The sequence below is a fragment of the Myxocyprinus asiaticus genome, chromosome 16 (assembly GCF_019703515.2).
Source record: "Myxocyprinus asiaticus isolate MX2 ecotype Aquarium Trade chromosome 16, UBuf_Myxa_2, whole genome shotgun sequence".
Taxonomy (NCBI): Eukaryota; Metazoa; Chordata; class Actinopteri; order Cypriniformes; family Catostomidae; genus Myxocyprinus; species Myxocyprinus asiaticus.
Genome location: NC_059359.1, coordinates 48,751,214 through 48,823,302, shown reverse-complemented (window position 1 = coordinate 48,823,302; position 72,089 = coordinate 48,751,214). Strand labels below are relative to the sequence as shown.

The 72,089-nt window shown below is 39.6% G+C and overlaps 1 protein-coding gene across 4 annotated transcripts; it reads right to left on the bottom strand.

Moving 5' to 3' along the window:
- Nucleotides 1-17,278: 17,278 nt before the first annotated feature.
- Nucleotides 17,279-54,681, bottom strand: LOC127453886 (prostaglandin reductase 3-like). 4 transcript variants are annotated; one of them, XM_051720638.1, is made up of 5 exons: nt 54,204-54,681; nt 20,789-23,730; nt 19,249-19,833; nt 18,965-19,085; nt 17,279-18,193 (listed from the first exon to the last, which is right to left on the bottom strand). In XM_051720638.1, exons 1-2 carry the CDS (start codon nt 54,455-54,457, stop codon nt 22,812-22,814), a joined length of 1,173 nt encoding a protein of 390 aa, XP_051576598.1. In that variant the 5' UTR covers nt 54,458-54,681; the 3' UTR covers nt 17,279-18,193; nt 18,965-19,085; nt 19,249-19,833; nt 20,789-22,811. The 4 variants fall into 4 exon arrangements, with proteins under 4 accessions (XP_051576598.1, XP_051576596.1, XP_051576597.1 ...); XM_051720636.1 differs by lacking the exon at nt 54,204-54,681 and having other exon boundaries at nt 18,828-19,085; nt 20,789-22,806; XM_051720637.1 differs by lacking the exon at nt 17,279-18,193 and having other exon boundaries at nt 18,767-19,085.
- Between the last annotated feature and the right edge of the window lie 17,408 nt (nt 54,682-72,089).

Sequence of the window (72,089 nt, the reverse complement as noted above, 5' to 3'; positions counted from 1 at the left end):
GGTTTGAGACTTCCTGTTTGGCGGACCAATTTTTGTGAAAGTAGGTGAAAATGGGGGTGCTACAGAGGCCGTCTTACATGCCCATTTTAAACCTGTTAACTGTCACTGGCCAACAGATGGGCCATTTGAGTGTGGCTAAAAACAAATACTTTGTTTTATATCAAAAGCTTCAATTTTAAATTGTTAAAAAGAGTGCATTTTTAAAACATGCAACATGTCAGCGACAGTAGACTACTTGTGTTTAATGTTCTCTGTTTATTATCCAATCCAATGATTGACGAAAAAACAGCATGCATTTTATTAGGCTCGTTTGAGATGGGCAAGTTCTGTGCAGAACTGATCACCGGTGATCACCGACAGGTGCATGCCGGTTAGAAATCTGTCCGACTTGCTGTGATATCATGACCACATATGTCAAAAATACTCCCATGAGAGTGAGGCGGCTGCAGTTCTCGCAGGCAGGCGGCACAGTTTCATTTTCCAAGCTGTGCGAACTGCAAGCACGATGGGAAATGACTTGCTGATGAGACAGCTTGATGTTCATTGGCTTAAATAATCGTGATGTTTTGTTCTCTTATAAAATGTTTGATTTTTATTATCTCTAATATCATGTTTTTATGTGTATAAATTACATGTGAATATTCCCAACATTCTGTATGGGATATGTGATTGGTATATTTCTGAAACATCTAAAATACGTATCTTTATTAAACTAAAAATTTATGGAAAAACATGTCTTATGTGGGTAATTAAATAATAGGTACATTGAGTGTTTTGTTCATCATATTTATTTTCATTTAAAAGCAACAGAATTTAAACTGCATCTACTTTATTAACAACAAAGCACTTGAACATGAATCAAACAATATCTGCCTTTGATCTTGTAGCGGCTGATCCACTATGTGAAGTGATTATTTTCCGACTTGACATCTCTTATTTCACTCCTCACCAGACTGCACCAGCCTGCTCTCGTCTACTTTCAAGGAAGGGCATTTGACATCTCAAATGAGCCTAACATGAGGGTCCACTGATGAAAATTGACCATTTTATCCAAAACATCGAAAACAGGGAGTAACTGGAGAAAAAAACAGACTAATTCTCTATTTTTATGTTATCACGCAATCAAAAAAGTCTAATTTCAATAATGATTATCAAATTCAATTATATCAAAATCAGTCGCTGTGTCTGAAATCTTTCACTCATTCCTTATTTCCTATATAGTGAATGGCAGTGAGTGCACTATATCGCAGCAGTGAGTGAACGAAATGAGTGAGTGAGTTCGGACACTGATGTATACACCGAGCATTGGAGCTCTGGGGCTGTCGCAGAAACAACGTCACATATGAACTTTTAAAATACTTGGGCCCAATTGCATAAAGCACCTTAAGTGTAATTTTTCCTTAAGAATGCCCTAAAGTTTCCCTTAAATTTAAAGTAATTCCATAAAATAACCATAAAGTGTTAAGTTGTTTATAAGTAAATGTCATAATCCCTTTCGGTTTACCTTAAGTATTTACTTTTTACTTAAGAACGCCCTTAAAACATGTTAAGTGTTGCATAAATCCCCTTAAGTGCCATTTTTTAAGTAAACCTTAAGGTTGGGAAGTTAAAGGGTTTCAAAAAACAAGATGGCTTAGTTTATATAACCAATTGAAGAGTACAGTAGGTCAAGGTGATTTATTCTGCAATAGAAAAACTATTGCAGGAGTACATATTTGACCGTCACATAATATGAGAAATCATCAACAAGCTGGAGAGCGATCTAATAGGAACAAACACACACAAAAATTTACCTAGTATTTTCTGCTTTCTGCATCTTTAAAAACTGTATAAATGGATGCATTAAAATCATGACACAAGTTCATTTGCAATATATCGCAAATATGTATATAGGCTATATATCTTTCAGTCTTACTGACGACCACTATTATTCTTAATTTCAATCAGTTGCAATCAGTTCTCTGCACAGTTATACAACCATCTAAACATCATGCACCACCATCCACCCCTTACCTGACACAGTCATTAAAATTCAAAGGTGTCTTTCTCAAGAGGGCTCATACCGGCTGTAAAAGCAGAATCCTTCATTAATTTTTCCACATGCAAAACTCAGGAAATTTTTTTATTACACAGGAAAGATTTGAACTCCAGGATTATACATCTTACAAATTGAAATCCACTTGTGTTTCCTCCAGAAATTAGTTTGAAAAAAAAAAAAAAAAAAAAAATCATTATGCAGTAATCACAAATGACTGTGATTGGTGCAGCCTGAAAATTGCTGAGAAAAGGAACAATTGTCAAGTGACAACGCTGCCCACATGCATTTATTCACCCCCTCAGAAGAGGTCGGACAATAATTTACATTTTAATAATAATACTGAGAAAGTTTAATAGTCATTTAAATGAAACAAAAACACAGAATAAAGTTAAAGTATTTTCTATGTGGTAAAATTGCCCAAATATTGGTCGGGAGAATTACGATCTCCTGAAAGTAGGTAGGGACATGTTGTATCCATGGTAACAGTAAATCTGTCTCACTGTAGTAAATTCCTTAACGGTTTCCCTTAGCTAAGAGAAGTGTATAAGGAATTAAAAGCAACACCCTCATGTTATTTCGGTAGGTAAAGGAAATTCACACTTTAAGTGTTATACTTAAGGGAAAAACTTAAGGTGTTTTATGCAACCGTGCATTGAGACTTACTTGTTACAGAGCCCCCTATACACGCCCATGTATGAAGTCCTAATGGCTGCCGACTCTGACGCTTGTGCAAACTTTCATGAGTTTTTGAGCATGACAAGTGCCCCAAAAGCCCCCAAAACCTTGAAAATAATAATAATAATAATCCTTAGAAGAACAATAGGGCCTCGGCACTTGCAGTGCTTGGCCCTAATAATAATAATCCTTAGAAGAACAATAGGGCTTCCGCACTTTCAGTGCTTTGGCCCTAATAATAATAATAATAATCCTTAGAAGAACAATTGGACCTCCGCACTTTTCCACCAGCAGTGCCTTGACATTATTCTAAACAATTTTGAATAGATTTAATTAAAGCCATATAATTAAATCATTACCAAATCTATACTTATTGTTTGTGCTGCATTTGTGCCACAAAAATTTACTTTTGTGCTGGTTCTGTGTTTGAGATATTAGACATTATTTTTTTGGCTGTGTGACATCACTTTCCACCCCATGTGGTCCAAATCGCTCCAAACTGGTGTCATTTGTTTGTGCTGGTTTGTGCCATTAAAAGAAATGAGAATAGGATCTAAGAAGAATAGGCAAATGTAATTATTTATCTTCCTTAGATATAGCAAGAAATTTTTTGGGAGCAGTGATATCACTCTCCACCCCATGTGGTCAAAATCACTCCAAACCGGTGTTGTTCATTTGTGCTCGATTTGTGCCGGTTTGTGCTGTTAAAAGAAACATCATAACATATTCCTTTCTTTGTATTTAACAAGGTAGCTTTTGGGAGCCATGAAATCGTGCAGGCTAAACCCCATTTCAATCACTCTCACACGTCTTCATCATTTGTGCTTGCTTCTGGTTTGTACCATGTCTTGTATCGTTGAAGCATTCATTTTTGGGCAAAGATTTAATCTTTCACCACATCAAACTCAAACACATCTCTCTGTCAGGAAATATCAGATTTGGTCTGATATTTAAACCAGGGATGCAAACAAAGTCACTTTTTCTGAAGATAATTTGACCAAATTGTTTGGTAAATTGTCCTTATTAAAAATCACTTTAAATGGTTACTTTAAGCTTAAAAATGTAATCTAAAAACTTGAAACTCAGTTATCCTTGATTTATCTACAGCAACATAGCAAGATAAAATACAAATCAAATAAAAAAATAGTAAAAGTTAGTAAATAAAATTAATATCAAGAACTTATCAATCTAAAATAAATTTAGCCTACACAACCAGTCCAAAGGACACTGACTAAGTTTGTTTCTCATAATCTTAAAACCTTTTGATCTAAAGGCTTATGGTCAAATGCTTGGGATTATTTCGGTACTCAAAAATAAATTGTGCCTAATTATAGATGTCTATACAAACCTTTTATTTATTTATTTATTTATTTTGTTTTTTAAAAGAAAAGTAGCCAACAAGTGTCCAGCATATGAAATCACTCAATACTGTTTAAAAAGCATCCCAGGATGCACCTGAAGTTGATTGAGAAAATGAACTGTGTGCAGAGCTGGAATAGACAGAATGCTACACTGAAGAAGTTCAAATAGAAGATGTTTCTGATTTAATTTGTTTTGGTCACTGCATAATTTCAGTACTTTTGTGTTACTTCTTAGTTTTGATGATGTTATACTCTAAAATCTAAAATGCGCAGTAACAAATAATAAAGAATAGGCAAGTGTAATAACATTTTCTAAAGAGTTCTATTCATACACTGAGGGGCCGTTCACATTGAGCATGTTTTTGTGTCCGTCCGCACTGTTTTATAATTTATTTCAATGTAAACGTGCACTAGACAGACACCTTTGACGGCTTGTTCATGTTTTTAGACACCATGTCAAGTTAAAAAGAACCTAAACTGTTAAACGTCTTGAGTCGAGACACCTCGTTTTGCACTTTTGTGGTGCTCTGTGTAATTTTAGTGCAACAACAACACATTCCAGCATGTGAACGGCACCTAACATGTTTTCAAACATTTTGCTGAAATTTTCCCCAAAAAACTGGAATATTAGCTATCATATAGGACTATGCAATTACACAAACTTTAACACAAGCTAAATTAAAACTAATAAATGAATTCAGAGCTGAATACTGTGGCTGTTTACTTGCCAAGTTTTTTTGAATAATTAACTTATATAAACATTATGTACAGCTTTGTTCAGCAGTGTCACATATAGCCCATAAACAAATCATAATTTGCAGCACAAACACAGACATCTTTTTTTTTTTTTTTTTTGCATTTGGAGTTTGATTAAAGATTAAATCTTTGCCAAAAATTAATGCTTCAATGATACCAAACATGGCACAAACCATAAGCAAGCACAAACGATGAAGACAGGTGAGAGTGATTGAAATGGGGTTTAGCCTGCGCAATTTCACGGCTCCCAAAAGATATCTTGTTAAATACAAAGAAAGGAATATGTTATGATGTTTCTTTTAACAGCACAAATCTAGCACAAATGAACAACACTGGATCAGAGTGATTTGGAGTGACATCACTGCTCCCGATTACAAGCTGTTATTTCTAAGGAAGGGAAATAGATTCAGTGTTTCTTTTAACGGCACAAATCAAGCACAAACAAACTACACCGGTTCAGAGTGATGGGGTGGAGAGTGACGTCACTGCTACCAAATTCAGATTATTATTTCTAAGGAATTCAGTGACATAGATAGTGTTTCTTTTAACGATGCAAACTGAGCACAAACGAACGGCACCAGTTCGGAGCGATTTAGACCACATGGGGTGGAGAGTGATGTCACTGTTCCCGAAAAGTTTCTTGCTATAGGCCTAAGGAAGGGAAATAGTTACAGTGTTTCTTTTAACGTTACAAATAGAGCACAAATGAACGGCATCGGTATAGAGCGATTTGGACCACATGGGGTGGAAAGTGATGTCACACAGCCAAAAAAATTATGTCTAATATCTCAAACACCGAACCTGCACAAACGTTAATATTTGCGGCACATATCAGCACAAATGATTAGTATAGATTTGGTAATGATTTAATTATATGGGGTGCCAACTTAACAGAGGTGGTTTGTTTCATACTGGCTATTTATACACCACTAAGCACGTTAAAAATGACAAAACATTTTACACACATTATATCTACTAATTACTTATGAATTTATACTAATCACAAAATACATTTAGCTTTTAACCTAAGATCATGTGATAAAAAATAATTGAAGCTCTGCAACAAACACAAGCACTGAGCATGCATATATCATAAAATATTAAAGATCTATTTTGCGCGTGGGTATTCTAACATCCATAACAAATATATATATTTCATTAATCCAGACATAAACAAGGACAATTTTACCAAACAAGGATAACATGAGTGCTAAATACACATACAATAACAGTTCATTGGTGCCATTGAGTTAGCACATGCGTGTTCATACAATCATGACATCACCAAAATCCACTCCGGCGCATACGCATTACAACATCCAGTTCATATTGGATCTAATCTAGTGTGTCATTGCACTACAGGCTACAGTGAGGACCTCTTGGAGCTTGGCTGTCCTCTGACCAATGGAGCTTGGCTGTCCTCTATTGGACATTTCTGGTACTGCATCTGAGCACTTTGCCACTCAATCTAAAATTTGGAACAGAACTGACTTTGATTTTCTAGTATTTTTACATTTCAGTTGATATTTTTATATTTTATTCATATAAAAAATAAAAAGTTTGTGCAGTACATTTTCATTACAATAAACTTAGACTTATATAGCTTTTTTATTTCACTTTAAAAACTGCTTTCACTTGCAAAATAAATTTCAATGGCAACAGTATTTAAGATTAAATTTTTATTCTAAAACATTTTTGAAGCAATTCAGGTAAACATAAGAGGGATATTTCAAAGTCTGTTAAACGTGCCACACTTCCTTCCACAAGTTGGTGGCGCAACGACCGTGACCCACAATAGCCATATCAATGTGATCAGCCCACAAGGCCAAACATTTGGCTCAATTTTGATGTAAATCACACGATGCACGCAGAAAATATGAGACACATCCTTTTTCCCATTTTTTGAAATTAATTTATCATGTCACCATGGCAACACCGTTCGATATTTCGAAAATCTGTTCGCAATTTAGCATCGTCAATGTCTTCGCATGATGTCGCCCACATTTGCTACCTGTAACATGAAATCCCTAGAAGGAGTATTTCAAATTCCAGAGCATGCATTATTCAAACAATACAAAATGGTTGACTTCCCGTTGGGCTGATCTTATGACTGTTAGCATGAAAGTTGTCTGGCTTTATGAGATCTATATGTGTACAAAGTTTGGTGACAGTAGCTCAAAAGGGATGTGCTACAGAGCACCCAAACATGCCCATCTTCTAGGTGGCGCTACAGAGCCCCCCCCCCCCCCGCAATGTTTCCCAACCCTAATGACCGACAACTCTGATGTGTGTGCAAACTTTCAAGAGTTTTCACGCATGTTAAGTACCCCAAAAGTACCGAAAACCTTGAAAAGTAGAAGAAAGGAAAATCCTTAGAAGAACAATAGGGTCTCCGCACTTTCAGTGCTTGGGCCCAAATAATAATCCTTAGAAGAACAATAGGGCCTCCGCAGTTTCAGTGCTTTGGCCCTAATAATAATAATCCTTAGAAAAACAATAGGGCCTCTGCACTTTCAGTGCTTGGACCCTAATAATCCTTAGAAGAACAACAAGGTCTCCGCACTTTCAGTGCTTGTGCCCTAATAATAAAAAATCCTTCGAAAAACAATAGGGCCTCCGCACTTTCAGTGCTTGGGCCTAATAATGCTTAGAAGAACAATAGGGCCTCTGCACTTTCAGTGCTTGGCCCTAATAATAAAAATAACATTAATTATCCTTAGAAGAACAATAAGGCCTCAGCACTTTCAGTGCTTGGGCCCTAATAATCCTTAGAAGAACAATAGGGTCTCCACACTTTCAGTGCTTGGGCCCTAATAATAATAATAATAATAATAATAATAATAATAATAATAATAATAAAAATCCTTAGAAGAACATTAGGGCCTCCACACTTTTAGTGCTTGGGCCCTAATAGTAATAATAATCCTTAGAAGAACAATAGGGTCTCCGCACTTTCAGTGCTTGGGCCCTAATAATATGAAACAATGCAACAGTCCCCTCTTTACAGCCTGAACTTGTTAAGAACGTTCAATCTTTGTGACACCTGCGCTAAACTCAATCTGAAAACAGAACAGACATGCACAAAAACACGTTTGATGTTAATGGCCCCTAACTAGTCCTTTGGCGTGTGTCTGTGAGTGAGAGTGCGTGCGTGTGTGAAACAAGTTCAGTAGGCATGTTTATTTTTTCATTAAGAACAAGATGCATCCTTTAAATCTGGCAACAGAAAATGAAAAACATTAACAACGTTAATAAACTACAAGAGTTTCTGGAAGTGACACATGTTGTCATGTTGTTTTTGTTGTCACATGTTTTTGTTTTTCTAAATACACTAATACACACCAGTGATATTCACCAGTCAGCCTCAACATTAAAACCACCTGCCTAATAATATTGTGTAGGTCCCCCTCGTGCCGCCAAAACAGCGCCAACCCGCATCTCAGAATAGCATTCTGAGAAGCTATTCTTGTACAGAGCGATTATCTGAGTTACCGTAGACTTCGTCAGTTTGAACCAGTGTGGCCATTCTCCACTGACTTCTCTCATCAATAAGTGCCAAAAACTAAAAAACATCCAGTGAGCGGCAGTTCAGCAAATGGAAATGCTTTGTTGATGGAGAGGTCAACAGAGAATGGCCAGATTGGCTTGAACTGACAAAGTCTATGGTAACTCAGATAACCGCTCTGTACAATTGTGATAAGAAGAATAGCATCTCAGAATGCTATTCTGAGATGTGGGTTGGTGCTGTTTTGGCGGCACGAGGGGGACCTACACAATATTAGGCAGGTGGTTTTAATGTTGTGGCTGATCGGTGTATAGCTATAATTGATATGGCAAAAAGAGCTGCATTATTTAAATGTCAATCACTTACTATTTATCCACCGCTGTGTTAAAGTATCATGCAACTACATGGGATACTCCAGAAACGTACTTTCAATTTATCTCAACTTTGTGTACAGAAAAAAAAACAAAAAAAAAAAACATTGTAACCCAACAGGTTCTTCTAGATTAGACACATGCTGACCTTGACTGCTTAAACAAACATGAATAATATAACAGCACCTCAAATGCTTTATGAAAATATACAAATAATCTATGTTCAGATGTGTTTTAATTCATTTTCTGATCTTCTTGGTTTCTCTTTTGAGTTCCCAACTCTTTGCACTATCATCTCTTCTATTGTCTTGACTCCAATAGCTTTTCTTAGTCTGAGCTCCTCCACACAGTGGTGTAACTTGTATCCTATGGGCTCAAGTGCAAAGCATTTTTCGCTCTAAAATTGGGCAGGAATTTGCAAACAGCCAATAATTGAAGCAGTGATAAATGTGTTTGTAAGACAGTGTTTGAAATGTAAAAGTTTCTTCCATCAGCCCAGCGTCCAGACAGAGGAGTATGGGTCTTCAAAATGATTTTATTTTTAGTTTAAAATCACTCAGGGAGACAACACTGTCCACATAAAAAACAGACATTTCACCAACAGGTAAGTCTGTCTAATGTTCAGCAAGCATATATTGGAAACTCTGTATCAAGTATTTTGTTTAATTGGACTTAAAAGCCTTAATTATATTATATTACAATTGAAGAAATAAATTAGCATACTTCTTTAGGGAAACTGAAACCAAGCTTTCATTAAGACATTTCTATGTCAAATTTTGTTGGGTTAAAAAATATAGTTGAATTAGAGTGATATAATGTATAGCCTATATACAGTTGGGGCCCAAAATATTGGCACCATTGGTAAAAATGAGCCACGAAGGCTGTGTAAATGTCTTTATTGTTTATTCTTTTGATCTTTCATTCAAAATATTCACATACAAAATCTATCCTCTAATCGATATCAAAAAATTGCAAACACAAGTTTTATACAAAACAAAACAAATATTTTTGTCAAATATACTGTATGTGTTGCACAATAATTGGCACCCTTTTTTCTATAGTTTGTGCAACCTCACTTTGCCATGATAACAGCTCTGAGTCTTCTCTTATAATGCCTAATGAGGTTGGAGAACACATGGCAAGGGATCTGAGACCATTCCTCCATATCTCCAGATCCTTTAAATTCTGATGTCCACGCTGATAGACTCTCCTCTTCAGTTCACCACACAGGTTTTCTATGGGGTTCAGGTCAGGGGACTTGGATGGCCATGGCAGAACCTTGATTTTGTGATCAGTGAACCATTTTTGTGTTGATTTTAATGTGTGTCATTGTCCTGCTGGAATATCCAACCAGGGCCCATTTTAAGCTTTCTGGGAGAGGCAGTAAGGTTTTGATTTTTGTATCTGTTGGTATCGAGTCCATGATGCTATGTATCCAAACAAGATGTCAGGACCAGCCCCACAACTTTAAAGATCCATCACCATATTAAACCATGGGCACAAGGTACTTTTCCATATGGCTACCTCTCTGTCTGCGCCAAACCCATCTCTGGTGTTTGCTGTCAAAAAGCTCTGTTTTTTTTTTTATTTATTTTTTATCTGACCATAGATCCCGGTCCCATTTGAAGTTCCAGTAGTGTCTGGCAAAAAGATGATGCTTGAGTTTGTTGTTGGATGAGGGCAGAGGCTTTTTTCTTGAAACCCTCCCAGACAACTTGTTGTGATGTAGGTGACGTCTGATTGTAGTTTTGGAGACTTTCTGACCCCAACTAATTTCTGCAATTCTCCAGATGTGATCCTCTGAGAATTTTTGGCCACTCGAACCATCCTCCTCACTATGCGTGGAGACAATACAGACACTAGAGGTCAACCAATATATATCAGAAAAAAACAACACAATAGATTCCGATAGTTATTTTTGGACTAATTCCTCCGTGGCCGGTGCTGGAGGGTTCTACAACCTGAACTCCTCTGTTCTACAGTATAACTGCATCCTCTAGAGTTTAACGAAACAATCACTCCACGTGGAGTTTGTTTTGCAATGTGACTAGGCTATTTATACAGACAGATGCTTCAAAAGCAGGTTTAGATAATCAACAGAGAAAAGCCAAGGTATGTATACAATAAACTTTATTATTATTGTCAAGGTACAATAAATCTGTAATTTAACACAACAAAAGGTGGTTTGATAATTAATTTGTTTAAAACTAATTGCTGCACTGGAGAACTGCATTGCAGACAAGGTGGAGAGATGATAACATTAAAGGTAACATTAGCTGTTCGAATGGTTAGAACAATGTTACAAGTCAAGGATGGAAACTGCTTACCTTTCCTCCTAATATGCTGTTTTGAAGAAAAAAAAAAAGTAACTTATGAATTCATGCAGATCCAGTGAGGTTTTTTTTTTTTTTTCAGGGTTGAGGGGTGTCCAACCACCAGCGCAGCAAACTGGGCTGGTTGTGATGTCATCACAACATTCCACAGTCAATAGAGCTGTTCAGCCATGGCGTCAATTTGTAGGCAAACATGTCTAATTCACCCTGGGTTCCCTCAGGATTTTCCTATGGATTTTTGAACTTGTGTAAAATAAGGTCTGTGGTAAACATTACTTGACGATACGTGGACGTTTTGTTCTAAAACATAAATTACACACAGTCATACCTCAAACGTGAATTTTGAAGCTGCCGTGCATTTAAAAAGTTGTAATTCAATACGGCTTCAAAATCCCTGTTTGCGGTATGACAAGACATTCTCTTGAATAGTCTGGAGAATTATGTTGGCATTAGTGGACTTGCATTAGCGTGGTTTAGATCCTATTTTTCAGACCACTACCACTTTGTATGTGTAAACGAGGAATTCAACTCAAATAAAAGTTAAGAATGGAGTGCCACAGTGATCAGTTTTAGGGCCTCTGCTTTTCTCCTTATAAATGCTTCCCTTGGAAGATATTATCAGGAATTGTGGAATAAGTTTCCACTGTTATGCCAATTATACCCAACTTTATATTTCTTCTAAACCCAACGAAATTTCACAATTCTCCAAATTAGCAGAGTGTATCAATGAAATCAAAGATTGGATGACCAGAAATGTCCTTCTATTCAATTCTGACAAAACTAAAAAGGTACTAATTATTGGACCAAAAACCTCTAAAAATAAACAGCTAAAATAGAATTTGACTTGGGATGGATGTACTGTTATGTCGTCTTCTACAGCGAAGAATTTAGGTGATTTATTTGATGCCAATCTGTCCTTTGAAAATCAAATTTCCAATGTTTGTAGAACAGCATTCTTCCACCTCAGAATTATTGCTAAATTACGACACATGCTCTCTGTTGCTGATACCGAAAAACTAATTTAAGCATTCATAACCTCAGGACTAGATTATTGTAATGCATTACTTGGAGGATGTACTCAGAGTGCTGACAAGAACCAAGAAATATGGTCATATTAGCCCCATTCTCTCATCGTTATATTGGCTACCTGTTTAATTTCTAATTAATTTTTAAATTCTGTTAACTACATACAAAGCTTTGAATTATTTATTTTCACAGTACTTAAGTGACCTTCTGTCACATTATTTTCCATCACGTTCATTACAATCACAAAATTCTGGCCTGTTAATAGTTCCTAGAATATCAAAATCCACAAAAGGAGGTAGATCCTTTTCCTATTTGGCTCCTAAACTATGGAATAGTCTCCCTAACACTGTTCGGGACGCAGACACACTCATCTATTTAGACAGGCATACACCTAATTTATCCATCAACTCACAATTAGGCTGCTTTAGTTTGGTCTGCCAGAACCAGAAATATTTAGAAGCATTTCTCATAATCTATAACTATGCAATAAATTGAATGCCATCTATGCTAGTATTATTCTATTTGTTTCCCTGTCTCAGGATTCATATCCCAAGATTACCAGAGCCAGCCAGATCCAGCTCCGTTCCTGCTTGCTGTCGGACTCCACTGCTACTTGTCGCTGAGTGAGTACGACAAACTACAGCCGGTGCTAGCCAGACATCACTTCAGTCTTTTACGATGGACTTCAGAGGATGAACTGATGCCAACTCCAACAGTATGACATCGGATACTTCATATGCCACTGCCTCAACTTTAGACTTAGGATGGACCCCACCGAACCTAACCGAAATGACCTGCTGGTTGAATTGCGATTCAACTCACTGGTCTCTGCCTGCATCACCTTTGTCTATTGATGGACTATACTTTTGAAATGGAATACATAGACTATCAATTAACTGCCAACATAAGCCTTCATCAAACAAAGGACAATGCATCTATGTGAATTTCTGCAGTTAATACAGGATGGACTTCAAAAACACTAGTAATTAATCCCATGGCAAATTCTCTTCTGGGTTTTTGGACTACAAGCTGAACAGATCTATATGGCCAATTTCTGAATATATATATATATATATTCGATATATATGAATACAGACAATTTATACCAGACCAGCTTCCAAGACTGACTAGTTATTTATCAACATACACAGTTAGTATGCTGAAGTAATCTAACTAAACAGATTAAAATCTGTTTCTGTGCTGAAACAGAGAGAAACTGGCTATACACTTGTCATTATGTTCACAGTTCACACATACCTTTGATGAGGCAGCCGTCTTTGGTTTCCAATACTACTGGAAAACTGTATTGGTTCAACTGTGTGTTCTTGTGTATGGGTCCCTCTTTTTATGTCTATTAAATCGCTTGACAGTCGTTTTATTGTTTGTGTCTGCATTCAACAACGTTATCTACAGGAGTCTGCAGTTGCGTGTAAGTGTGTTTATTTCATTGTTTTACTTTGTTGTAGAGTGGTATTCATTGACAGACTTGTGCTGTTTGTTTACTGTCTTGAACTTGTGCTGTTTGTTTACTGTCTTGAACTTGCGTTGCTTAAACGTGAGTTGGTGTGTGTGTGTACTATATTGTTTTGACTTGTCCCAGGTTATTCACTGCTAGATTTAGCATTGGTTGTCCAGTGTGTGTAAAACTATCATGGTTTTTAGTGTCTATAAACAGTGCTTCACTTGTTTTAGAGTATTATTTATTGCTAAAGTGCAGCATAATTTATTTGCGGTGTACGGAAGTCGTGCTTGTCACCTCGCGCGTCCCTTAGTTTTGGTTGACCACGTGACTAGCTTTGTTGTGCTAAGTAGCATTAAGGCGTGTCCTGCTTTTGTTCATTGAACGGCTCATTATCATCGTGTATATATTTGATGTGATTGCTGACACGGAAGCGGCAGCGGAGGTGGTAGCCTTCGTGTAAAGCCCTCCTCGTGTGAAGACCTACTTGGGTAAAGACCAGCGAGTCTACCTGTGTGAGTCCACCGAGCAAGGACACCGACAAGGAGCCAATCACCATAGCACTTAAGTATCTTGTTATTGTGTCTCTTTCTTATTTTCCTTCTATATACTAACATGTCTACTTCACGAATAACACATGCCTTCAAGCACATCCCTGTTATCTGTTACAGACCGTTTACACAATATCGATGCAAGACCAAACGCAACCCACACAACCTACAGCCACTTTGCACTTCAGCACCTGCTCCGCTCTCTTTCTCAGTGGGACTCTGGAACTGCCAGTCAGCTGTGAACAAAGCTGACTTCATTCCAGCCTTCGCCACGCAGTCCACCCTCAGCATCCTGGCACTGACAGAAACATGGATACGTCCAGAGGATACAGCAACACCTGCTGCTCTCTCCAACAACTTCTCCTTCTCTCACACTCCTCGACAAACCGGTAGGGGTGGGGGAACAGGTTTGCTCATTAATAGCACCTGGACTTTTTCACCACACTCTTCACTATGTAACAATACTAGTTTTGAATTCCATGCTATTACTACAATGCAACCCACAAAAATACATGTTGTTGTCATCTATCGCCCTCCAGGTCAGCTTTCTGGAGGAGTTGGATGTCCTGCTGTCCTCCTTGCCGGAGGATGGTAGGCCACTTGTGGCTCTTGGTGATTTCAACATTCCTTCTCAAAGGAGTTCCACAAGATCTTTTGGAGCTTGGGTGTTCTGCATAGCAGCTTTGGCAGCCAACTCTTCTGAGGTGAGCAGTGTCTCACTTGGGACTGACTGGTTAGTTGTGGCCTTTTTGAAAGGAGCTAATCGCCTGTGCCCTCCACGGGGTGTGTGAAGCCCAACGTGGGACTTGAGTGTGGTACACAATTCCTTATTTTAAGCAGCGTTTGAGCCTATAATGGACTTTGATGTTACATGGCTATCTTTGAAGACTGCATTCCTCCTGGCCATTACAGTAGCGAAGCGTGTGAGTGAGCTCCACGCATTATCAGTGAGTGCTCCCTGTTTGCGCTGGGGGCCTGATTTTAATAATGTTTCATTGTGGCCCAATCCAGCATTTTTACCTAAGACATTGTCTCTAAGACATTGTCTCCACAACTTATGAATCAGCCCATAGTGTTGGCTGCTTTGCTGCCAGATCAGGCTGACATGCAGGTTGAGCTATGTCCAGTGAGGTCTTTGAAGGTTTACACTGACAGGACAGCAGCCTGGTGCAAGACTGACCAATTGTTCATTTGTTTTAGTGATGCACGCAAAGGGAATGCACTCTCCAAGCAGAGACTAGCGCACTGGGTGACGCAGGCAATTTCTCATGCATACGGGTCTTCAGGATGTCCTGTCCCCTCATCAATTCACTATCACTCTACGTGTGCTCTCGCAACATCTTGGGCAGTGCTCAGAGGTGTTTTGCCCTCTGAAATTTGTGCAGCAGCAACATGAGCTTCAGCTTGCACTTTTTCCTAATTTCTACAGACTGAATGTGACTCCCCTGCCAGCAGTGTGTGCTGCAGTGCTCTCTACCTGCACTGATGCATCGCAAGGGGATTCCTCGTGACTGCGTAGGTATTCGTCTTCCACTAGTGCTTGCAGTACTGCCTCTGGCGGTCTGGAACGAAAGGAAATAGAACGCTGGTTATGAATGTAACTATGGTTCTATGACTGAGTGGAAAACCTAATTCCGAGTGAGTCTCTGGTCACTCGGAATTCGTGAGAATGATCTAGAGATTGAGCTGACGTGTTCAGGGGTTTTTATAGCTAAAGAAACATCATGTGTCATGGGGTAACAATTTTTTAATTTGATTCTCGGTCAAAGCGCAAGTGCAAGAGTTTCCACTAGTGCTTTCAGTACTGCCTCTGGCGGTCTTCCACTCAGTCATAGAACCACAGTTACATTCGTAACCAGCAATCTCCTTATGGTTCAACACGTGTCTACAAACAACACAGAATGGCAGTGACAACTAGCCAGCACACTCTTATGCACTTTCATTCATTTCTGGCTTGTTTTATTCAGGTTCCAGGGCTTTTGCAGATCAGTGGTTATGAACCGATCAGACGTCTGCATTTTTTCACTTTTCTTGGTGCAAAGGGCAAAATGGCACATTTACCTGTTTAAAGGAATATCAGATGCTAAAATTATAATTAATAATTATATATCACACATGATACATTTGCACATATACAGTGGAGTTCTTTTTTTCACATATCCCAGCTAAGCTGGGGTCAGCCATGATATGGTGCCCCTGGAGCAAATAGGGTCAAGGGTCTTGCTCAAGGGCCCAACAGTGGCATCTTGGCAGTACTGGGGCTTGAACCTCTGACCTTCTTATCAGTAACCCAGAGCCTTAACTGCTGAGCCACCACTGCTCCCTATAAGGACTATAAGTCAATGTAATTAACTTAGAGTCCTTACCAGCAATATACTTTAACATCTGCTGTTGTTTACACTTTAGAGCTTGCTATTGGCTGTTGTCATTGCATAATTAATGAGTTACATCTGTGCAGGTTTTGGGAACTGTTTGGGGTGTTTTTAATGAACATTTAAAAGTCACTGGGGGTTATAGTTATGTTTTTAGTTCCGTTTAATGTTAATTATGTCGTTTTATGTTATGACAGGGTTTTTTTTTTTTTTTTTTTTCTTAGAGATACCATTGGTGAGTTACATGTGATACTGTTTGATAATGCTGGTCATCACAAAGCTTTTTGGAGTTCTGATTCAAGTGAATCAATTGAGTTGGTAATACAATTTGGTAAGTGTTTCTGTATTTCAGTGTTCATTCTTCCAAACACTGATGACATCTGCTGGTGAAATCATATGACTTGACCAATCGTACGTCACGTACTAGGGTTTCTGCAGGTTTTATGAAGGTAAATTTAAGACTTTAAGACCTTTTTAAGACCAACAAAAGAAAATGTAAGGAAAAAAAATCAAAGGGACTACAATACGGCAATATGTTCTCTAAGTATAATGTCTAGGGAGCACATGAAGAGTTGGATTTATAGCAACATTTCAAAGTACAAAAATGCAAACTGATCTAACTTTCTTTTTAATTCATTTTACATAAAGTATGTTAAGGCTTGAATACCTCTGCTTCAACCACTGGAATGTGGAAATAACTTTTACCTTCTGATCAGACCCATTGTATATCTATATTCCTCTATGACACTGCTGTTTCTCCTGAACAGAAATTAAACAACACCCTAAAATTTATGTCAAAGTCCTGAAATAAAATACAAGCAATCTCCATCAAACATGGAAAAACAAGAATTTATTGAAATACAATCTTGTCATAAAAACTAGAAGCTCAACAATAGGAGCATATGATTCTCTTTTCTTAAGAACCTCCCTCTGATTCTTCAGTTCAAATCTCTTGTCCTTGAAATGACCACAAACTATAAACAAAGGCTAGTTTTCTTTCTTTTGACGACAAAAGAATGCCCAAATCCATCAGCATTGCAAATACTGAGAATAATTAGAATATTTTGGACCAAAACATTACTTAATGTGTCCAAGTTGAACAACTTTCTTTGCAATTTCTTCTTCCAAATCCTCCTTTTCCTTCTGCTCATCTTTCAACCGTCTCCGCAGTGCATTTGATTTGCTAATGAACTGTGCCATTTGACTTCCGGACTTCCTTTCTGCCTCTTCAGCACAGAGGTCAGCATCCTTTTCCAGAGATGAACAAACATCAACCAATGTTTTTTTTTTTCTTCAGTTGCTGAATGTCTTCCTCTGCTGCCTTCCTCTTTTGACATTGCAGTTCATTGGCTTTTCTCTTTCTCTCTTCATTCAGGTGGATTCTGTATCTTGATCTTGCTGATTTAGCTGCATTCAGTAACTCTTTTGATAAAGGCACATTCAAAATTCCACCTGATACCCTGACATAATCACAGATCAGCCTGTGCATAACCACTGTGTCTTCCTTCATGTTGTATATTTCCACTTCCTTGTTTACAGAAAAACCCCTTTTGATCATTGCCTGTCCATGAGACAAAAGGAGGACTTTTTTTTTTTTGCAGAAGCTCCAAAGCTCATTGTAAGATCCACAGATGACACCATGTAAAAATTCATCAAGCCATTTGTTCATGGGACAGAAAGAGACAAAAGACTAGTTTTTAGCTTTAAGATGAAGTAGACTGCCAAACTGCTTAGTTGTTGTATGACCTGTACCAATAAATATAAAAGGAAAAAATAGTTTCAAATTTTAATATAAAACAAATTATAAATTATTACTATTGTTATTATAGTTTAAATACTCTACTCTTGCTGACCTAAACATTTAACTTTTCTACAAATGTGGCTCAGTAAACACAAAATACATTAAAAATATAAGTATTAAATACTAGCTGAGATCCCTCCCGGCAGCTGCTTGTTCTCAAGAAACTTCTCCACAAGATGTGTCATATACTTCTTACACATGTCTGGGTTTGAGTTCATTTGGTTTGGGTTCAAACAAGACATGCATCTGACCAAAGGATACTTGAGTGGGCTTCTTTCCTGCACTTTCTTTTCAACAATGTTTGAAAGGCAAGTCATGCAGTCCTTCCTAAACATCATTACAGTAAGCTCTCCTACTCTGCTGCTTCTACTTTGAAGAAGAGCCTGTTGAATTATACAATGCCTTTAGGACTATAAACACTACATTAAATGTTTCTTTGTCTTTAGCTATACAGTACCTTAAGGACAGAGGAAGCACCTTGTAACACATTCAATGGAAAGGAGGAGGCGAGAACCGGCTTAACAACATAAATAATATTTAATGATTAACTAAAACAAAAAGACACAACCAAACACATACAGGTCAGCTGCCTGTAATTCTCTCTCTGTCGCACTGCCGTCTCTGGTCGCCTTTATCCCTCTCGGGCTTGATCAGCCTGATTAGGGGCCGGGCGTGCAGAATCACGACCTGGCCCTGCCCTCTGCCCTGCCACACACCTATTCCAATGTCAACATCTTTAGGAGGGACCCAGGTCTGCACATCAGTTGCATCTAATCTGGCAAGTTTAACTGCGGAGACGTCCAGTAGCTCTTTTTTGACAAAGTGCCTTAGAAGATTCTGTGAAAAGACACATTACCAAGACAATATTGGATAACTGAATATTGCACAGATATATCTGTATATATTTCTACCAAATTTTCACCTTGAGTTTAAACAATACTGATGCAATAACTACATAATATTTTAATACATTTGTAAAGCAAAAGGCAGTACAAATTACCTTCAGTAATTCAGTTAAGTCTTTGTGTAAGAAAGGCATGACCGGCTGATCAGTTTGATACTTCTCCAAGAATGGTTGAAAGGTCCTTGACACAGCCATGAAGAAATGAAGCTTTGGAAGTATCAAGGGGTCCTCCCATGCTGTGCCAATGGTGTCAAAGGACGACGATCCAGGGTTTGGAATTTTCTTAGATTTGACTGCATCAACATATGTCTCCATGGATGGCCAAATCTCCACAGCTCTCTCAGCCACTGGTAAGTTCTCCAGCAAACGATGACCACAGAAGTGTAAAGGGAATATAGAAGAATTGGTCACATAACAAAAGTCTTCTCTTCTTGCTGGAGCACAATTAAACTGTGAATGTAAAGCCTTCAACAGTTTGTCTATCTGACATGATTTTGCAAAGTCACATTTGAAGGCATTGTGCAGAGTGTGGAGTCCACAACTTCCAACAACAGCAAGCTGTGATCCTCCAAACTGCTCCATATGTTCTTGCTGAAGGAGTTCAAAGAAGTTCCAATTTATGTTTGGCCCGTCCATTGATACAGACTCCATATTTCGTAAATTTAGTTTCTCCACACACTCCTGGAAGTAAAAAATCAGAATGACAACTTACTATAGAATGTGTCATAAAATGTTTCTGTCCTACAGACACCAAGCTATTCATATGGGCTATCAAAAAATAATGGATTGCTTACAGAAGTCAGCTGTCAAGAGTTTTTATAATTATCATTATGTTGGCTCGTCAATCCTTGGTATATAAGTACCAAAAGACTTGTACAAGGTTCAAGACTTTTAACATGTTCAGACCATGACAGAGCTGCACCATTCTGGATAAATTGGGCCTCGTGATTTAAAAAAAAAAAAAAAAAAAAAATAGTGATCACAGTTCTTCTATGATTCTGAAGAAAAAAACATTAGACAACTAAGCAAATTAACATGTAATACTAGAGGTTCTGACAAAATTGTAATTGTTTCAGTCTAAAAATTATTTATTAATTTGTTGAATGTATGATTCAATGACTCACTCATTAAGGCTTCACTTGTTTCATTACTGGATGAATCAGCGTGTTTGAACGAATCTTTTGAATAAATGAATGACAAATAATTTTAACAGTCACTTGTCGCCACCCACTGGCCTAATGATGTAATGATATAATCTTTATTTGAAGCATCTAATTACTTTGAAAATGTGATTTACTGAATTTTGATCGCGATGGTGTTTATATCCTAACTATAAACTTTTATCCCAGTACTTTTATTATTTGAATGATTGTAACACAGAAAAAAGAAACTGTGTTTGAAAAGACTGTGAAGCTGTTTCATACATGTCAACTGCTCTCTCTGGATCTGAATGTCCGTTTGAATCGAGATTGCGATCTTTTAATGTGCAGCTCTAGACCATGATTTGTAAAACACACTGCTTTTTTGGCAAATATACCTTTCCTAGTTACAATTATTGTTAATATGAGTTCAGACAGTTACAAAATCAAATCATAAAAGCTGACAGGTTAAGAGATTGCGCATGCATAAAACTCACCATAAAATTATGAAGTAAATCCTGAGCTGTAGCATGTCCAAGGAACTGAGAGCCAAAATATAGAGACTGAACGCAGTCACCAGTCCAGTGGTGAATATGCAGATCCATCTGTTTGTTGTTGGTACTTCTGTTAAGGCTCTCGTGGAACATAATCACAAAAGAGTCTTTGCTCACCTCTGAAATCAACTGCTGTATAATAAATGGTGCTATTCCAAATTTCATCAAGTAACCCGTTTTATCTTTTCCACATGAAAATGTTGCTGCCAATTCTGAATCAGGAAACATAACACGAAAGATATTTTCGATTTGTCGTTTGATTTGTAGGAGTGTTATGGGCATACTGTACGCATTGCCCATAACACTTCCAACTTCAGTGTTGATGTGCTGCCAAATACAACCCTTAAGTCATTTTGGTTGGGTGTTTTTGCAGCGGGAGATTCGTGTGAGGGAAAGTAACGGCGGGAGATTCATGTGTGGAAGAAACTGTCGCAGCAGGAGATTCGTGTGTACATGAAGCTTACACACTATTTGTATTTGTTGCAGTTGAGTCTTGAGAAAAATATTGTAAAATGTTAGAAGTCTGTGCGACACTTTCTTGCTGTTTGTGTTTGGTGCTGGCTAAGTGTGATTCGACTGCTTTTATCCCCATCATACTCAACTGGAAATTCTTTCGATATGTTGAACAATAAGCTTGATAAACATTCTATGGTACAGACTATAACCATCCCGCAAACCTTTTGTCTTTTGTCCATTTAGGCTAGAATAAACATTTCCCCATTTCTCCAACGTATCTATCGGCCGTCCAATCGAACTACATTTCTAAATAGCGCAATTTAGAAAAGGTTCATCTGCGCATGTTTGTCAAGTTCTTCTTCGGGTGACTGACAGATGAAGCAGCACATACCGCCATCTACCGCATATTGTTCAATGAATACCGAGCGATCTAAGCCGTGTGGCACAGAAATTATGCCTTCTCTTCACTTTAAAATGAAACGCAAGAAGAAAACAATCCCTCACCAATTTAATGCCATGACCATATGAATTTAAGATGTAAGCTAAAAGTATATCCCCCTCCCGCGGTATTGCCATTGAAAGTGATACTTACTAAAGTTCAGCACTATATTTTACACTGAATGGAAAGTTTTCATTCATATTTTAAAAACTATCGGCCAATTAATCGGCTATCGGCCTGTTTCCCCAGCTTAGTTATCGGTAACACTATCGGTCGACCTCTAATAGACACACGTCCTCAGGGCAATTCTTAATGTCTCCAGTTGATTGGAATTCTTAATTATTGCCCTGATGGTGGAAATGGTTTTAAATGCTTTAGCTATTTTCTTGTAGCCACATCCAATTTTATGAAGCTCAACAACCTTTTGCCACACATCAGAAATGTATTCTTTGGTCTTACCCATTGTGATGGATGGCTAAGGGAATTTGGCCTGTGTTACCTCATATTTATACCCCTGTGAAACAAAGTCATGGCTGAACAATTTCATGTTCCTAGTCACCCAGATGTACTAAAAATGTAAAACTAAAATTGAATGGAAATATACTTCAGATATATTTAACTGTGCCAATAATTGTGGCAAACATGTTTTGGAGAAAAATATTTAATTATTAGATTTTTCCCTCCTTTCAATTAGTCTACTTCAATTAAAGGTTAGATTTTTGTGAATATTTTGAATGAAAGGTCAAAAGGATTAACAATAAAGACATTTTTCACAGCCGCCTTTGCTCATATTTACCAAGGATACCAATATTTTTGGCCACAACTGTATATTTATATGGATTTTCAGCCCCCTAAAAAAATTATTACAAAGCAATTACCACTTGTTAACCAACAAAATATCTTGACTTGTCTTGACTTTTATATAATGTCAATCTTAAAGTTCTGGTTAAAATTTAAATTGAAAATTAATTCTGGTTTAATAGTATCACTTGCACCTCAAATCTTCTTTATTGAAATATAATTTGAAATTTGATGTTATTGCAGTTCCATTCATGACATTCTTTGCTTTCATTACAATTTACTGTGAGGTGACACTTCTACCACAACCTTTCCCAGGTTCTTCCCAGCGTACATGTAATCTACAGCTCTATAAACTGATTCAAGCCCCATAAAATGACCCTCTGGGTCCAAATCGCCCATGTCCACCTCACAAATCAGTTTTCCTTGAGCGAACATTTCTTTCAGGCTGCTCAACACTTCTCTATAGTCTGACATGAAATGAGGTAAGAAGAAGCCAGAAACGGTGGCAGATTTTTGCAATAGTTTAACTGGTAATGTACCACCTTTCACTGGCTGCAGTCCTGATGCACTCTGATAGCCTGATATAAACCCAATCACTATCAGTCTGCCCAGGATGGCCATATTATTCACTGCCAAGTCAAAGATTCTGCCACCTATTGACTCATAAACCACATCCACACCGCGTGGATACTCTTTGCGTAGTACGGAGCCCAGGTCCTCCATCTTATAGTTTATGGGGCGATCGCAGCCAATGGTCTTCAGAAAGCCGGCCTTCTCATTGCTGGAGCATGTGCCTACCACATGGCAACCAGCCATTTTGGCAAACTGCACAGCAAACTGTCCTGTACCGCCAGCAGCAGCGGTAACTAATACCGTCTCCCCTTCCTTCAACTTTGCCAGTCTCTGTATGGCGATGTGGGCTGTGGCGGCACTCACGAGCAGAGTCAGGTACTCTGGCCTTGCAGTGCATATGGCTATAGCTTTTTTGGCAGATACTACAGTGTACTCAGCAAAGGCTCCTTCACCAAAATAGGCCACAGTATCACCAACAGTGTAGCGGGAGCTGGCACTCAGGCCCAGGCCAACCACTGTACCAATTCCCTCAAATCCTGCATCAAATGGTGGTCTCACTGAGGGGTCGTAGCGTCCTGCTGTATAGTTGATATCAGAGGCATTGATGCCCACATATCTATGAAGAAAGAGCAGATTCAAGAGGATACGTGATTAAAAGGGATAGACAGATTAAAGAGGATACATAGCATTGAATAATAAATATGAGAAACACTAAACTTTTATTAAAAATTACAATTTTTATAATAGCATAATACTCAATGATTTTGAGTTCAGTCATGAAACTCTACATGGCACAAGCTGATAGTTCTTGGAACATGTAATCTGTTAGGCAGTCGGCTCACACACTCCATAATTGCTCTGTCATTTTAAGGTAAGCAGGTCTCACTGCAGTGCGCTACAAGTTTTTTTTTTTTTTTTACTGAAACCCTCCTCCTCACCAGCATCACCTGTCTAGATCTGCTTCATGGGAGATTGTCTGCAGGGCTGTGCAATATGGACAAAAAATAAATCATACTGCCATATTTTGATAGCTATTGTGATTTTAATTGCGATTTTGGCAAATGTTTTTTCTTATTCATAAATTTAACATTCAAAAGCTGCTTCAAAATGTCAGTGTTCAAAAATATATTTCAGGAGGGAAAACAATCATCTTTGCTATAGGTCAACTGCAGGTGATAGATGATAGCTTCAGGTCTTTCTTTATTCCTTTTTCTTTTTCTATATTCTTTATTCACTTTCCCAATTTCTGTTCTGTTCATTTACTGGTACCTTTTTTGCGCACACCATTTTTGATTAGCGAGATCACATCAGTGTGCAAGATGTGCACTAATTAGAATAGTGAATTAAACATCATAGAATTCTGAGTAAAATTTAAGCTGGCTGCGGTTTCGAAATAGCACATGCTGATAATGTGATTTATTGATTACTAGGGGTGTAACGGTACACAGAAGTCACGGTTCGGTATGTACCTTGGTTTTGGGTTCACGGTTCGATACGAGTTCGGTACAACAGGAAAAAGCAACAAATCCCTAATGCTAGGTTTCTTTTCATTTATTTTGAACAGACGGTAGTGCAAATTACAGTTTGGTAGTTGGTACAGTACAGACTCCTTTAGTGTATTAAGCACTAAGCAGTAAACAGAATGCACTCTTGCATAGGCCATATTTTTTTGTAGGGTTGATAAAAAACAAAAGGTATTTGATCAGCTACAAAACTGAAAAGCATCTCTTGTGTTATAAAAGTACAAAATAAATAGAATAATGAAAAATAAAACTTGTGCATTAGGAGAAGCCATTCTTGTTTTGGATTGGTGCATAGATGGTCTCTTCTTCTCTTTTTCCTGTTGTGGCAGTTAGCAAACAGCGTTGCATTACCGCCTGTGCCACCTTCTGGATTGGATTGTGGATTGCCTGTGACTGACTCAGATGTATTCTTTGTCTGACTGCATGCACCAAACCGTGACGTCAGTACTGTGACGGTTCGGGACGAATACATGTACCGTTACACCCCTACTGATTACACATTCTTCTATTGTGATTACTGTAACTGCATAGACCTAATTGTATGCATGTCTAAAAAACTGCCCAACTTTATCATCACTACATTGGCTACCTGTTAAATTTTGTATTAATTTTAAAATTCTGTTAACTACTAACAAAGCTTTGAATGGTCTAGCTCCACAGTACTTAAGTGACCCTCTATCAAGCTGTATTCCATCACATTCACTATGACTGCATAATTCTGGCCTGTTAATAATACCTAGAATATCAAAATCCACATGAGGTAGATCCTTTTCGTATTTGGCTCCTAAACTATGATCCAGGTTATCCATCTTCCTAATGTGGTTCGGGACACACTCTCTCAGTTTAATCTAGACTATAGACTCCTGTTTTCAGCCAGGCATACACCTAATTTATCCATTAACTCATAGTTATGCTGCATTAGTTAGGTCTGCTGGAACCGGAAACACTTTCTCATATTCTATAATCCTGTTTTAAAGTGAATGGCATCTACGCTAATATTATTCTATTTGTTTCCATGTCTTAATCTTGGGATACATATCCTTATGTTACCAGTGCCTGCCAGATCCAGCTCCCACTGCTACGTGTTGCTGAGCAAAGTAACATCCTGTAAACATGTAAACGTATACAGGATAAAACTTACCGGTGTTTGTCGCACTGTCATTCTTCATATATTCATCGTTCATCATATATTCATCATTCATCATATATTCAGTGTAGTGACAAATGCATACATTATTCATTACAATCAATCAATACTCTGTGAGCATTTGTGGCACTCTGAAAGCAATATTCAAGTAAAACAATGAGAACATGCTACGGGCAATTATTATTGAAAGCTGAATGTGACAAGATACACGAAGCACGCATTAAAACTAACACACGTTTGACTGAAATCACAAGGATCAATATAGTTGGCACTGCATCAACTTTTAATTTAAGTCTCTCTGCAAAGCCTGCGTCGAACTGTGTCTTGTTTGAAAAAGAATCCACAGTAATATAAAGCGAACAATCAAACACTGTCTTACTGTCCGATCCGGGACCGAAACGCCAGCCACTCTTTAATGTTAGGATCATTAGGAATCAAATGCAAAGAGTCTATTTTTCCACAACCTGGCACTGCAAAACATTTTGTAATCTTTGCAGGCATCTCTAACCTCTTGTTGCACCAATAATCCCTGTGTTTATCCCTGCCGCGCCAACACTCATCTCATCACCGCCAAAGAGGTGATGATGAAGTAGGCATTGACCTGTTTATGCTGAGGCAGACTTGTGCTGATGTATTCATCTCTATTACGTAATACAGACGAGGAAGTAGAAAACGAGTCGTTTAGGAATATTGGTTTCAATAAAGCCTTTTTTTTTTTTTTTGGACTAACGAATAAGTTTTGAGTTCTGAAATTTACAGTGTGTTTTTATAGTACTATGACCTCTTATATGTCAAAAGATCAAAGAAAATTTAATTTCTCAATTCATGACCCCTTTAACCAATCTAAGCACTTATATTTGTGAATCAACATCCTGGAATAAGTCTCAAAAGTTATTAAAGTGTAAAAAAAGCCTTGCCATTTATTTGCATATTAAATTACAGATATAAATTACCAGTGTGAGTAATGTATTGTGAGCTTACAAAACAGTGTATAATTTTAAAAAGTAATTGTGAGAATATCGATGCTGTTAACTAGGGATGGGCATTTTGATCATTTTGTCTACTCGAGTACTCTGATTAATACTCGTCAAGTACTCGAGGGGCAATGACATGTAAATAACTGTATATATAATAACATGTCTGAAAAACGTCTTTGGCTGCTGAATTGCGTCTTGTTGTTCCAGTGTATCGTCTATTCATTTTTATAGGCTATTATAAAATAATCTGTTACAAAATGCACAAAAGATTGCATAATCAAAATATAATGCATCATATTTTGTCATTATGTGAAGGTTCGCTGCCCAACTCAATGAAAGAATGGGCACAAAGCACGTCTGTCTGTTCTTCCTTCAGGTTACCGTAGTAATCTTAGTAAGCATGCACCCATTTTTTTTGTGACTGTCTGAACAGTCTATTATCAAATCACTTTCGGTTTTGAAGACGCTGCATTCTGTTCCATTTAGCTGCGCTCTGTCTAGCTGTTTGAAACACTTGCCTGCTGTATATGCGTTGAGTCCACTGCCACACGCCTGGTGTGTCTCCCCAAGTGTTCGCTCCTGTGGGGAAAGCCGCAATGCTCCGTATTGTTGCTGCGATAATTCATGAAGCATTCCATTCAACTCTGAGAGTCTGAATTTCCACTTTTCAACTGGGGAAAGTGCAACGGAATGACACTTTATGTCGGACTTCTAACTTGGAATTTGGTGCGGAAATCTTCAACTCCCATTTCGACGAGATGCAGTGTTACAGTGTGTGTAACATCACTTAGGGCAAGGAGGTTTACAGACAAATAGTCGGCCGATATTAGCCTTTCACCGATATTTCGGTATCGGCGTATATTTTACCAATAAGCGCCAATACGAAAACTTCTTTTCAGAACATATAATGCAGAAAACAATGCTTTAGAATTGGTGTCATAGCGTAGTTTGTCCAGCAGAGAGCGCTCCGACTCCATTGTTTACAGAGCTGACTCTGAGCTGATGGTGGCTCTGCAGACAGGGTGGAGTTGAGCGGTGTCTCTGTAAGTTAACTAGTTTGTGAAATACATGCTGGAAACTTAATAAACAATGACCCCATCATTTTCCCTTTTCAATATAACTAATATAACATTAACCATGTCCCTGACAACCATGTCACTCATGTCTGTTTGCTGTTAGCCAGCTATAGTTTGTCAGTGCAGTCAGTAATGTAGCAGATTGAAAGGTAAACATCAGAGCATCTTTTTGCAGCTCAGCAGACAACAGTGAGATGTTGATTTCATGCTATGTTGTTACCTAGTTGGCGAGACACAATGCTGGAAAGTAAAATAAACAACGTCCGTCTTTTACTCTCCGTGACAACGAGCTTATAGCTAACTAGCTAAGCACGTAGCTACTTTCATTATTGTCAGCTGAGTGGAAGCTAATGAGTAAACATGTATTCACTAAACTGTTTTGTTCAGGATTCACAGTTTGGTACCCCCTTCAACTGAACAATTCCAGTTGTTGCATTTACAAAATGTAATATTTAGAAGTCTGGTTTTCCACCGCTGAAAGTTTCCCCTGAACTTGTATAGCAGAATACTGTGTAACACTGCTGCCGCTGTTTATCTTGACTTGGCAGTATTAATATAGTCAGCATTTGACTGATACTAAACCGTACTGATGTTTATTTAGCTATTTATTTAGCTATTTATTTTATTTGTATTTATTCTTTATTTAAATGGTCAGCATTTGACTGATACTAAACAGTACTGATGTTTATTTAGCTATTTATTTTATTTTTATTTATTCTTTATTTGATGATCAGCAGCGGAGTAAGGGGTGAAGGGGAAGTGAACCCAACAACTGTCTGATTCAAGTCAGTTTTATTTTAATAATGCAGTTATCAGCATCAAAGATACTCACAATTGCTCGTAACAGAATGCACAAATAAATTATATACTGTTTTGTAAGCTCACAATAGATTACTCACACTGGTCATTTATACCTGTAATTTAATATGCAAATAAATGCCAAGCCTTGTAGTCCGTATTGAGAATATTTTTATGTTTTTTACACTTTAATAACTTTTGAGACTTTTTCCAAGACGATAATTTACAAATATAAGTGCTTTGATTGGTTAACACACTTACTTTAGGGATGGATGGATGGATGGATAGTGTTTGTGTCTGGGACAATCAATGTAAACCACGTCTCTTACAAGTCCCAGTCAGAGACACCGCACATCACCGCATATCTCGAAACACTCATGTTAATAAATGCATGCAGTGCAAACATTAATTTTTTTATTTATTTTTCTCCCCAAATTGGAATGCCCAATTCCCACTATTTAGTAGGTCCTCGTTGTGGTGCAGTTACTCACCTCAATCCGGGTGGCGGAGGACAAGTCTCAGTTGCCTCCGCTTCTAAGACTGTCAATCTGCCTCCGCTTCTGAGACCGTCAATCCGCGCATCTTATCACATGGCTCATTGTGCATGACACCGTGGAGACTCCCAGCACGTGGAGGCTCATGCTACTCTCTGCGATCCATGCACAACTTACCACGCACCCCATTGAGAGCGAGAACCACTAATCGTGACCACGAGGACCTCCCTAGCAACTGGACCAATTTGGTTGCTTAGGAGACCTGGCTGGAGTCACTCAGCACACCCTGGATTCGAACTCACGATTCCAGGGGTGGTAGTCAGCGTCAATACTTGCTAAACTGCCCAGGCCCCCTGCGCGAACATTTAAAAGGTGTTGCCTTTGAATGAAAGCCTGTCCTGTCCCTCTGTCAGCAACGGGGGGAACTCGCGTCACAGTGCTATCAACTCTTTCAACTGACTGATGGCGCTTGAGAGTTTAAAGCGCTGGTCACATGCATGACAACGACTCACTTATCAAAGGGTAAAGGCCACACCTTCTCATGAATAATATCGAGAACACCCATGATGTAGATTTGCTGAAAATCAATGGAAAGCCTAAACCACGTATGTCACAACCTTTGATGTTAAGTGTGTTCGACTTCATGCAGCACTGCGCAGACCGAACCTAACCGGACTTGAAGCAGTGTATGTCGGTTATAAATTTTGTTTTGACTTGAACCAGCACGTCACCGTTACGTATGCCATCAAAGTACCGCAAGAGCGATTCGAGAGCAGCCGGCTTGTGCAGCCTCTGCAGTTGCTCCAGAGGAGCTGCACAAGCTCTGAATGATGACACAGCTCATTCAGGATTGGCTAGACTCACAATGCGAAAACCGTTACGTGTTTCATGGGCTGCGTTCGCAATTGCATAATTCACATATTATTCTTACTAGTTCTGCTATGTCAGTCTATGGCAGAAATAAGAGTACCATGGTGTTTAATCTGACACCTCCAGTTCGGCGAAAACTCTCAAAAATTTTTAGGTTCATTTGAGGTCAGCAATTTCTGCGCAGAACCAATCACCAGTGATCACCGACATGTGCATGCCGGTTAGAAATCTGTCTGACTTGCTGTGATATCATGACAACGTACATGTCAAAAATACTCCCATGAGAGCGAGGTGGTTGCAGTTGTAGCAGGCAGGTGGCGCAGTGGCTTTTTCTGCAAGCACGATGGGAAATTATTTGCTGACAACACAGCTTAATGCTCATTGGCTTAAACAACGGTGATGTTTTGTTCTCTTTTAAAATGTTGGATTTTTTATTTCTAATATCATGTTTTTACATGTATAAATTATATGTGAATATTCCCAACACTCTGACAGTGCAGTCTCTGTATGGGATATGTGATTTGTATCATATTTCTGAAATATGGCTTGGGTGGAGGCTCACATATTCTCCTCGGCATCCACGCACAACCCACCACGCGCCCCACCGAGAGCGAGAACCACATTATAGTGACCACAAGGAGGTTAACCCAACATGACTCTACCCACCCTAGCAACTGGGCCAACTGATTGCTTAGGAAGCCTGACTGGAGTCACTCAGCATGCCCTGGATTTGAACTTGTGACTCCAGGTGTGGTAGTCAGCATCTTTACTTGCTGAGCAACCCGGGCCCCCCACGTCGACCAGTGTTGTAGTCAAGACCACCTAAACCGAGACCAAGACCAGAGTGTTTCGAGACCGAGACAAGACCAAGACTTTGAGGGGTTGAGACCAAGTCAAGACCAAGACCAAGGCAGGGTGAGACCGAGTCAAGACCAAGACCAGACCAGTGCGAGTCCCACACTGCATGACATACTTACGATAAAATGTGGAACATGCACCGTAGGCACTTCTCAGATTGATCCGAAATATCCACATTCCCATAAAAACACCCACAGAAAACAAATGAAGATTCCTATTCATTCACCTCTTTTATTACCATCTATATATATATATGTGTGTGTGTGTGTGTGTGTGTGTGTGTGTGTGTGTATGCAGGTGGGTTTGGGTTATTACAAGGAATATTTTTTAGATTACAAACTGTTAATTACAAGGGTATTATGCTATAAATTTGGTTTATGAGGATATTTCTAGTGTCCCCATTCCTCAAATCGCTTAAAACAAACATACTAAACAATGTTTTTTTTTTTTTAAATATAAAAATGCATAACGTTTATATGTCAGGGTTAGGTTTAGGGGTAGGGTTAGGGGATAGAATCGTCCTGGTTACTTGTGTAACCTCCGTTCCCTGATGGAGGGAACGAGACGTTGTGTCAATGTAGTGACACTAGGGGTCACTCTTGGGAGCCCAAGACACCTCTGGTCTTTGATAAAAGGTCAATGAAAATTGCATACCACTCCCCCAGACATACGGGTATAAAAGGAGCTGGTATGCAACCACTCATTCAGGTTTTATGCTGAGGAGCCGAGACAAGGTCCCGGCCATTTCAGCGGGTAGTTCAGCATTGTGGCAGGAGGGACACAACGTCTCGTTCCCTCCATCAGGGAATGGAGGTTATGCAAATAACCAGGACATTCCCTATCTGTCACTCACTCGACGTTGTGTCGATGTGGGGGGTCCACATACAAAAACGCCACAACCGGCTGAACTGTGTTACGTGAACTGGCGGTGTGTGATGGGCAGACCACTGTGTGCCTTGTAGCCAGCGCACCAGGCTGACACGTAACCTCCCCCAACACTGTTACGAGTGTCGAACGGCCCTTTGGGACAAGCTGACTACCCAAAAGTTAGAGACGGGCTAGCCCAGTCGTGGCCTCTTATCCCCATTTTTTTCCCACTCCCTAAAAAAGGGGGATTATCTGACTGGGCCGACCAGGTCTAGTTGGGGGGGGGGGGGGGGTGTTTAAGTGGAAATATGTCAGCAGTATGCCATGTGGAGAAGTCCCATGGTAGGTCCTACTGTAGGGCCTTGGCCCACTTAAAATGGCAGCAGAGACCGCATGGCCCTTTGTTCTATGGTCAAAAGGAGAGACATTGAACTCAGTTTCCCAAGGTCCTTCACAAATTCACAACTGGATGCGAAGTCCCGCCCATGGACCCAGGCTTAAACGCCATTGGTCGAGTGGCCTACGACCGATGACGTCATCTCGTCAACAAAACCCGTGGACAGATGAATTTCGCTCTCTCTGTGCTAAGCTCTGCCTGGCTCTAGAGGGACATCTGTACTGTGCACGTACTGAAGGAGTTTTCCCTCCGTTTGGACTGAGAACAAAGTGACCACGTTTTTCTAACCTCGCCATTTGGCCACGGTAGAGTAAGATTAACTTAGCTTTGTTCAAGTCTTATAGTATACTTATATCAACTGGTTCAGTTTAACTGTAAAGCAACAGTGAATTTATTTTGAAAAACGGAAAGGCGACCAGTTTCCCTTCTCCCTCTTTTTCATTCAACATTGACTATCTGCATTCTTCCCCACTGCTGGATCCGAAGAATAAAGCAGAGACGCGTCTTTCCGCTGACGAGCGTAAGAAAAGGAACCATCCAGACCGTTTCTCCTGACCGCTCAATGCAACAGGAATTCCAACGGACAAACCTACTGAAATCACACAGGATTTCCCAAGTAAGGCTTGATATCTGGGCAGATTTAGTTTAGAAACTGTGACTTTTCTTGTGAATCTAAATCGTATTTTTGATTCTAAATGCTGATGTTTTGAATATATATATATTTGTATGTTAAACTCTGCTCGCTGTTTCAAGTGGGGATATTTGTTTTAGTTTCTTTTGGGGTTACATTTGTTTTGTTGAGTGATTTGAACTAGTAATTCAGTCCCGCTGTTACGAGCGGTTACCCTTAACTAAACTGCATGCATTCTTCCTCGCTCCCGCTCGCTCTCACTCTCTCTCTCTCATTGATATTCATTGAGTGAGCGGCGCCTCAGTTTGTGTTCGACTCAGGCTGGTGAACCAAATTCTCCCGCCTGTTTCGTCAGTTCCTTTGTGTGTCCGCTCATTTCCATTCGCACATGGGATCAGCTCCATTTTGGACTTAACCCTCCATTCTGAACCTGATCCTCCATTTTTTGATTCCTTTGTTACCACACCTGGACACACACACACACACACACACACACACAATCATATAGCTCCACTGTTATCTTAGGATATCATTGATTTTATTTTTGGATTATATTCAGATAGTATTGGCTGTGTTCACTGGCCGGCCGCCAAATTCTCCCGCCTGTTCCGTCAGTCCCTTAGTGTGTCCGCTCATTTCCACCCGCACGTGGTATTAGCTCCATTTTGGATTTAACCCTCCATTTTGAACCTGATCCTCCATTTTGATTCCTTGGTTACCACACCGGGACACACACACACACACACACACACACACACTAGCATATAGCTCCACTGTTAGCTTAGGATATCATTGATTTTAACTGGATTATATTCGGATAGTATTGGCTGTGTTCACTACTGCTTGTTTATAATAAATCTTGTTATATTATAAGTACTCCTGTTTGTTTTTGTTTGAATGTTGTGTTGAAGCCAACCTCTGCCACGTGAAGAACTCCCAAGTTACCTCAGAGTACTATTATGTTGTTGGTATTAGAAACTAACTGTAACTAGATTACTGTTGGATTTGTGTATCAAAATAATTGAACTAGGTTTCCCCTTTGATTATTTTGATTAACAATTAAGATACTCAACCTACAGGGTAGATTTTATTCTATGAGACTCAGTCAGTAACTTGCTATCATTTTTCTCTTTTCAAAGAGTGGTGCCCCGAGAATAGAGTTTAATGAATTAAATTCTATTTAATTACTATTTAGCTATTTGATTATTCCATAATTAATAACAATTAATTATTGATCATTTCTGGAGAATAGTTTGTTAAATTCTATTTAGTTATTTAATTGTTATTTGATTATTCCATAATTAATAACAATTAATTATCGATTATTTCTAATAGTAAAACTGATTTAAACAACCAGTAGCACCTACACTACCCTACGGGGGAGGAGTTACTACGAGCAAGGAAGACGCCGTTTGCCAACAGGGAAACGAATTAACGGAAGATACATCGCATGGGGTTACCTACGGGGAACCGCCACATGCGAAGCACCTACCCTAGTGCAGGGTTTTAGTTAGCACATGTACTGGGCCGGCATCGAGTCTCTCCGAACACTCGTCTGCCACAGGGCTCGGAGGAAATCAACCAGGGAACACAGTTTGTGAACACTACTGGGAGTTAACAGCGCACGTCTTCAGCTCAGGGGAGGTGAAAGGCGCTATGCGCAAGTGATACACCCGGCCTGCTTGTGGGCTAGGATTAGCCAATCGTCGCGATAGTTAAGAATGCGAATGCCCACTTCCCTTAATGGGGCAAGAACTGCCTCTGCGACCTTCGTGAAGATGCAAGGGACAAAGACAGACTGAAAGGGAGGACCTTGTACTGATACGCCCGACCCTCGAATGCAAACCGCAGGATGGGTCTGTGTCGAGGTAGAATCAAGACGTGGAAGTAGGTGTCCTTCAGGTCTACCGCCGCGAACCAATCTTGATGCCGGACACTCGCCAGAATGCGTTTTTGCATCAGCATCTTGAACGGGAGTCTGTGTAAAGCCCGGTTCAGTACTAACAGGTCCAAGATTGGCCGCAACCCACCGCCTTTTTTTCAGTACAATGAAGTAGGGGCTGTAAAAACCCCTTCTTCATCTCGGACGGAGGGACAGGCTCTATCGCATCCTTCCGTAGGAGGGCAGCGATCTCTGCGCACAAGGTTGCAGCTTTCTTGCCCTTCACCAAGGTGAAGTGGATGCCGCTGAACCTGGGTGGACGCCTGGTGAACTGAATCACGTAGCCGAGTCGGACGGTCCGGATCATCCATTGTGACGGATTGGAAAGCGCAAGCCACGCATCCAAGCTCCGGGCGAGGGGGACCAAGGGGACATTCTCGTCGGACGTACCGGCAGGTGGGGCCTCGCAGCGGGGCGGAGCTCGAGGTGCCACGCCATGGTGTGGCCGTGCTGAGTTCAGGGACATCGAAGCACTTACCAGGCTCTTTGTGACCATCCCCGGAACAGCCTGGGATGGGGGAGGAAGAGGCCTGTCCTCGTGACCCGTGGAGACTGTCACACTGGGGGCGGATTTGTGCCACAGCTGAGCGCGCAGGGGCAGGGAGACCGCCGCTGGAGCGCCAAATCTTTCTTACAAAAGCAAGCCGTGACCGCAACGTTGCCATGGTCATGTTCTCGCAGTGAGAACGTGATCCATCCACGAACGCTGTCTCCGCGTGGCCAGACATGAAAGACAGCAATCGTGACCGTGAGAAGTTGAGAGGTAACGACCGCAACCAGGAATAACACACAATCGGAAAGGCATCATTAAAAAGATGCGTCTTTAAAAAGATGTTCCGTGTGTGCCGCTCTTTAGAGAAATATACTCTTTTAGAAAAATATACTCTCTTTTTTTTTCTGCTGAAGCGCCTAGGGGCGTTCTATGCAGTGCACCAGTGCAGAGGAGGGAGAAGCCGCTGAAATGCGCCGTCAGATCCAGCAGAGGTGAATGAACAGTCAGCTAAGTAAACATTGACCTTTCGGCTCCGAAGAGAAAATCTGAATGAGTGGTTGCATACCAGCTCCTTTTATACCCGTATGTCCGGGGGAGTGGTATGCAAATACCACTCGCCAATTTTCACTGGCCTTTTATCAAAGACCAGAGGTGTCTCGGGCTCCCAAGAGTGACCCCTAGTGTCGAGTGAGTGACAGATAGGGAACTATAGTTAAAATACAATTAATATACAGTATAAAAATCATTATGTCTATAGAGAGTCCTCATAAGGATAGCCGCACCAACGTGTGTGTGTGTGTGGGGGGTGTATGTATCAGTGTACCATGAGAAATGTCTTGATAAAATAATCAAAAGGCATTGCAGAGGTGAATTTTATGTGTGTGAATTTTCCTTTGTTTTCTATGAGCAAACAAATACAAACAAACACTAAGGAGCTGAAATCAACTTTATCTTTATTCAACACTCATTTTCCAAGTTTTACCATCCACCTAAAATAATAAAATTTTTGTGCAAGCATCGCATCAGGTTTTCTGGATGACTCTTCCCCCAGAAACCATCAAGTACAGAAAATATATACAAAATGATTCACTTTTCTCTGTCTTTTCTTAAACAATATTGTAAGTTTTTTGTTGTTTTTGAACCAACAACAAGCCTTGTATAAATGTGTGCAATTTGCTAACCACATAGCTAAATCTAGAAAATAGAACAAAGAATGCCAAACATAAGCAAAGCAGCCTATTTAAAATGTAAATGTTTCATATAAGTGGAGATACATTACTCTGTCTCCACTCTCTGCTGTCACATCTCTAGCTCTCTCACCCAAGTGAGGGAGCGGTACCACGGTGTGTAGCGTGTATGTCAGAGCTGACATTAGCTAATGTTGATGTAATGTAACTTTAGATACATTAGCTACATAGCTTTATGTGGCCTGTCTCATTGTTTATCACAAGCAAAAACGTAACTTGGGAACAACAATTTGTCACTACATGCCCTGTCCCCTCAATCTCTCACAAAGTTAACACTGCATTAGCTACATCCCTCAATATACGTGAAATAAATTAGGTAGCTTGCACACCTAGCTAGGTGGCAAATGGCTGGCAAGCAACTGAAACTAGCACCCTAAAAACAGTAAATACATAGGTAGCTAATATGTATAGCTAATACTAGCTAAATCTCTTTGGGTGAGGGGTGAAGATGAGTTTAGGTACAGAAGCTGTGTTCTATTCAAATCGGATGTGGAATATTCCACTTGATATCTTCGATCTCTGACTAAAGGCATTCCAATGCCAGATGCTCGAAAGATGTCGTTAAAGGAAACAAAACTGCAACACTCCCGTTAGCTTAGCAGGTGTTTGAATGTCACCAGAGATGTCTCCTAGCAACCCAATTCAGAAACAATCTGCAACACTAGAATTTGTTTGTTGCAGATGTTTTTTTTTTTGTTTTTTTTCAGCAGAATGAAATGGCAGAAAAGGTGGATGTGTTGGATAAATATAAAAAAGACTAATCTGTGTATTGCACATAGTTATTGCTCAATGGGGCAATTTAACTGTTTATGAGATGGATAGCCTGAGGGAAAAAACTGTTCCTGTGCCTGACAGTTCTGGTACTCATAGCTCTGAAGCGTCAGCCAGAAGGCAACAGTACAAAAAGGTAATGGGCAGGGTGAGTGAGGCCCACAGTGATTTTTCCAGCCTTTTTCCTCACTATGGAAGTGTATAGATCTTGAAGGGGGGGCAGGGGGCAACTAATACTCCACTCAGCAGTCCGAACTGTCCTTTGTAGTCTTCTGATGTCTGATTTCGTAGCCGAACCAAAACCAGACAGTTATTGAAGTGCAGAGGACAGACTCAATGACTGCTGTATCAGCAGCACCTGTGGCAGGTTGAACTTCCTCAGCTGGCAAAGGAAGTACAACCTCAGCTGGGCCTTTTTCACAATGGAGTCAATGTGTGTCTCCCACTTCAGGTCCTGTGAGATGGTAGTGCCCAGGAACCTGAATGACTCCACTGCTGCCACATTGCTGTTTAGAATGGTGAGGGGGGTCAGTGTTGGGGTTCTGTATTCAGACTCATCGTCATCTCGGATGAGGCCGATGACAGTGGTGTCATCTGCAAACTTCAGGAGCTTGACAGAGAGGTCCTTGGCGATGCAGTCATTGGTGTAGAGGGAGAAGAGCAGTAGGGAGAGCACACATCCCTGGGGGGCACCAGTGCTGATTGTACAGGTGCTGGAAGTGAGTTTCCCCTGTCTCACAAGCTGCTGCCTGTCTGTCAGAAAGCTGGTAATCCACTGACAGATAGACATGAGAACAGAGAGTTGGTGTAATTTATTCTGGAGTATAGCTGGGATGATGGTGTTGAAAGCTGAACTGAAGTCCACAAAAAGGATCCTTGCATATGTCCCTGCTTTTCTCGTCTTTTGTTTCCAAAAGACCCGGCTCACATCATCTTCACAGATCTTAAGTGCAGGCTGAGTAGCAGGAGGGGGGAGGAGGGGGGTTGCAGGAGGTGTTGGTGTTTGTGTGAAGTGAAGGTCAGAGTGGGTGTGGGGTGTGAGATTGAGCCTTTCAAATGTGCAGTAGAGCACATTCAGGTCATCAGCCAGTTGTTGGTCCACCACAGGGTTGGGGGTAGGAGTCCTGTAATTTGTGAGTATAATAATAACTGAGTCCAGGTATTGTTGTGCTGTGTCTGTGATTTGATCAGTCAGCTGTTGTCACACATGCATTTGGCGCGATATACACACTCACCAGAATAAACGAGGAAAACTCCTGCGGCGAGTAGAAAGGCTTACAGTTAATAAAGAGTGCTTCCAAAATAGGACAGCACATCCCTCTTTACCATTGTTACATCTGTACACCAACTTCCAATGTAAAAGCATGTTCCACCGCCTCTCATTTTCCCCGTTAACTCCGCGATGCGATCCGCTCTGAACGGCTGAAAGCCCGGCAGATGTAACGCGCTGTCCGGAATGGCTTCACTCAGCCAGGTTTCTGTGAAGCACAAGGCAGCAGAGTTTGAAAAGTCCTTGTTTGTGCGGGTGAAAAGATGTAGTTCGTCCATTTTGTTAAGAAGAGAGCGGAGATTCACTAGATGAATACTCGGCAGTACTGTTCGAAAGCCGTGCCAACAGAGCCTGATCAGCGTGCCTGCTCGTCTCCCTTGCCTGCGTCTCCTAGCGCGTTTAAACAACACAGCCGCGCCTCCGACTAAAATGTCCAGCAAAACGTACGAATATTTTTTTTAAAACCGGGAAAAGGTTGTCTGGTATATGCTGCCGAATGTTCAGCAGTTCGTCCCTGGTAAAACTGACTAGAAAAATATTACTAAACACAGAACAAACAAACAAAAACAACAAAAGAACTGAAGAGCTACACACCGAGGCAGCCATCCGCGGCGCCATCTTGTATCTTGTATATAATATTATAATACTTAAGAAAAGAAAGAAAGAAATAAGAAACGAAGGGAAGAAGGAAAGTTGAAGAGTATCGGTGAATTATTTGACAGGGAGCAAAGACATGTCAGAAAAGCATGGAGGAAAAGACAGCAAAAACACAGAATGACGGTGAAAAGACAAAAAGAGGTGGAGACATTTTGCAAGGCTTCCACACCACCTAGCACTTCCAGTGAGGGTGATCAGACACCAGTGCACTCACTCACTCACTCACTCACACACACACACTCATTCACTCACTCACTCACTCACACACACACACACACACATGTTGGTGCAGCTATCTTTATGAGGACTCTCCATAGACATAATGATTTTTATACTGTACGAACAATAGATTCTATCCCCTAACCCTAACCCTAAACCTAACCCTCACAAAAGACTTTCTGCATTTTTACATTTTCAATAAAACATCGTTTGGTATGTTTAAGCAATTTGAATTATGGGGACACTAGAAATGTCCTCATAAACCACATTTATAGCATAATACAGTTACCAGTTTGTAACCTAAAAATAAAGTCCACGTAAACCACTTAAACCTGCTCACACACACACACACACACACACACACAATCGCATGCCCAAATCAACCCAGCAGTGTTCAAAGCAGTATGTGAAAAATTAAACTGTTGAATAGACTCTTGAGAAGCAAGGAGAAAAAAGTATCCTGAAATTAATGTTTTATACGAGCACCATGGTTCTTTTACCTTGCTTCATGTCTAATATCTTTTCCACTTTAATAGCTTTGTCCTTGTCCACATTAATTTTTTGTAATTCCTCTTCATAGAATGATCCATCGATAACATCACCATCATAATCAGACAGTTTGTAGCTGGTGGTTGACGTGGTATACAGTCGGTAATAGTGAAGAACTCCTCTGTGTAGTTTTGTTTATACCCCTTGGTAAAAGGGCCTCTCATCTTTGAGATTCTAACCACGTCACCGATTTTGTATTTAAATACAGGTGTCTTATTCTTACACACATCACTATACAAATTGTCATAGACGACCGGTTCATTTTCTTTGTTGACATCCACAGGTCTCATTTTAATGCTTCTGTGATAACTACTGTTGTAACCTTGAATAATATCTTGTAAAACATTGATGTATCATTTAGAATTCATAGCTGTTAAATACCTCCACATCCGTCCTTTTAATGTTCTATTTAAGCGTTTAATAACACTTGCCTTCAATTCGCTCCCTGTGTTGAAATGGTAAATGCTGTGCTTTTTAGTTAGCTGTGGAAATGTTTGTTAAAAAACTCCTTCCTCTTGTCAGTCTGTATTTTCTGAGGAACTCTCCCCTCTTGTAGTATTGAGTCAAAAGCCTTGGCCACAGCCTCCCCAGTCTTGTTCTTTACACAACGTACCCATGCATATTTACTAAAAACATCTATACATGTAAGCAGAAATTTGATATCGTCATTTTCCTTAGAATATGCTGACATATCTACCAAATCAATCTGAAACTGTGTATCAATACCATAAACAATGACCCTATTCCTTTTAAAATTATGGCACAGTAGTCTGTGGAGTGTATAAGCATCTTGATTGGCTAACCAGTCCGAAACTTCTTTATCACTTAGCAGATCCCCACTTTCCTCTAATATACCACGTTTTAATCTATTTACACCTCCTAAAGATCCAGGGTGTGAAGGTGTGTAGTAGACCTTATGCAGTAGCTTGGTCATGTTATCAGATCAGACTCCACATAAATAATGACACAGTGATTCTATAAAAACACATTTTTATTTTATTTATTTTTTAAAAATCAGGGTTAATCACAACAATCCTCCCACACACACACACACACTACAAATCAAGATTAACTAGTAAAATAGAAACACCAACATCATGCAATGTCGAGATAATGTTGGAATTTAACACGTGTATGCATTTTTGTCAATCAGGTAATTAACCAGAGTATCAACATTTTCAAAAACATAACTATCACTCTGCTCGTTTCTTGACAATAACATCACACACATATCCGTTACATATGTAAATAAGCATATTATGTCAGCAACTTTGCAGACATTATCGCATTCAAACAAAGAGTTTAGAATGTTTTTAAACATCACACAGTGTGAATCATTCCAGCCAGCATAGAGTTTTATCATTTCAGTCCAGTTGTTTGATAGCCCCCTGACTATGTTTCTTTAGACAAATCAACCTTTTGTTGTTAATATCAGTCACATTTACAACATTGTTTGATCCAGAACGCTCATCATCAATGATCTTATACAGCATGTTTGTTATTTCACATTGAAGATGACGTCTCAGAATATGTTTAACCAGTCCTGTAGCACTGCAGAAGTTACCCATGTCAGCATCAAACTTCGGAAACAGACGAACAGTTTTTCCACCAGTCCACAGCGTCATAGACATCCTGTTCACAGCTATCATTCACGTCTCACGGATTTCACACAGTCTCTGTAGAATGTGCGGCTCCTCTCTTAATTCACACAGCACACCTTCAACAACACCATGGATTCAGGTATCAGCCCAAATTATTGCAACGCCTGACCGATGACTGCTTTTAACACAGGTTTAAACAGTTTACAGGAAAGTTCTTCAAAGTGTGTGTAAAAGAAATACTTGTCAGGATCAAACACGTATGCTGGAGCTGACTGGGATGGTCCACTTCGCAACTGCACCACAACTCTTTTAACTTTATATCGACGAGATGATCCAGAATCTGCTTTTATAAAATTGAACCCCTTTACACCAATAATGCCGTCCCCCTTAAGAGTTGCAGCATCTGGAAGTGGGCAGCCTGATCCATGAGTTGTTATGAACATTAGACTACTGTAGCCAAGTTCCATACAAAATCTGTCGAACCAGTTGCTGATGTCTGGGGTCCTTACAGAGACATCATCCCCTGCCGAATATCAGGCTCAAACAGCTTTACCTTAATTTGACTGTATCGGTCATATGCATCACACCATTTAAACAGTTGGTCTATCTTTGAAAAAATATCATTCAGGATAGGAACATCATTCCACTGAAACAAAAATGTCATGTGGAAACATTCATTGTGCTCTGCCTCGGGGAAAGGCCAGACTCTGTCACTGAGACCCAGTTTGTCCTTGCTGGTAAGTATGTAGACATAGTCATCCGGCCTCTTGTTGGTGTGATCGCCAAACACACGGTATCTTGGAAATGGGGGTGTTGAACCATCCCACTCTGCAACAAATAACGGTTCATCTCCAGAGTCATTCAGGTCCCTCCAATCACGATTGTAAAATAAAGTCCTTTTTTGTGAAATAAAAGTCCTTTTTTGTGAAATACAAAAAAGGGTCTTCATCCCATTGCATAACGATCAACGTCCCTGTTGTATAACTTCATGTCATGAGATGTTTTGTCAAAGTCGTACACACACAAACGCGTGCTGTCTAGGTGAAATTCGTAATTCAGATTTCCTAAGGGGTTGTGGAGAAACTTAGTCAGACATGGACCATGTCTTCTCTTCGGAGCACGACATAACCCATCAGTCGTTTCTATATCATTTACCACCATTTTTTAGGAGTGCTGGGAGCAGCCATTGTATAAGCGAAAATCACAAAAAGAAAATGCTTGTTGAACAGTTTTGCAATGAACAACACAAACTCTTTTAAATACACAGATGGCACGGCTACAACGTGGGAATATCATAAAAGCTGACCAAACACATCATACCATATCCTGTACAACAGCCGGAGGGAGGGAGAGGAAGCAAAGGTCAAATGTCAGAATACACCTGTTAGGTCATAAATCATAGGGTCATCAATCATGTTTTGACACTTGGTGTATCATATTTTCTTCTGACGCGATCTAAGAGAAGCGCCGACGCGTCGCCGATATCAGCAAGATATCTAGCATGTTAAATATCTGGACCTGTCTGCGATTCCAAATCGCGCAATGTGAAATGTGTTTTGACTGAATACAACTGCAGTGTTGACCTACAGCCAATGAGAGAGCAAGAAACGGGGCACGGGAAGTTTCAGTGGGAGGAGTCCTGATGTAAAATAGCATGTAACTATAACATGTGGTGGCTCAGTGGTTAAGGCTCTGGGTTACTGACCAGAAGGTCAGGGATTCAAGCCCCAGCACCACCAAGATGCCACTGTTGGGCCCTTGAGCAAGGCCCTTGACCCTATCTGTTCCAGGGGTGCTGTCTCATGGCTGACCCTGCACTCTGACCCCAGCTTAGCTGGGATATGTGAAAACAAATAAATTTCACCGTATATAGGCAAAAATGTATGTATAATGTGTGACCAAAATGAAGGCTTCTATTCTAAAGCATGTTAGTTTACATGTTAGCATAGCATGTTAAATTAACTACTAAATGAAAAATAAAATCAGCTGTGTGAGCTTTTAAGTAATGTCCTATGATTATTAATAATTAACATATACTGTAGGTGCGCGACAGCACAGCCAGACTGCTCCTGTCTGTACCTTTAACTCAGTGGTTCTCAACTGGTTTTGCTTCAGAACCCAGATTTTACATTGGAAATCAAGTGGCAACACACCATAGTAAAAACGTAATCTGTATTTAATGTATCCTGGGTCGCATTTCCTTTTATGATGCATAGTTTTGTTCATGTTTTTCCAAGTACAAGGACATGCATCTAGTGACATTATTTTTGTTGTTGATGTCAACAACAAACTCTACAGGACGTTTTCTCTCCCCCCTTTTAAAAATTGAGTCCATTATTGTCCCGTTTATTTCCTAATTTCAAACATATTTCAAACAGAACATACATATTACACAGGAGGAAAGGCTCCTCATTACCATGGTTAGGTCAGTGTAGCTAGTCTTAAATAATAATAATAATAACAAATTATAGTATTTCTGAAAAAATAAATACTAGCTGAAACACATCTTGAAACTTTTAACTACAGCTGCCACTGTTGATATAAAATGAGGTCTAATAGATTTTAATTTTAGATTATTTTATATGAAACTATAACATTTTGTCAAAATATAAGTTACTTTTACTCATGTAAAATCATGAAACAATTTTGTAAAGGTGATGAAGCATAATGAAAAAAAAAGAAAATCTGCCCATAACACAGTGTTGCTCTTTCCCTCCTCAGTGCTGTTCAGCATGTCAGGGCTGCCTACTGTTTGAGAGGTTCGACTTGACTTACTCCGTAACGCTTTAAACTAGAAAAGTCTCACTAGAATTGAAATTGGTCACATCAGTTTTGAGGTCTGTGCTCCGCAATATCGAGGGAAGCCCGGTTGTTGCACGCGTGCATCAGAGAGCAGAGCAGATCATTAACGCGAGCTGGTTCCGTTACTTGTGCGAAAGTGCAGATGAGAAGCCTTTAGCTGATTGTGAGCTTATCATTAAATCTGCCTTGGGAGTCCTAAATAGGCTATCACTTGGACGGCTGCCGAAATATCTTCAATGGGAGAACCATGGCATTGTTCTTTCCCTGCTGTCTGCGACCCAGTCCGAATAGACCTGCGACCCACCAGTTGAGAAACACTGCTTTAACTCACACACACACTCACTTATGTCAGACCCCCTCGCTTCTCTCTGACATTTTCTTCGCTGCATGTGTGTGTGGGGCAAGTTGACGTGTCCGACATGCAGTTGAGGAGGAAAGGAGATGCGCACGTGCAGGAGAGATTCTCCGTCCGGTTGCATTTTTTTTTTGTCAATACTGCAGATAAGAAAATGTACATTGTATGATAACTGTCAATTTTCATACCGTGGGATACCACTGCAACCCTAATCATAACATTATTGTTCTAACAAACTCTAGTCCTCACATGCCCACAAAATGATGCTTCATCACACTTGCAGTAAAAACATTCAGTCAGTGAACCGAATGAATGAATAGAATACAACAGGTGTATTGTTTTACTCAAAGACTAAAAGCTGTTTATTTGTACACAGCATAGAGCTACAGATGTTATGAACAGATGTGGCTTACTTGTCGTGTTTCTCTCATGAAACATAAAAAGAATATGAGAAACTGTTACACACCATTACTAAAATCAAATTCTCCTGTTTTAAACAAGTCCAAAAACACCGTTATACGATGAGTAGATTCTGAGGTACTGTAATCTTCATGGTGCATGTTTGACATCTGAACCAGTAAATGGAGGCTGGGCAGCTGCTCTCAGGTCCTAGTGCCTGCCAGATCCAACTGTCAGTGCGACTTGCGTGTATATTTCTCTCTATCAACGATACAATTTATAGTCAGGTGCGACTTTATTTCCGGAAAATACAGTAAATAAATACAAAACGTATTTGCTGTGCCGTTGCAAGAATTAATTTGCAAGAACAAATCTACAAATTGGAAAAGACACAAATTTGTTGGTTTTTCATTCTCCAATTAGTGCTCTTGGCATCTGTGACCTCACTATACAGCATACCTATGTTACTTGCATTTTTTGCATAGCCGAATTTCAAACATTACGAATTCACGCTACTAAGACAGACAGAAAACATGGCCAAATTCTTGAAAAGGAAAACTATCGACGATGGTTATGTGAGATAGTGGTGTGCCATGGGATTTTTTCATCATAAAAAGTGCCGTGGCAGGAAAAAGTTTGGAAAACACTGACTTAAACCACAGAGAGTTCATCTACAAAAAAGCATCCAGAAGAAAACACACAGCAGTATGTAAATTCTGCAATGCAATGCTTACTGAGATATGGCTGGGACCACGTCAAAATTTTATCGGCACTCAGAAAGGAAGCATAAAGTAAGGTAAGCTAAGTGTAAGTGATTCTAGCAAAGGTAGCTAGCTAACGTTAGCAATCTGCCTCTTGCTGCATTCCATTCAACTCGGAAAGTCGGATTTTCCAACTTCCTATTGGGAAAAGTGCAACGGAACGCCACCTGAAGTCGTAATTACAACTTGGAAAGTCATGCTGAAATTATAAACTCCAATTTCACCGAGATGCAGGTGCATGACGTCACACAATCTTGTAAGCACACAGGAAGATGTAAAAAATAAGTAATAAACATTCACTTTTATTAAATAATATCTATAAATTTGTCAAAGTTCCTACATTACATGATATTAAAGTTTGTTTAACAAACGTTAGCAGAGTAGCAGGTGTTCAAATCATGGTAAATTATACTCTCTTTTGATAATTGTACACCTGTAGCATGAATTGTTTATGAATTGGGTTGCTAGGAGACATCTCTAGTGACCGTCAAACACCTGCTAAGCTAACGGGAGCATTGCGGTTTTGTTTCCTTTAACGTCATCTTCCGAGCATCTGGCATCGGAATGCCTTTAGTCGGAGATCGGAGATATCAAGTGGAATATCCCACATCCGATTTGAATGGAACGGAACATCTGTACCAAAACTCATCTTCACCCAACCCGATCTCATAAAAATTCATACATAAGTTACGAGTTGGTTATTTCATATGGTCTTGCACAATATTATTCGCATAAACTCGTATGACTTCATCACGTGCAAATTCCCGGATGTCCAATGCGAAGTAAGCGCGAGTTCTGCGCACGAGGCGTTAAGGACATACTTATTAATATTATTCCCTTACCCAAACCCCTTATCTAAACTTAACCAATCAGTAGAGTGTGTAAACATGATAGGAAGCTGTTGTGTGTGACAGAAGTAATTGTCGCGTATTAATGGAAACGATGTCCAGTGACGTCATTGGCTGTAGTGACAGTCGTAGGAATTCAAACGAGTGCAGTCAAACGATATCATACCAAGTAGCCAAATTTAGAAAAGTCATACAAATCCTGACGATTTCGCCGTGAGAGTCTGTTGCTTCACCCCTCACCCAAAGAGATTTAGAGAGTATTAGCTATACATATTAGCTACCAATGTATTTATTGTTTTTTAGGACGTTAGTTTCAGTTGCTTGCCAGCTATTTGCCACCTAGCTAGGTGCGCAATCTACCTAATTTAGTTAACATATATAGAGGGATGTAGCTAATGCAGTGTTAACTTTGTGAGAGATTGAGGGGACAGGGCATTTAGTGACAAATTGTTGTTCCCAAGTTACATTTTTGCTTGTGATAAACAATGACGAGACAGGCCACATAAAGCTATGTAGGTAATGTATCTAAAGTTACATTACATCAACGTTAGCCAACGTCAGCTCCAACGTAAACGCTACATACCGCAGTACCGCTCCCTCACTTTGGTGAGAGAGCTAGAGATGTGACAGCAGAGAGTGGAGACAGAGTAATGCGCCTCCACTTACAGTGGCAAGCAAATGTTTGGGCACCCCTGGTCAAAATTTCTGTTGCTGTGAATAGTTAAGTGAGAAGAAGATGAACTGATCTCCAAAAGGCATAAAGTTAAAGATGAAACATTCTTATCAAAATGTTAAGCAATATTAGTGTATTATTTTTATTCTGTACAATTTTAGAGTGAAAAAAGGGAAAGGAGCACCATGCAAAAGTTTGGGCACCCCAAGAGATTTGAGCTCTCAGATAACTTTTACCAAGGTCTCAGACCATAATTAGATTGTTAGGACTATGGCTTGTTCACAATCATCGTTTGGAAAGGCCAGGTGATACAAATTTCAAAGCTTTATACATACTCTGACTCCTCAAATCTTGTCCCAACAATCAGCAGCCAAAGGCTCCTCTAAGCAGCTGCCTAGCACTCTGAAAATGAAAATAATTGATGCCCACAAAGCAGGAGAAGGCTATAAGAAGATAGCAAAGCGTTTTCAGGTAGCTGTCTCCTCAGTTCTTAATGTAATTAAGAAATGGCAGTTAACAGGAACGGTGCAGTTCAAGTTGAGGTCCGGAAGACCAAGAAAACTTTCAGAGAGAACTCCTCGTTGGATTGCTAGAAAGGTAAATCAAAACCCCTGTTTGACTGCAAAAGACCTTAAGGAAGATTTAGCAGACTCTGGAGTAGTGGTGCACTGTTCTACTATACAGAGACACCTGCACAAATATGACCTTCATGGAAGAGTCATGAGAAGAAAACCTTTCCTGCATCCTCACCACAAATTTCAGCATCAGAAGTTTGCAAATGAACATCTAAACAAACCTGATGCATTTTGGAAACAAGTCCTGCGGACTGATGAAGTTAAAATATAACTTATTGGCCGCAATGAGCAAAGGTATGTTTGGAGAAAAAAGGGTGCAGATTTTCATGAAAAGAACACCTATCCAACTGTTAAGCACGGGGGTGGATCGATCATGCTTTGGGCTTGTGTTGATTCCAGTGGCACAGGGAAACATTTCACTGGTAGAGGAAAGAATGGATTAAAATAAATACCAGCAAATTCTGGAAGCAAACATCACACCATCTGTAAAAAAGCTGAAGATGAAAAAAGGATTGCTTCTACAACAGGATAATGATCCTAAACACACCTCAAATTCCACAATGGACTACCTCAAGAGGTGCAAGCTGAAGGTTTTGCCATGGCCCCCACAGTCCCCTGACCTAAACATCATCGAATCTGTGGATAGACCTCAAAAGAGCAGTGCATGCAAGACGGCCCAAGAATCTCACAGAACTAGAAGCCTTTTGCAAGGAAGAATGGGCGAAAATCCCCCAAACAAAAACTGAAAAGACACTTAGCTGGCTACAAAAGGCATTTACAAGCTGTGATACTTGCCAGGGGGTGTTACTAAGTACTGACCATGCAGGGTGCCCAAACTTTTGCTTCGGGCCCGTTTCCTTTTTTGTTATTTTGAAACTGTAAAAGATGAATATACAAAAGTTAAATTGCTTAAAATATTAAAGAAATGTGTCATCTTTAACTTTAAGCCTTTTGGAAATCAGGACATCTTTTGCTCGCTTAGCTATTCACAGCAACAGAAATTTTGATCAGGGTGCCCAAACTTTTGCATGCCACTGTACAAGAAACATTTACATTTTAAATAGGCTGCTTTGCTTATGTTTGGCATTCTTTGTTCTATTTACTAGATTTAGCTATGTGGTTAGCAAATTGCACACATTTATTCAAGGCTTGTTGTTGGTTCAAAAACAACAAAAAATGTACAATATTGTTTAAGAAAAGACAGAGAAAAGTAAAGACTTAAGTATTGAATAATTGTTTGATATATTCTGTACTTAATGATGGTTTCTAGGGGAAAAGTCATCCAGAAAACCTGATGTGATGCTTGCACAAAAATTTTATTATTTTAGGTGGATGGTAAAACTTGGAAAATGAGTGTTGAATAAAGTTGATTTCAGCTCCTTAGTGTTTGTTTGAATTTGTTTGCTAATAGAAAACAAAGGAAAATTCACACACATAGAATTCACCTCTGCAATGCCTTTTTAATTATTTTATCAAGACATTTCTCATGGTACACTGACACACAAACACACACACACACACACACACACACACACATATATATATATATACATATATATATATATATACACACACACACACACACACACACACACACAGCAATAAAAAGAGCCTCAAAAAAGAGGTGAATGAAGAGTAATCTTCATATGTTTTCTGGGGGGTTTTATGGGAATGTGGGTCTTTCAGATCAATTTGAGAAATGCATATGGTGCAGTGTGGGACTCGCACTTGTCTGGTCTTGGTCTTGACTCGGGCTCTCTCGTTTGGAAGGCTGCATGCTAATTAGGACGCGTCCTTTTGAAGGCTGCAGTATACCGAGCGTCCTCCTTTAAACTATGAAAGCCAAGAGAATTCACGTGTTTTGTATCGCCGTATTAAGCTTTGAAACGCCATTTTCTAAACACCGTAAAGCGCTAAATAAACTGCGTTACTCGTTACATAAACGCCGTACGCTGTCACGTGTTAAGTTTTAGCGCCTCACGTAACTTAATTAGCGTATTCATTTGCTCATGTAAATAACTCCTCCTCTATCGCGTTTGAGGTATCTACGGCAAGTCAGAGGATTCAAATCATTAACGGCAACGATTTATTTTGTTTCACAGTGCAAATGCACATTAAATGACTGCATCCTACTTTTGTTGACACATAATCCACGACCTGATGTCCTTCTGTCATCACTTAATAGGTAAGGATTTTGTCTCCGCTGTCAAACTGTTTATTCAGCTACTCACACAGAATTTGACTCATGGTTTGAGTTCAGGTTTAACAGCTAGGTGACTAACTAAACTGGCTATTGGTTTTCACAAACTTTGCAAGCTAACTAAAATAGCAAATTCAATCAAAACATGAAAAAACATTCTTAGTGATTCCAAACTCCTGAAAAGTTGTGTGTGTGTTGCAAGAATTGGTGTACTCATTCTCATAACTATTTTTACATTTTCAGAATTGAAACCATGCATAGGAGTCTGGAGTGGGCAAGGGGGAGACTTCTAAATGCTCAGGCTGCAGATTAAATAATCCATGGGAAAACAGAGTTTATTCAGATGGTTCAGAATTTAGACAGGAGAACACATGAAGGAAAACGACATCACACTGAAATGAAACTCATTCAAAGATTAAAATAAAAATGCTTTTCTTGTTTAGGTTGTTCTGAATAGCAATTATTGAAACAATCATAATATAATTCAAAAATCATCCATTTTCATGGATTAAAATAAAATGAATTAATTTTCATTTTACTACATGCACACATTTTAGGTTAACAATTTTTTGATCAGTGAAAAAGTATTTATACAACAGGTAGTTCCGGTCCTCTAATCTGATTCACACACTTGAATATTTGGTTTTTGCATCACTTAAAATTGAAATAAAACAAAAGTTTACATTTCTCTTGTAAAATCATTTAAAAAGGGCAATCTTAAAATTTGCATTTTGCTTATTACTGCCCTGATGTCGTATTGACAGATATTTACCTGTATATTACACAAAACAAAATAACTGCATTTACACAAATTATCCTGTTCAAAGGTTTATATCCCTTTGATTCTTAATTTTGTGTGTTGCTTCCTCGATGATCAGTGACTGTTTGTGTCTTTTAAGATAGTTGTGTACGAGTCCCTGATTTGTCCTGAGCATTGAATCTGCCCACAAAAATCCATAAGGTATTGCATATTCTTTGGTTTCCCAGCACCTTCTGCAAACTGTAGCTCTTCTCAAAATTTACTTGTCCACTAAAGACAATTAAGGCACTGACACATAACTATTTCAAAAGGTGCAAACATTCACTGATTCTCAATAAGGCAACACACTACATTAAAAAAAAAACGACATGGTGCAGATTAATCACGGGTGACCCGATTTCAAATCCTGGCTCATGAGGTCCTTTCCTGATCCCATGCCCACTCTTCTCCCCTGTCAATTCCTGTCTCCTCTATACTTTCCCTGTCTAATATGTATTTGTGGGATTTATGTACATATCTATTATGCAGCTTATAAAGGGCATTACTACAGTACATTAAAATGTTATCTCATATCTCTGTGTTCTCCTGTCTAAATTCTGAATAAACTCTGTTTTCCCATGGATTATTTAATCTGCATCATGAGCATTTATAAATCTCCCCCTTGCCCACTCCAGACTCCTATGCATGGTTTCAATTCTGAAAATGTAAAAATAGTTATGAGAATGAGTACATCAATGCTTTTCCAATACTTGCAACACACACACATACTCAACTTTTCAGGAGTTTGGAATCACTAAGAATGTTTTGATTGAATTTGCTATTTTAGTTAGCTTGCAAAGTTTGTGAAAACCAATAGCCAGTTTAGTTAGTCACCTAGCTGTTAAAGCTGAACTCAAACCATGAGTCAAATTCTGTGCAAGTAGATGAATAAACAGTTTTGGACAGCGGAGACAAAATCCTTACCTATTAAGTGATGACAGAAGGACATCAGGTCGTGGATTATGTGTCAACAAAAGTTGGGTGCAGTCATTTAATGTGCATTTGCACTGTGAAACAAAATAAATCGTTGCCGTTAATGATTTGAATCCTCTGACTTGCCGTAGATACCTCAAACGCGATAGAGGAGGAGTTATTTACATGAGCAAATGAATGCGCTAATTACGTAACGCGTGACGGTGTACGGCGTTTATATATCGCCTTACGGCGTTTAGAAAACGGCGTTTCAAAGTTTAATACGGCGATACAAAACACATGAATTCTGACCCTCTTGGCTTTCCATATTAAACAAGCCTTGTTTAAACGAGACGGCCTTCTTAGGACAAACAGAACGTAACATGGTTGCTATGACAGCATGCCACTCTTTAAAAAGCGCGAGCGCTTTGAGAAGGGAACAAAGTCCCTCTGGAAGGGAATATATGAGGTATATTTTAGGACAGTTATAATGATGTAAAGAGAAAAGAAAATAGATTTCACAGTTGTACTTTTAGTCTAATACTTTAATTATATATTAATATAATTATGCATACACTCTGCACCCATCTACTGAGGTACTTCAACTTGGGAATTAACATTCATTGCGTTTGAACATCATATTTATGGGCAAATTGGCGTCATTTATTTATTTTTTATTTTTTTTGACATTTCCGTTGAAGCAAAGAATTGTGGGTTGCGAGTGCCCACTAAGGATAAACCTCATGCATCCTCCGAATTCCCATGAAAGAAGGTTGCATTCGAAGGCTGCATTGGAAGTGTCCTACTTGCTTTAAGGAAATGAGACAGCCTCGATGACGTATGCGGCCGACAAATTTGACCTCTGGAGGACACAACCTTCCAAACGAGACACAGCCTCGGTCTTGGTCTTCACTTGTTCTCAACCCCTCAAAGTCTTGGTCTTGGTCTCAACCCCTCAAAGTCTTGGTCTCGATACACTCTGGTCTTGGTCTTGACTTGGTCTCGGTTTAGGTGGTCTTGACTACAACACTGTCCTAGTGCAGTGTTTCTCAACTGGTGGGTCGCAGGTCTATTCGGACTGGGTCGCGGACAGCAGGGAAAGAACAATGCCCATGGTTCTCCCATTGAAGATATTTCGGCAGCCGCCCAAGTGATAGCCTATTTAGGACTACCTAGGCAGATTTAATGATAATCTTGCAATCAGCTAAAGGCTTCTCATCTGCACTTTCGCACAAGTGTAACAGAACCAGCTCGCGATCATGATCTACTCTTCTCTCTGGCGCGTGTGTGCAACAACCGGGCTTCCCTCGATATTGCGGAGCACAGACCTCAAAACTGATGTGACCAATTTCAATTCTAGTGAGACTTTTCTAGTTTAAAGCGTTACGGAGGAAGTCAAGTAGAACCTCTCAAACAGTAGGCAGCCCTGACATGCTGAACAGCACTGAGGAGGAAAAAAGCAACACTGAGCTATGCGCTAATTATTATTTTTTTCATTATACATCATCAACTTTACAAAATTGTTTCACGACTTTTCATGAGTTTTATGAAATGAGACAGCCTCTATGACGTATGCGGCCGACAAATGCGACCTCTGGAGAACGTAATTTATATTTTAACAGAATGTTATAGTTTCATATGAAATAATCTAAAATTAGAATCTATTAGACCTCATTTTATATCAACAGTGGCATTTGTAGTTAAAGTTTCAAGATGTGTTTCAGCTAGTATTTATTTTTTCAGAACTACTATAATTTGTTATTATTATTATTATTTAAGACTAGCTACACTGACCTAACCATGGTAATGAGGAGCCTTTCCTCCTGTGTAATATTTATGTTCTGTTTGAATAATGTTTGAAATTAGGAAACAAACGGGAGAATAATGGGCTCATATAAGTAAATATGCTCTTCAATTTTTAAAACGGGGGAGAGAAAACTTCCTATCGCTTTTGTTGTTGACGTCAACAACAAAAACTAATGTCACTTGATGCATGTCCTTGTACTTGAAAAACATGAACAAAACTATGCAACATAAAATGGAATGCGACCCAGGATACATTAAATACAGGTTTCGTTTTTACTATGGTGGGTCGCCACTTGATTTCCAATGTAAAATCTGGGTCCTGAAGCAAAACCAGTTGAGAACCACTGTCCTAGTGTATGGAAACTACATGCGCATGTGTGTATACGGTGGGTCCTATGTGTGATCGCAAGAGAGGCGCAAGTAACGGTGACGGTGCGAGTTGGAGCTGTCTGCAGCAGTAGCAGGACGAGTGATAGCCGAGTGAGAGCTGCCTGCTGCGGTAGCACTTCTCCCTGCCACGGAAAGATTTTACCCCCTCTATCAGAAAGGCTGACGCTGGGTGCAGCACTCACCGGTTTCTGATGAGCAGATCCCCGTCGGCGGGTGTGGGCACAAGGGCGTTCTGAATACACACCGCTTCTCTGAAGTTCGGACTCAGTTTCGTCACCACCATCTTCCTCATAGAGGCCGGTATCGATGAAGCTCGATAATCCATGAAGTGTGTTGAGTACGACAGATCGACGATGGTGCGCAGCGACAACACATGCACACGACGCCCCGCGAGCAGCGCTCTTCTGCAGCTCGTTAAAAACTCGAAGCAGGACATTAGATCGAGTAATAAAGGTTGACGGTGATCAGCTCCAGTCGGCGTTACAATAGTCTTTAATATGTTAAATCCTGGGCGACTCTCGATTAAATCTTACAGGAAAACTTGCTTTTTATTTAATTCTACTTGTATTTAATTAGACCGGAGAGAAACCACTCTGAAATCTTCAGTTTGACTGCTGTCTGCGGCACGCACACGCAGAAGAACCTTTAGTCCCTCCCTTCAGTCAAAGTCATTTCCTACGGATCCCGTGGCCGCCTAGTGCCTAGATTTATGAAAAAAAGAAGTTAAACTATTTTCAATTGTGCGACTGCATTATTTATTTTTTTTTTTTTTTACTACTTAAGCCCTAATTCATTATTTGTATTCTAACAATAATTATTATTATGACTCATCATACAAATAGAAACAGAGTAACAAGGAAGATAATATTCAAAATAAATTCAATTTAAACATAACTAAATTGTAGCTACATTATAAGAGTGCCAACATATTTATACTATGTATAAATATTTATATTTAATAACTAAAGAACTATAGAAACCATATCAAGCATTCAGAAAATGCATAGATAAATATATAGGCTCAGTAAAAGTCATATGAAACAGAGGCATATGGGGTCATACATACAGCACCAAAATCATATAAAAACACAGAAATGTGACAACTTTGACATACACCTTTAGTCTTGGTCACATTGTTTGTTAAAGGAGGTGGACACAGTTGTCATATAAATCCCAAAATATCTCTTTGAAAATAAGAAAAAAAGTTTAGCACTTGACATGTATGTAAGGAATAATTGACTCCAGCCCATTGAATTGTTTAAAAATAATGCACACCCGAGCGCGTCGTGACCGTTACTCCTCGGGTGTGCATTATTTTTAAACAATTTAACGGGCCGGAGTCAATTATTCCGCTTATACCACGGTTACCGCACCTTAATACATCATTCAAGGTTTTATCTCAAGACATTTTCTGGTTTTCGTTCTTAAAACACTTTTATGAGAGGAACTACTTTCTGTCGCCACAGATTCAGTGTCCTGCTTTAATCGGTCTTTGTCAGTCACGTGTGTTTACTATGGGTGATGTCACAGAGGCACCATTTTGAAGGAATCGGCTCTGTAGAGAAGTGAAGAGATTGCATGCACCTACCAGAGAAGACAGTTGGATCTGTTCTCATTGTTCCACCTAAGCCGAAGCAGCTGCCTAGCATGTTAGATATTTTCATTCTAGTAATAACTACTGTTATTTTTACTTGTTGATGCTGCTCATGTTACACAAACATGTATCAAATTATCTTATGGCCTTATGTGCCCACACAGCCTAAGGACAAGAATCTCACATTGTTTTCTTTTGTCCAAGTTGTACATTTGAAAAGTTGCACATTTCAAAAACGTTTGTTCTAAAACATTGGATCAAAGGGATGTGATGTTATTGTCTCTTAGTTCTTTGTCAGTATTTACTTACATGTACAAATACTTGAAAATGTTACTTACATTTACTTATAGTACTTGATTACATGTTCTGTTTTTGTCTACCACTGATTATTATTTTTACATGTATTATTACACATATTAATATTATAAATATTATATTAAAATATTATTATTGCAGTTATTATTATTACGACTATTGTAAGTAGTTGTCAACATGTGATTTCTATGCCTCTAGCATTAAACCTTACCTTGTGTGTACAACATTTGGTTTACATACTTCATTTGGCTGTCAAAGCGTTGATAACAAGGAGACAATCAAGAACACCACATTTTTGAAAAAATGCCATAGTACATACTTTATTGTTCACGTAAGACTGTGTGAAAAAGCAGTTTTAAAATGCATAACAGGAGATGTGGCAAGCAGGATAAAGCATCAGCACAAAATGTATTCTTAAACTGTAGGTGGACACAGTGGAAGTAGTAAAAACAAAGCTGCATAAATTGAAAAACATTTTTATACATCAGATAGATCAAAATACGTCAGCACATAATGCATTTCTACACTACAGTTGGACATTGGTTTGTCAGCGCACAACAGACAGTGACAATCTTATCCAAAAATGTGACATCCTCACCTTCACATGGAAGTATCATGTTGATGGGTATGGTTCCTGTTAAGATTTTATACTTCTGACAAACATTTCTGATGAACCTTTCAACTTGGATTCTTCGATGTGCTATTTTTCTAGTTTCCTCTACATCTTTTGCAGCTAGCTGACACCAGCCTTTTGTAAAGACTGGGAGTTTGACCTCAGCACACAACATGCCAACACTTTCCTGTATGTCTTGGCAACCAAATTATCTTGGCAACAAATTGTCACGAAAACCGCTGTTCTATGTTATATGTTTGTCACTTGTATGGCCACCCCACCCTTTTGATATGAAACAAATAGATCCCTTGGGTGTAATACCTATCAAATACTTCATAGTGTGATTGTGCTTGTAGCTGGAAAACATTTTGGGCACGCGCTTTCAGATTGGATGGTTTCTCTGTGAAAATCTCAAAACAATCAATAATCAATAATACTACTCTGTGTCCAAAGGACTCCACAAACTGGTGTGGTATAATTTTGTGCAAAGTGTCTCTGTCTGGCCATACAATCGAATGCCTCATGTTTGCATATAAAAATCACACTATTTCATTGAAAGTTCTGTACACTGTATTTGGGGAAACACGAAAGAGATGGGCCAGGTGTTGTGCAGGCAGATCCAATCGGAGGCGCATAAAGGTTAACAGAAGCATTTGAAATGGAGTGAGAATTTTCTTTTGGTCTGACAGGAGAGGCACCAAAAAATTTATTAAGGCCATAAAGTTTCCCAGGTTTGGCAGACCTGTATAGTACTTTACTTTATCATCATCTCCAAGAAAAACATCAGACATCCTGTACTCATCGAGTTCATGCCGTAGCTGTCTATTTTCTTCCAACAGGTGGTTTATTCTGCACATCTGCGCACACACAAGTAACATTCAGTCTGTGCCATTGCCACCTCCTGAGTGGTATCATGTGTCCCCTCCTCAGTGTGAAGCTGATCACTTTCTCCAGCCTCCTGTTCTCCCTCCTCGGTGTGAAGCTGACCATCTCCTCCAGCCTGGTGGGCCATCGTATCAGCTGGCTGTAGTGTGTGTTTCCTTAATTGTTCCCGCTTACTTCGTCTTGCAGAGCGTGCAGTGTCTGTGTGGCCCAGATGTAGGGATGGTGCCCAGTCTGTGTCAGTCTCCATCATCTCATATGCAGGTTGACCTGCAATTACTTTTCTTTTCTTTTTTTCTTTTTTTGTAGCTAGCTACATAACATAGGACCAGAGGTGTAAAAGTACTCAGAAATTATACTTAAGTTAAAGTATGGATACTGAGTGAAAATTGTAATCAACTAAAAGTCAAAGTATTTACACCCCTGCATAGGATGATGCATGACATTTTGTGTGTGTGTGCGAGTGTAAGTTTGTGCATGTGTATGCGTCTCCATGTATGTGCTTCCACTATAGCTATGTGAGGCTGATTAGGGCGAAATACATTGAAACATGAAAAGTTATTTCGAATAATAGAAATTGTTGTATTGATCAAGTCACAGGGGTGCGGCTCTATTTGTTGGTCGCAACTTGAGTCTCAGTGTGTGAGTGTGTGTAAGAGCGGGGGAGAAGAGGGAGCGTGAGGGCTCTTTTTAACTGAAATTAAAATAAATGTAGGATATTCTTTGACGTTCTTAACCGATTTACTTTAACCAATGACTTTGTTTTAACTGGTTATTTTGTTGATAGCCTGTAGGGCTCTTTGAAATAACTTAAATAATTTGGCGAAAAGTGATGGGTCGTTCGTGAACGATTCGTTCTTTTTTTTTTTTTTTTTTTTTTTTAAACGTGCATTTTTTTTTTTTGTATTGTTCAGTAGACAACAAATAAAGAGAAAAGGATTGCTGGTGCTGGCGTCTTTATTCCACGTGAAACACACATCATATACAAATTACCACACCTGCTTCCTTAGCACTTAAATTTATACCATCCATTACTGCCAGAGTTTTTTCGCAACAGCATGTTTTTTCGCGACAGCATGCCATCAACCACACTCAATTCTGCCCTCATTGGAAAATACTGTGGACACTTGCCTTTTATCCATCCTTGCTGAAGATGAGCAATCACTCTCTGCAGTTCAGCATCTTTAGCAGTTTCCTCTGCAATGAGTCTTAACATCTCATCCGAGACTGGTAAAGATGAGACCACCATACTCACATGTCCTTCCACTTCTTCTGCTATATTGCTGATGTCTGAAGCTACTGGTGCTCAAGACAGTGCATCAGCCACGATGATGTACTTCCCAGGTGTATATTCTAGATTCAGGTCATATATTTGTAATTTCATCATCATGCGTTGAATTCTAGGTGACATATCATTTAAGTTCTTTTGAATAATTGATATCAATGGTTGATGATCCATCTCTACTGTAAAAGTAGGTAATCCATAAACATATCCATGGAATTTATCACAGCCAAATACTAAACCAAGGTCTCTTTTTCTATTTGAGAATAATGTTTTTCAGTCTCTGTCATAGATCGAGAAACATAGGCCACAGGTCTCCAGGAATCCCCAATGGCCTGAAGAAGCACAGCCCCCAATCCATCCTGAGAGGCATCTGTAGAGATCTTAGTTGGGCGTGTGTGATAAAAAAATTAAGGACAGGTTCAGTGGTAAGGATCTCCTTCAACCCCTTCCATTCTTGATCATGTATAGAAGCCCACACAAACTCTTTATCATTTTGTAACAACTTTCTCATATGTGTGGTTTTAGCTGAAAATTTGGCAAAAATTTTCCTAGGAAATGTACCATACCTAAGGCACGCAGAACCCCCTTCTTGTCACTAGGTGGAGGCATATCAAGGAGGGCTTGTACTTTATCTGGATGTGGCTCCACTCCTTTTACAGACAGCTTGTCACCTAAGAATGTTATGTTTGTGACTCCAAACTGACACTTTTTCTTGTTTAGCTTTAGATCATGTGCTCGAATTCTTTCCATCAGTTTTAATAGTTGCTGATTATGTTGTTGAAGGGTAGACCCCCACACCACAAGATCATCAATATATACGCAAACACCCTCTAGACCTTCAATAAGGGTTTCCATAGCTCGATGAAAAATCTCGGGAGCTGACTTGATCCCAAATGGAAGTCGAAGAAAACAATATCTTCCAAAGTATTAAATGTACAATATGTGCTACTTTCAGAATCCAATCAGATCTGCCAGAACCCATGAGATGCATCTAATTTACAAAAAAAAACTTGGCACTCGACATTTCACTAATGATCTCTTCATGGGTGGTTATCTGGTAGTGTTCTCTTTTGATGTTATCGTTAAGGTCTTTAGGATCTAAGCACACTCTTAATTCACCATTAGGCTTTTTCACACAAGTTATGGAGTTTACCCAATCTGTAGTTTGTTCAATCTGTTTTATGACTCCTAACTGTGTCATGCAATCCAACTTTTGCCTCAAGATGTCTCGCAGAGGTGCAGGGACCCGCTGAGGAGCATGAATGACTGGTGTAGCATCACCTTTCAATTGTATTTTATAGGTAAATGGCAATGTTCCTTGACCTTCAAAAACATCTGGAAATTGTTTCACAATGTCAGTAACATTGTCACAGACAGTCTGTAAGGCTACAGTTTCCTTGTTGACTTGATACACTCTTCTAACCAACTGAAGGGCTTCACAATCTCCTAGAAGAGATTCATGGCCACTGGGAACTACAACAAACATCCTACAAAAGTCTTTCCTTTTACCTGTATTTTTAGTCTACATACTCCTTGTGTTTCAATTGGTTGTCCATTGTAGGCTTTGAGGGAAACTGTGCGTTTTTGAATAAGAGGTCTTTCTTTCAATGCTTTCACATCCCTGATGTTAAGTTAACATTTGCACCAGTATCTAATTTAAAAGGTACTTTTGTCCCATTAGCCACAAGAGAACAATCCACTTGGAAAACTTCACTGAATCCTCACTGGATACACATTTTGCATCATCCTGATTTGTATCCTCCTCGGAAACCATCTGCACGTAAAAAGAATCACTCAAGGTATCACTATCATCTGCATCATCCACTACATGCACTTTATTTGCCATCTTAAACTCTTTTGAAAAGCACATTTTTGCAAAGTGATTCAGGCCATTACACTTAGAACACCTTTTACTGAAGGCAGGGCACTGTCTGAACTTATGTTTGGTCACACAACGATTGCAAGGAAATGTTTCGTTGTCATAATACTTCTGCATCACTTGCTGTCTCGCTAATTCACTAGATTGGCACAATTTGACAGCATAATCCAAGGTGAGTTCAGATTCTCATAACAATCTTTCTCTCAGTTTCTTATCACATATACCAAAAACAATCTGATCACAAATCATTGAATCTCTTAATTCATTAAAATGACACGTTTTTGCATTTATCCTGAGGTCCGTAAGAAAGCAATCAAAAGCCTCTCCTTCATGCTGCATTCGCATTCTAAATACATATCATTCATACGTCTCATTATTCTTTGACAAACAATGAGCATCAAACTTTTCCAATACCTTTTTCAGTTTCTTCTTGTCTGCCTCTTCCTCGAAAATAAAGGTGTTATAGACCCCCATGGCATCTGCTCAAGCAATGGTAAGTAACAGGGCAATCTTTCTTTCATTCGTAGCATCCACTTGTCCAATAGCAGCAACACACAACTCAAACTGTTGTTTGAAAATCCTCCAATTTGCGTCAACATTTCCACACAACTTCAACGACCCCGGTGGTTTAATTGCGTCCATGGCGTTCTTTTGACCCCACTCCTGGTACCATGTATGTTCAGTAGACAACATATAAAGAGAAAAGAATTGCTGGTGCTGGCGTCTTTATTCCATGTGGAACACACATTATATACAAATTACCACACCTGCTTCCTTAGCAAATGCACTTAACTTTATACCATCCATTACTGCCACCTGCTGGACTAACTCATTACTCATTACTAATAGACTACTCATTACACTTTTATGTGACTAAGAAGAATAAGTAGTCTCAGAGAGTGATTCGTTTGTTTTGTGTTGGCCGCGCATGTGCGTTGGCACAACCTCCGTTCGTTTGTTATGTGAAAACTGCATAGGCGCTGTACAGGAAACAGAAATGATTAGGTCACCTCTCGAGTCTTTTGGTCCGAGTCGTTCGTTCTTTTGTCACTTGACAGCCGTATACGCTATGCATTGCTCACACAGGAAACAGAAATGATTAGTTCCACTCTCGAGTCTTCTGGTCCGAGTCATTCATTCTTTTGTCACGTGACAGCCGTATAGAGTTTAGGAGACTACGTCACTTCGCATTGCATTCTGGGTAGTTGCCGCCATGTTTTAGGACACGCTCATCAGTTATCAGCGATAATAAACAGAAAAAAATCTCAAATAATAATGGACCGAACGAAGACCAAGTGCAAGATTCTATATAGAGAGAAGCTCAACAAGGAAGCAAAGTTGCAGTACTTACAAAAAATCAAGGAAATCAACGGGCTCGATCTGTACGAACACAAAGAGTGGTCCAATGATCTTAACGAGGTACCACACGGCAGATTCAGCCTCAGGCGCATCAGAGTTGAGAGGAGCATCTGAAAAGGTGAAAGTTTTCGGCTGGTCTGTGGCAGGCAGGGAAGAAGCTATGTCAGCACACCCATCAGAACCGCGAAACATGGAAGCCCAGTGTAGTACCTGACCTTCACGTCATCATCTTTTAAAAAATCCTCATCCATCTTCTTTTGAGAGAGTCTGCTGTTCTCCTTAAACAAGCAGTTAATTTCGGCACGCCTGCAGCTACAAAAAAGACATTCCTGCTGTCCTGCAGTGTTGTCTTTTGAACCAGTGTCATCCATCTGTGAAGCATAATCTGGTGTTGCAGCTTCATCCATCTCCGGTCTCTGGCCAGCTAGATCAAGTGGTTAGTCCCTGTGACAGCTTGCTGTCTCTGTGTTCTCCGGTTAAACCGCCCAGAGTGCGTTGCCTTAACTTCAATGTGCCCGAGATGTAATGATGGTACCCAACCAGGATCACACTCTAGCATTTCATAGGCTGGTTTGCCTAAAAAGAAAAGGCCGAATTTATTTGATTAGTTATGTAGCTATGCAGCCAGTTACTAGTGCAAAGTTAGCGGTGTAGCAACAACTCTATGCCATGTTTGCATTGCTAGCGGTAACAACAAAAACAGTTAGATGTGCTTTGATTATATCTTACCTTTTTGAAAATGCTGTGAACAAACAAACATGTGTTGGGGAATGTTGTTGAAGGTGATGTTTTTCCGTCTTACAGCTGCTACCCATGCCATGCGACGCCAACGTGTTGTTTCCAGTCGGGAAAGCTGAAAAATCACACTCCATTTGAAATACGGTTTCCACGCCAGTCGTGAGTGCAATTATGGCAGTTAATTACACAAGAAGCGTTCACCATTGTTATGTATTTTTATCTGTATAATACAAACTATACCATCTATTTCCAATACAACACAGTATCCACCACAGCTTCCGTGTCCTAATGTCCCAACATGCATTGTGTTGTTGACGTCACATTCCCAGAACCTATATGCTATGCTTTGCTCACACAGGAAACAGAAATGATTAGTTCACCTCTCGAGTCTTCTGGTCCGAGTCGTTCGTTCTTTTGTCACGTGACAGCCGTATAAACTATGCAGTGACAAAAGAGGGAACGACTCCGACAAGAAGATTCCAGAGGTGAACTAATCTTTCTGTTTCTCATAATTTGTCCTTGGCTACATTATAAATTTTTCCTTAATGGGAATATAATCAAAGCTTGCGTTAGTAGACGTGTTGGAGGGATTTGGCTATTGAAAATGTAACATTTTAATTTAATTCTGCTCAAATGAACGAAATGAACTAAATGACTTGAATAAAGATTCGTTCATTTTGCTGAATGAGACTCAAAGATTCAAGTCAATAAAATGATCCGATCTTCCCATCACTATTGGCGAAGTGATATGGAACCGTTATGTGGTCAAGACCTGGAACTACTTTATAGCCGTGCGTTTACTTGAAAAATAATTGCACACCTTAGAATGTCTGTGAACCAATCAGAATCAAGCATTCAACAGACCCGTGGTATAAGAAAAAAATTAATAAAGTTGCTCTTGATTTATTGCTCTGGGCCCCTGTGCCCCTCTCCTATTAAAACATACAGTTTTGTTTTGGGGCCCCCCTGGACATTTGGGCTCCTGGAATCATTACCACCTTTCACTCTACTAGCTACGGCGCTGATGTAAGGTGGTTCCGAGAAAAGCTTTATTGGCATTAGTTAAATGTGGATGTAATTTCAAATGTAGTCATGTTTAATGCAAGCAAAACTTAATAAATACTATTTAATCCAAAAATCATGCTGCCTTTGTCTAAAAAAAAAAGTAAAATAAAAAAATAAAATAAAAATCAGTTGGGCCGCTTCATCCCAAAGCAGAAATCAGAAAAAAACAGGTTTTGAACAGGATTAAGTGAGAGAATTCTGCTACAAATTTTCTATGTGTGAGCGGAGGGTTTAACCAATCAAATACTCATGTGTACCCTGTAGGCATGAAAGCAGAACGCTGCGACTGCAAATTAGGACACTGATTTGCAAGATCATACGTTTATTAGGTTTGATTCTGGGATTTAAGGAAATCTGCTTTGCTAATACACAGTATTATTACATTTTCAATAGGTGCTCTATTCATCTGAGGATGCTTAGCACTTTTTCAGCCTTCTTGGTTCCGAAGTTAGCGATATAAGAAAAAGATTTAATTGAATAGTAACGATGGATAACTTTAAAAGGAACCTCTTTAGACCTGCATTTCGAAACACCTCTAAATTAGTACTCTTCCACTTATGCTCCATTTTCCGCATTGCTGTCTTAAGAGCATGAGATGATTGTTGTACCATATTGAGTTATTAGTATTATTAAGTTATCTTTCTCAAAAAGAGTACCATGGAATTACAATGTTTTAAGTCTCTAGATGCAGACTTGATGTTTTTTAGAATCTTTGCCCACACTCCTTCCTCCAATACCAAGTTTAAATCTTTCTCCCATAATCTTTTGAGAGAATTTAAAGCTCCGTCCCCCAGGCTCTGAATTAACAGGGAGTTAACACTGATGCCTCATGACCCTTCCCAAAAGCAGCAATCACCACTTCCAGAGTATCCGCCGCTCTAGGGGGGTGTATGCTACTCCCAAAAACAGAGCAGAGCAGGTGGCGCAGCTGTAAATACTTATAAAATTGAAATCTGGGAATCCCAAAATGTTGAATCAAATTTTCAAAAGATCTCAATACTCCACCTTCATACAGGTCACCAAGTGTATTAACCTCCCTCACAATCCAATCTGACCAACAGAAAGGGGACTTATTAATACATAGTTTAGGGTTCAGCCATATGCTCGAGGCTACGTTTAAATAAATATCAGAATTAAACACTCTGGACACTTTTGTCCATATCAAGTGCAAATGCAAAATAACGGGGTGCGACTTAACCTCTCCAGCTAGATTAATCGAAAGGCTTTGCAGTGGCGAGATGGGGCAAGAACTTCCTTTTCAATACAAAACCAGGGAGGAGCTCTCTCAGGTGGAAGCGACCACTGAACCAAATGTCTAAGACTGAATGCATAATAATAAATTAAAATCTTGGGTAGGCCTAACCCACCTTTGTCAATCGGCCTATGTAACTTACTTTAATTTAACCTGGGACGTTTACCATTCCAAATGAAGGACTTCACTGTGCTGTCAAACTGTTTGAAATAAGAGAGGGGGACATCTACAGGGAGAGACTGTAGCAGGTAGTTAAATTTTGGAATGCAATTCATTTTAATAACATTAACCTTCCCAATCATTGATAAGTGTAATGAAGCCCATCTGTCCACATCATTCGAAAACCTTTTTATTAAGGGATCAAAATTAACTCTGACTAAATCAGACAAATTTGCTGGGAATAAAATTCCCAAATACTTAAATCCCTGTTTGGGCTACTGGAAGGCACCCGGCTGGAAGGCCGTTACTGGACAGTACATTGTCAAAGCCAAAGCTTCGGATTTAGACCAACTGACTTTGTATCCTGAGAATTTGGAAAAGGAGTTAATAATACTGTGGAGGCAAGGCATAGATCTAGTAGGGTCGGAGACAAATAATAAAATATAATCTGCGTAAAGCAGAAGCTTATGCGCCACACCTCCCGCCGTCACCCCTGGAAAATCATCCTCCTTTCTTATCGCGGCTGCTAATGGTTCCAGGGCAAGACAGAACAATAATGGGGAAAGAGGGCAACCCTGCCGGGTGCCCCTATTCAGAGTAAAATAATCTGAAATTAACTTATTTGTTTGTACCGCTACTACAGGGTGTCTATAAAGTAACTTAATCCATCCAATAAAAAGTATTTTTTTGAGATTGATCATTCGCTACTGACCACATGATATTGATGAGACACCTAATATTATCAGAAGAGCTACGGCCTCGAATAAACCCCACCTGATCTATATGTATAAGTGATGTCATAACTTTACTTAATCGATTAGCCAGAATTTTGGACAAAATGTTTACATCTAACTGGATCAGGGAAATTGGGCGGTAACTTTTACGCTCACTTGGATCTTTCTCCTTTTTTAGAATCAGACTGATCCGGGCTTGTGTCATGGTTGGCAGAAGCTTTCCATTCTTTAATGAATCAGTATAAACTTCTAACAAAAGTGAAGCCAGTTCTGTAGCATAAGATTTGAAAAAATCAGAGGAAAAGCCGTCAGGCCCCGGAGCCTTGCCTGTAGGCAAGGCTTTAATTACCTCAGCAAGCTCCTCCAAGGTTATCTCAGAATCAAGAGAATTGTTTTGCACAGTCATCAGTTTAGGGAGATCTAATGGTTCCACAAAGTTCCTAATATCTTCATCAGTGGATGAAGACGTGGAACCATGGAGATCAAGATAGAACTCTTTAAAGGCATTATTTATATCAATAGCCGAGGTAAATATTTCACCACAAGCAGATTTAACTGAGGGAATGATAGAAAAAGACTCTCTCTGCTTTATATATCTAGCCAAAAGTCTTCCTGCTTTGTCACCCGACTCAAAGTATGACTGTCTTTCCCTGAATAACCAAAACTCCACTTTCCGTGACATAATAGTATTATATCTATATTTCAATCGGGTCAATTCTCTGAGGCCATCAGATGACATACGCCGCTTCAGCTCTGCCTCAGCACTTTTAATATTTCCTTCCAACTCCACAAGTTCTTTGCTTGGGATTTTTTAATGAATGAGGCATACTTTATGATCCGACCCCTAAGAACCGCCTTAAGTGCCTCCCAAGCCACGGCCACAGAGGATACTGAGGACCAGTTGGTCTTTATATAAACACTGATTTCAGTCTTTAACAATTGTTGGAAATCAGGATTTTGCAAAAGGGATACATTAAGGTGCCAGCTATATGATTTCTTTTTCTCTGTATATGGCAACACCTTTAAACTCACCAGAGCATGATCTGAGACTAAGATATTTCCAATTGAGCAATCAACAACAGATGAAATGAGGGATTTGGATATATAAAAAAAATCTATTCTAGACAAAATCTTATGGACTGATGAAAAAAATGTATAGTCCCTACCAGATGGGTTCAAAAGTCTCCAAATATCTGTAAGACCAAGATTTTTACACATCCTGTGAAGTGTCAATGTTGCTCTAGGGGGCTTGCACACTTTTGCTTCACTATGATCAAGGACTGAGTCCATCAAAAGATTAAAGTCTCCTCCCAATATTATATCATGAGGGGTGCCAACGGCTTGCAACATCCCTTCAAGATCTATAAAAAAAGCCTTGATCATCAACGTTAGGTGCGTAAATATTAGCCAAAATCAACCTTTGCCCTTGAATTTCAACTAACACAATAATTACTCTTCCTAATTTATCTTTAATCTGTTTGAGACATTTGAATTGTAGATGTTTATTTACCAGTATAATGACTCCCTTGCTCTTACTTGAGCCAGCACTAAAGAAAACATGTCCACCCCATATCTTCCCAAATTTTTCAGCTTCCTGCGGGGAAAGATGTGTTTCTTGAAGAAACACTATATCATATTTCTTACGTTTAAGAAAAGAAATAACCTTCCTTCTTTTTATGGGGTGCCCCAACCCATCACATTCCATGTGGAGAGAGATAGTACACTCATATTAACATTTGACATTTTGATATAGTAGAAAAAATAAATTGTGTGTCAAAAACAAAGTTATACAGACCACATTCCCAATTAGTGAAACAATCAAACCCCGAACTTCCCCTCGAACACAACAAACGGAAAAAAGAAAAATGTGCGCATTAACCCCGCGCACGAAAGCACCAACCGGCGACAATCCCTCCAAACTCAAAAGGTCCATGAACGCCCACGAGCCCCCATGAGCCGCCACGACAACTTTGCCATCGGATTGCTCAATTTTACCTCACAAATTTGTGAGGCAAAATTACATAACAGAAAATACTTTGTAAAATAAACCCAGTCAATAGGAAGAATGAGCACAAATAATGTGTAGATTCATTCACAGAACTGTCTCAAAGGTGTGATCTTTCACAAAACAAATTCCAGCTGATATAAAACCGTTCAGAATCCTCGGACAGACAAACGAATGTTCAGTGAGCCAGCTGTTATGAGTTCAACGGATGACGTAATCATTCCAAAGTCTCGTAAAAAAACTCAACAAAACAAACCACAGCCAGCAGGAGAAATAAGCACAAAGAACAAACAGATTAATCCACAGCTGTTCCAAAGGAGTGTTATTCAATAGAACAAGCTCCAGCCGCTAGACAGAACAATACAAAAAGAAACAAAACCGGCATCCCGGTTCCCCAGATGGTCAAGTCAATTCACTCGGAGGCTGCATAAAGGTATATACCATGACTTACTCAATCCGTCAACTTTATAAAAGACATCCTTTGTGTGAGCAGCATGTAGATATTTTGCGGTCATCCATAGTGTCCACTCTTAATCTGTCTGGGAACTTCAATCAAAAGTAATCTTTCATCAATGCAAAAGTTTCTTTAAGGAAAAGTGTTATTCACAAAACAAGCTCCAGCCGCTCGGCGGAGCCAACATAAAAAACCCAAAATGTCGCCCAGCTTCCTCAAGAGTAAGTACAGCGAGTCAGACCCACTCACATGAGAAACATCCAATGGTTTACTCAGTCATTGATTCTATAAAAGACATTGCCAGATTTGGACATGTAAATACTTTGTGACCGACCTTCGTTTCTATTCTCAATTTGGCCATCAAAGTGAACGAGATCTTTTTCTGATGTAAGAGTTTCTTACATTCCTTGAACTGATCGTGTTTCTCTCTTGTCGAATTCGCAAAGTCCGGGAACAAGAAAATATGATGGTTCTTCCAAGAAAGCTTCCCTTTGCTCCTCGCCTGGCACAACACAAGATCTTTATCGGATGATCTCAGAAATCTGGCCAGAATCGATCGGGGCCTGTCTCCCTCAGCAGATCTCTGAGCAGGGACTCGAATTCCAGCTTGTGGCCTGTTATGTCGAGCAGACTCGGGAAAAACTCGTCTAGGAATTTCACCATATCTCTGCCCTCCTCATGCTCAGGAACTCCAACAATTCGAATGTTATTCCTGCGGCTTCTATTTTCAAGATCTTCAAGCTTTCCAAGGAGATGTTCCAGATCAACTTTGGTCACGGGTGGATTAGCAGTTAATTCCCTCTCCGAAGATTCCAAAAAATCGATTCGTTTTTCAACATCAGTCACTCTTGTACCTAACTCAGAGAATTTTATTTCCATCGCCGTAATCGATCGACGTATTACAACGAGATCCTCCAAGTCAGCAAGAATCTTCGTCCATCACCGACATGTTGGACAACTGACGCTGGATTCCTTCTCCCGCCACGCCATCCAAATCGAGTCCCCGGTCTGTAGGCCTGTCGGGGCTTTCATCCTGAACACGTAAGTGTCTTTTAATGTCTCCAGAGACCGAGGATTTTGACTTCTTTGCCATGTTTTGCAACAAAGGGCAAATGTGTAACTGGGTGTATCAAATTTCACCAGATTATAACATGAAAATAATCAAAAATTCAGCAAAGTGCGCAGAGCTTGTCGCTCACACGTCTGCTCCTTGCATGGCGTCACCAATGTTCTTAAACTACTTCAAAGAGTTCTCATCAAAAAAATCCACAATGTGTAGCAATGACAGCTTTGCAGATCCTTGGCATTCTAGCTGTCAATTTGTCCAGATACTCAGGTGAAATTTCACCCCACACTTCCTGTAGCACTTGCCATAGATGTGTCTGTCTTGAGTTTGAATCCAGGGCGTGCTGATTGACTCCAGACAGGTCTCCTAAGCAACCAAATTGGCCTGATTGCTAAGGAGGGTAAAGTCACATGGGGTAACCTCCTCGTGGTCACTATAATGTGGTTCGCTCTCAGTGGGGCACGTGGTGAGTTGTGCGTGGGTGCCATGGAGAATAGCGTGAAGCCTCCACACGGCTATGTCTCCGCGGTAATGTGCTCAACAAGCCACGTGATAAGATGCGCGGATTGACGGTCTCAGACACGGAGGCAACTGAGATTCGTCCTCCACCACCCGGATTGAGGCTATGCCACCATGAGGACTTAGAGCGCATTGGGAATTGGGCATTCCAAATTGTGGAGAAAAAAAAAACTTTCTTCAAATAGTGATGGTGCTGTTTTTTTACATCAGTAATGTCCTGACTATACTTTGTGATCAGTTGAATGCCACTTTGGTGAATTAAAGTACCGATTTCCTTCAGAAACCGTACATTGTTCCAAACTTTTGGCCGCCAGTGTGTATGTGTGTGTGTGTGTGTATATATATATATATATATATATATATATATATATACAGGTGCATCTCAATAAATTAGAATGTCGTGGAAAAGTTCATTTATTTCAGTAATTCAACTCAAATTGTGAAACTCGTGTATTAAATAAATTCAATGCACACAGACTGAAGTAGTTTAAGTCTTTGGTTCTTTTAATTGTGATGATTTTGGCTCACATTTAACAAAAACCCACCAATTCACTATCTCAAAAAATTTGAATATGGTGACATGCCAATCAGCTAATCAACTCAAAACACCTGCAAATGTTTCCTAAGCCTTCAAAATGGTCTCTCAGTTTGGTTCACTAGGCTACACAATCATGGGGAAGACTGCTGATCTGACAGTTGTCCAGAAGACAATCATTGACACCCTTCACAAGGAGGGTAAGCCACAAACATTAATTGCCAAAGAAGCTGGCTGTTCACAGAGTGCTGTATCCAAGCATGTTAACAGAAAGTTGAGTGGAAGGAAAAAGTGTGGAAGAAAAAGATGCACAACCAACCGAGAGAACCACAGCCTTATGAGGATTGTCAAGCAAAATCGATTCAAGAATTTGGGTGAACTTCACAAGGAATGGACTGAGGCTGGGGTCAAGGCATCAACCACACACAGACATGTCAAGGAATTTGGCTACAGTTGTTGTATTCCTCTTGTTAAGCCACTCCTGAACCACAGACAACATCAGAGGCATCTTACCTGGGCTAAGGAGAAGAAAAACTGGACTGTTGCCCAGTGGTCCAAAGTCCTCTTTTCAGATGAGAGCAAGTTTTGTATTTCATTTGGAAACCAAGGTCCTAGAGTCTGGAGGAAGGGTGGAGAAGCTCATAGCCCAAGTTGCTTGAAGTCCAGTGTTAAGTTTCCACAGTCTGTGATGATTTGGGGTGCAGTGTCATCTGCTGGTGTTGGTCCATTGTGTTTTTTGAAAACCAAAGTCACTGCACCCGTTTACCAAGAAATTTTGGAGCACTTCATGCTTCCTTCTGCTGACCAGCTTTTTAAAGATGCTGATTTCATTTTCCAGCAGGATTTGGCACCTGCCCACACTGCCAAAAGCACCAAAAGTTGGTTAAATGACCATGGTGTTGGTGTGCTTGACTGGCCAGCAAACTCACCAGACCTGAACCCCATAGAGAATCTACGGGGTATTGTCAAGAGGAAAATGAGAAACAAGAGACCAAAAAATGCAGATGAGCTGAAGGCCACTGTCAAAGAAACCTGGGCTTCCATACCACCTCAGCAGTGCCACAAACTGATCACCTCCATGCCACGCCGAATTGAGGCAGTAATTAAAGCAAAAGGAGCCCCTACCAAGTATTGAGTACATATACAGTAAATGAACATACTTTCCAGAAGGCCAACAATTCACTAAAAATGTTTTTTTTTATTGGTCTTATGATGTATTCTAATTTTTTGAGATAGTGAATTGGTGGGTTTTTGTTAAACGTGAGCCAAAATCATCACAATTAAAAGAACCAAAGACTTAAACTACTTCAGTCTGTGTGCATTGAATTTATTTAATACACGAGTTTCACAATTTGAGTTGATTTACTGAAATAAATGAACTTTTCCACGACATTCTAATTTATTGAGATGCACCTGTATATATATATATACAGGTGCTGGTCATATAATTAGAATATCATCAAAAAGTTGATTTATTTCACTAATTCCATTCAAAAAGTGAAACTTGTATATTATATTCATTCATTACACACAGACTGATATATTTCAAATGTTTATTTCTTTTAATTTTGATGATTATAACTGACAACTAAGGAAAATCCCAAATTCAGTATC

Coding starts and splice junctions, on each gene's coding strand:
- LOC127453886 (XM_051720636.1), bottom strand. CDS start 21,145: ATGGGCAATGCGTACAGTATGCCCATAACACTCCTACAAATCAAACGA. Junction 19,834..20,788: donor ATTTACTTCATAATTTTATG/GTGAGTTTTATG, acceptor TTTTACTTCCAG/GAGTGTGTGGAGAAACTAAA. Junction 19,086..19,248: donor ACTTAACTGAATTACTGAAG/GTAATTTGTACT, acceptor GTCTTTTCACAG/AATCTTCTAAGGCACTTTGT.